The sequence below is a fragment of the Nicotiana tabacum genome, chromosome 9 (assembly GCF_000715075.1).
Source record: "Nicotiana tabacum cultivar K326 chromosome 9, ASM71507v2, whole genome shotgun sequence".
Classification (NCBI taxonomy): Eukaryota; Viridiplantae; Streptophyta; class Magnoliopsida; order Solanales; family Solanaceae; genus Nicotiana; species Nicotiana tabacum.
Window position 1 is genome coordinate 71,581,243 of NC_134088.1, and position 72,089 is coordinate 71,653,331.

General features: G+C 39.1%; 2 protein-coding genes across 2 annotated transcripts; one reads left to right on the top strand and one right to left on the bottom strand.

The window, feature by feature from the left end:
* The first annotated feature begins 6,120 nt into the window (after positions 1 to 6,120).
* Positions 6,121 to 7,233, top strand: LOC142163952 (uncharacterized). The gene is made up of 2 exons (XM_075221106.1): positions 6,121 to 6,445; positions 7,151 to 7,233. Exons 1-2 carry the CDS (start codon positions 6,121 to 6,123, stop codon positions 7,231 to 7,233), a joined length of 408 nt encoding a protein of 135 aa, XP_075077207.1.
* Positions 7,234 to 9,477: 2,244 nt separating this feature from the next.
* Positions 9,478 to 42,428, bottom strand: LOC107789330 (uncharacterized). Its single transcript, XM_016611116.2, has 3 exons — positions 41,852 to 42,428; positions 41,674 to 41,753; positions 9,478 to 9,609 (listed from the first exon to the last, which is right to left on the bottom strand). Exons 1-3 carry the CDS (start codon positions 42,426 to 42,428, stop codon positions 9,478 to 9,480), a joined length of 789 nt encoding a protein of 262 aa, XP_016466602.2.
* Positions 42,429 to 72,089: the final 29,661 nt, after the last annotated feature.

Below are 72,089 nucleotides of genomic sequence, written 5' to 3' on the forward strand. Positions count from 1 at the left end.
TACCGGTCACATTTTCTTTCTCGACCTCACTAGCTCGGGCCAAATCGGTGTCGACCCTCTCAGAGACTTCAACCACTATTTCTTCTACGGCCTCCACGGCTCGAGACATTTTGGAGCCGCTTCTCACGCGGGCCACTATCTTAGAATCCTCTTCTTCTTCGGACTCATCCCTCAAACGATTGAGTGAGTCTGATGAAAGTTCTCGAGCACTGGTTTTCTTAGGTTTGGGCAAAGATCGCTTCCTCTGCCTTTTCCTTTCAAGGTCCGGGGGGCTAGGAACTTTTCCTTTTTTCTTCTCTTTACCCTGTTTCAAAGCAGGGGGATCAGTATGTACATCGTCATCAGATGATGGAGGCCTCATCTCGACGTCCTTTGATAAACTTGCAAAATGAAAATATAATGGATCAGAGACCGATGATGAAAAAATGAGATTAGATATATTATTATGGAAGAACCCTTACCATGATTACGGGCCTCCGATCGGCCCTTCAAAAGCTCACACCATAAGTGCTCGGAGTAAGGTCTTTGTGTCGCGATGCCTTCGACCCACTCTTTCAGTTCAGGAATGGGGTTCGGCATTTGGCCAACAACTGCATCACATAACATCAAATGAGAAATCAACTGAATGAAAAGCAATAAAAGAAATACCGAAGGAAAAGCTAAACTTACGTTTCATGTTCCATTTCTTGGGAAATGGCATGTACGCAACCGGGATTAAGTTCGAGGTCCTCACACGAACAAATCGACCGAACCAGCCCCAGTCTCGAGACTCGAGAACAAGGTCTTGGTGGCTCGGCGTGCAAGCTTAATTAACCCTCCTTGGTAAAGTCGAGGGTTGTACATGCGCATGAGATGGTCGATGGTGAATGGACATTCCTCGACCTTGCTCACGAAAAATCGAAGCAAAATAATGATTCTCCAAAATGAAGGATGTATCTGCCGAAGCGTCACATCATACCTTTTGCAAAAAGCTATGATAACCGGGTCTAGAGAACCCAATGTGAAAGTGTAAGTGTAAACACTTAAGAAACCCTCCACGTAGGCGGTGATTGATTCTTCGGGTGTAGAAACACTACGAGTTTGCCTCCCTAGTTGCAGTCCTCTTTAACTTTAACGAGGATGCTATCCGAAATCGTACACATGTACCTCGAGACCGGTTCACATTGACCCGAAACCATGGGCGTATTCTCAACCTTGAAGTCACCCATAGTAGGGCACCTAGTAGGAATATATTATATCAGAGAAGGTTCCCGAGTAGCAACGTTAGAAGTGTTTTCAGAAGGTTTTGAAGAAGAATGTGTTTCTTTTTTGGGAACAGACTTTGAAGTTTTTGCCATTTTTATAAAAAATGAAGGAAAAAGATTGTTAATAAGGGGAAGCTTTGAGGTTGGCAATGAGAAAACCAGAAGATGAAGAAGATGAAGTTCTTAGAACGTAAGAAGGATTTAAGCATAAAAGTTATAACAAACGGATTTAAGGGTATTTATAGGTTCCTCAAGTGGTGGTTCATCTCCCGAGCTAGCCGACCATCAACTGACATACATTTAATGCCTCGAAGACCGGTCTGACGAGATGTTTTCACTATTCTTATCACCTAAGTCATGTACTCGTCGTCATGATTTATCGAAGTAAGGACCGAGGGTTCATATCATTTTTATTCGCTTACTCTCCAAAAAAGAAGGGGACTATCTGTATACGGGTAGAACCGAGATCTATGCTTGATCAAGGCATCTGGAACAATAGGTCAAGGCTCGTCACCTACATAATAGATCGAAATTACAGATGTAACTGATCTCGATATCGAGAGTCGATGATCGAACAAGACCATCAGATTTCCTTCGAGCTTATCAGGGGCACGACCGACCCTGCTTCTAATGGCCTCGAAGAAAAGATTTTCCCACTCACACGACAAGTATCCGTGATTCTCGCCATTAACCAGTCATTATGGCGAAAATTATAGGATTAAGTCAAAAAGGGAGCTAACAGTTTACATAATTTCTTATAAAATAATGTCTTAAAGGTTTCATCTCCCCGTATATATAAAGGGAATGGAGTAATTCATTGAACACATTGTAACATACTTAAAAGAACAACATACTATCTTTTTGGCTTTGTTCATATTATTTTGGCTTCAATAATATTCCGGCAATATCTCTTCTAAATTCGAAGGAAGTTAATCCTACGAGGCATAAGTTATACAATTTGCATGGTTTGTATTTATTTTTTCTATTTATTATTCCATATTAAACCTGATTTTCCGCTTTATATCAAATTGGATCACGTATCTTTAAAACCGCATATAAATTCAATTGTTATCCGAACTTTTTGGTAAACACTTTTACTTGCAGCAGCTCTAATTGAGAAAGGTGAATTAAAAAGGAAAAGTTAGCCAATAAGTAAAAGGTCTTCTACTCTTTTCTTCCCTTTTCTTTGGTCGTACAGAGAATTGTTAAGCTAATAATTGTAAAGTTACAAAGCAGAATAATTATTAAAGGACACTATTTTCCTTTCTCCGGGGGCGAGGGGGTTGGAGAGGCTCACTCATTGCTTATGATTTTAGAAATTCCCCAGAATTTTGTTAATCGTACATGAAATGTTCGATTTGAGGAAGATATTCCTTTTCCCTTATTTTTTGTTTTGTTTTTGTCTATTTAATTTGTGAACACAGCGTATAAATTATTTTTTACTTTTAGTTAAATACAACATCAGATAGTGGGAGGTTTTGGCAAGCTTTTGACTATCCAGTAAACGAGATAGCAAGGGGAAATGAACGTACAATATGTAAGCTAATTATAATTAACTTAAGCCAGTCAATACACAGTATAAAGATTTATATCTACTTTAACCTATCCTTGTTACATGACACCCTTGTAGAAAAATAGGCTCATATAAAGGACCGCGCGATTGTACATGTTGGTAAAAATCACAACTTTATAAATCCTTATCAGTGTTCTCCTTTGCCCCTGATTTGATGTAATATTTGATATACACGAGCAGACTTTTCGTTACTTTATACTTTGTGGGAACTGGATTCGATATAGCAAAATAAACAAAAAAATACTCACAAAATTAACTCAAGCACTAGTCTCCACTTTACCCGTTAAGATTTTAAAGGTCACAATAAAGAGAACATAAAAACTAAGACAAAATAGCGCCTACGTGATATACCATTGTTCACCTTCAATGGTTGCTACTTCATTTGCTCTTCACTTTAACTGATTCATTCTCTGCACAATTACATCTCGTAGTGTTGGTCCAAAGATAGTTTAATTTGAATAACTAATTCATTATATTTGTTATTCTTCATTCCAAGAACCAATCATGTTGAATGAATTCATGGTCATGAGATTCTTCATTTGAATTCAAAGCCTCCAGAAGAATGTTGAAGAGAATCAGTCAATGGGAATCCCTAGCAACCATTCATCCTAACGAAATGAATTTATAATTTTATATAGCTTGCCTTTTATTGGTAACTGAAGTTCCTCGGCACAGTAATTACCTTTACTAGTATTATTGTGATTACTGTAGTTCAAAAACATAAAAATGCCTCTGTCAAGTTGGTTCGCTAAGATTGAAAATTTAAATTTGTTGAGTTCAAACTTTTACCTTCTTCTTGCTATTGAATTCAATTAAACTTTTAATATTATGATTTATATTTAATATTTGTTAAAATTTAAGTGTATATAAAAACACATTATATATATATATATATATATATATATATATATATATATATTAATGTCTGTTGAAATTATCGGCTTCAGTTGATGAACTCATTGGACGAGACTCTATCCTCCATCCACCTCTAATAGGAGACTAAATTTAAGAAATAAGACCACAATTATACGTTGTATTTCATTTGGACGTTCAAAAGAATAAGTAATATTTTAAATTCAAAATATATCACTCGATTGTTTCTTTCCTACACTTTTGAAGTAAAGAACGATTGTTTAGTTTGTGGGTGGCAGACTGGCCGGATGAGATTGAGGAATGTGTTGGAGTGGGATTGATGATATATATAGAGTCCGGAACTAAAGTGTTGCAAAAATAGACTCAAAACACCAAATTAGGTGAAAAAAAGACGTGAGAACATTTTTATATATAGCGGCATGAAACGTTAACGACAAGTTTCTCCGTTAATATATAGAGCATGTAATTCATGCGATATGCCTTTTATTTATCTGGCCCACAATAATTGGTGGGTATAACACATGTAATACATGCGCTGTATGTACAACGCATATAAGACATTCGCTATACCCAACAATTATAACCCCCGCACTGAATATTTGCTTACTTAAGGACCAATATTCTTTCTTCAAAAATTCATTCTTCAACATCCTTTGTATTTTGCTTACTCATTCCGAAAATATTTTCTTACTCAATTTTTTTTTTGCATTTTGCGAGAACGTCTGAAGAGCGAAAAATTAGGGTTGCATTCTATTGGGGGGAGGGGTGAGATTGTCGTGGAGAATAACTTAGTACACTATAGTTGTTCTTCACAGAGTATTATTAAATTGCCACTCACATTGGAGTACGATAGATTAGTATCTTTGATTTGTAAAGAATGAGTGTGAGTAAATGTTCGGTTAATATTAAGGTAACCGCAAGATATCCTTATTCGCTTACTCCGCAAGGAGTTGCTTGTTATGCTGAGTTTAACATCGAAGACGATGAAACTCTGCAAGATTTTTTGAGGACTCTAGATAAATATCGGGATCTTCTTGTGATAAAAATGCTGGAAATATACGTTAGGTTTGAAGACGTCAACACTATTGTGGTTCCGCAAAATATGGATAACCCTTAATCATTTGGTGGTATTTTTGGAGCGGTTTTATCCGAACAGGTTCCGTATGAAAGAGTCTGGCCAGACCTAAACTTATCTCCACGGGCGAATGAGCAGCAAGGACATAATTTCTTCCCAAGTTTACATAATTATATTCACACGCCGAGTGATAAATTTTAATTTTTCTTGTTGTAGTATGATTATTTTTTTTATGTATCATATTCATACTGACACTTATATCTTCCAAAGGGGTACCATCCAGATATGAATTTTACAAGTTATGAACCAACCAACAGTTGGAATATACCTAATTTTGAAGGTTTGGATCATGATGGTCCATCCACGAGTCATCAATAACTCGATAATGTGCATCATGGGCTATCTACAGATTATGAATTTTAAATTAACAGATAAAGTTAATATATTATGTTGGGATGACTTTGAGAAACTCATTATTTTATTAGTTGTGCAGAAGAAATGAGCAACATGATGGTCTTGTCCTTACTCAGTTACCCGAAGACGATATATTTAATCAGGATCTGGCAGATGACAGTGATTATGACAACAATGATGGTGCGCCTGGAGATGATGCACCCTTCCCTGATGAGAACGACGATGATGAGGAACCATACTTTGCTGATGAGAATGAGAATGAGAAACCCGATTTGACGAGGGAGCATGATGCCACAAATGAGCATGCTCCATATATGCAGACTCTACCTACCATTAGACCCATAATGTACAGAGTGCCATATGCCCTTTCATTCAAGGGAGATTTCCTACCTTGATCAGTTGCCCAATATGATAGATGTGGATGCCCTCACAAGGGATCTTGATGACATTTGTATAGAAATGTAGGATGAATATAGACCAACGAAGCTCTCTAAGAATATGCTTTTTGCTAATAAAACGCGACTTAGCAGGGCAGTGCGAATTTACAACATAAAATATTATCGTGAGATCGAGGTTAATAAGTCATCTAAGCAAATATACAAGTTTATTTGTTGTAGATGGGATCAAGGTTGTAAGTGAATGCAGCGTGCGAGAAAGTTGAAAACTAATATGTGGATGATGGGGAAATATATTGGCAAGCACACTTGTGATATGGACACATTAAATAGGAATCATTTGAACTTGAATGTTGACTTGATTTCCCTTGTCTTGATTCCACACATTGAATCGTCCATAAGGGTTAAGGTGAAAGAGTGTATAACATCAGTTGCACAGGTATATGGGTGTATCATTACCAAAGAAAGGCATTTTTCTGGCTTAAATGTGCATTTGATATTGTTTATGGTAATTGGGATAAGTCATTTACCGCTTTACCGAGGTACATGGCTGCTTTGCAACACTTTAACCCCGGAACTGTTGTTGAATGGAAGCTTGACCGGAGTCCGGATATACCAGAAAATATATTCAGATATATGTTCTGGGCATTTAAACCAACCATTATTGATTTTGTGCATTGTCGACTGGTAATCTCCATAGACGGCACCCATGTATATGGAAAGTATGATATAAAGATGTTGATTATCGTTGCAATAGATGCTAATGGAAGCATATTTCCCCTCGCATTTTCTATTTGTGCCAATGAAAGTCAAGAGACTTGGACATGGTTTTTAAACCACTTGAAGGATCATGTTGTGAGACAACGTTCAGGTATTTGTCTAATAGTTGATCGACGTGGTGGGATTTTAAGTTTTGTGCAGACTTAGGATGCATGGAAGGATCCATATCCCTACCACCGTTACTGTGTTATGCACTTGAAGGCCAACTTCCAGCGGGCTCATCCGACCAAGAACTTATATGATTTAATATGGATTGCTGCAATAGGCCATAAAGAGTGTAAATTCAGGATGCGAATAGAATTGATTAGGTAGGAAGACGAAGGAGCTTAGCGTTGGTTGATGCAACATGAGCTTGATAAGTGGACTTTGCATAAGGATGGTGATAGAAGATGGAGAATTTTGACTACAAATATGTCAGAGTCTTTCAATAGGTTATTGAAGTCTACTTGTGGATTGCCTGCCACTGCCATGGTGCGGATGTCAATCAAGTATATGGTGGAGAGGTTTGTTGAAAGATCCCGAAGTGCACCGTCCTTGTTGGAAATGGGTGTTCAATTTATGCCACAACCGATGAAACGATATGAGAAATATAGGAAGCGGGGACAATGTCATTCATATTTGCAATATTGTAACGATCGAAATATTTTTGATGTTCGCACCGGTTTGCATCAAAACGGCAGTAATAATACCCACACCATCAATGAATCTAGGCGATTATGTTTATGTGGGAAATGATCGATTTATCACTTGCCATGCTCCCCTGCCATGAAGTGCTTTCAATATGTTGGGTTTGCAGCGACGATGTACGTTGATAAAGAATATAGTGTGGCTTCATATGTAAACACTTATAGCGGCTACTTCCAACCAGTGGGTTTTTAGCATTATTGGACGCTGAAACCATTTAAAATGGTGTGTAATAAGAATTTTGTGCATCGATGGCAAGTGCAAAAAAGAACACAGATACGGAACCAAATGGATGTTAGTAATACCGTTTATGTAGGTAAATGTGGTATATATATTCCCAAACAGGAAACGATCGCCGTAAATGTCCTTTAGTCAGTTTGGGAAGCGGTGGCAATTCCGCTCCTGGTTGCTATTCATCCAATGTTGGCAATTTTCAAGCATAAAATTAATTATTTTTAGCAGTATATTTTGTTGTACTAAGTGTCTGTAATGGTGCGTGCTTGCAATATTTATGAAATAAAATTATGTTTCCAATAGTATTAAATCTAATTGATATTTAGCATTAAAGATTCAATACAATACTTAAATATAACTTGAAGAAATAAATAAAGATTTTTATTCGCCATTATCGTCACTGTATGGCACTATTTCATTGTCATTGTCTTCACTTTCTTCGTCAACATCTTGTTCACGTCCGTCCAGATCGAGGGCATCATAATATAGGCCCCAGTTGACACATATTTCTCGTACTTCATTGCTATAATCAATGACACCACTTACTTGATTTTTACAACAATATGGGACTCCTACGTCCAACGTCTGCGGTAGAAATTTTGATAGTCCACTCCACTCGACAACTATTGGGAATACAGGATAATCAAGGTCCCTATGAAATTTTTCATTCCCTAATAAAGCCCATTGCTGATCCTCCATTCCTTGCAGGTAGTTTAGATCATCCAGTGCTTGAAGAACGGCTAGTGCATTTGCCATCTCTAAAATCTCCATCATCAAATGCCGAATAACTTCTGGTTCATCTTTGTGTGTGTTTCTTTGGAACGTTGCAGACAATGTTTGTGGTACAACTAGCCCATACCAATGGCATAGTACTTCATAATTGGAGCAACAGAAAGAGGCAGTAAAAAAAAATAATCCGTTGCAAGAAATGTTTCAGTGGTTGAAGTAGAGAATAATGGGCGATAGTGACTAAACAAACACATGGCTATTTTAAGTGTAGTTTTTATTTTTATGTTGTAGGTTTTATGTATTATGTGTATTTTTTAACGTATTTTAATTTATGTTAATCTGCCATATTTTTTGTGTTCTAGTTTTAAACTAATCAATAAGACTAAAACAAAAAACACATGTGCTTGTAATGTAAAACATCAATAATATTAACAAAAATATTTAATGTCATATATAAAAATCAAAATACATATCAATATGTCCCACAACCTGTATGCTTTAGTGCATTGGCTGGCCTGAGGCGCATACCATCCTGACCGACTACATTATCGGGATCATCCTCATCCCATCGCCTCTTTATCTGAGGATGCACTGCAATATGATTGTCTGGAAGGCTAGCAGGATCAGTAGAGGCGTCCATTGGGCCATCAGTAACCTACAAAATATTAACATATTTTAGTATATGAATATAGAATAGTAACATAATAGTTAAAAAAAATATTTAATAGTCAAACCAGTGTCCCAGGTGGCTCCTCAATAAGATCATGCGTCTTCGACAATCGAGTATCACATACTGTGGCCTTCGTGATAGGTGATGGAGAAATCTTTAAAACAATATAAACAATTTAGATATTACTGACTAAATAATTAAGGTAAAAAAATTAAAGTAATAGTAATACAAACAAACCTGCGTCTGAGTAGGCATACAATTCTCTGGGGGAACTCCGAGGTGCACTGGACTAAATGAATGTTGTGATGTCTCCACCGAATGTGATGTCTCCCTCTCTATTCCTAGAGTATCCTCAGCATCCCTCGATGTAGAGCCATAACTCAGTCATCTACCACTATGCGCATCTCGCACTGGACGATCCTCGGAAACCCTCGATGAATGTGGAATACTAGGAAAATACTGATCCCAATCATACGCCGTAATGGTGCTGCCCGCGATCAACGCTGGAGTTGTCAGGGTCAATTGTGAAGTCCCCGGTGACAGATGAAGGCTGAATGGCGATATATCATAACGAGCATCGCGTGGCTCAGCATAGTCACCCGGCTGATCATTGCCAATGTCCTCCACGGGATGCCTCACTGGCCCCATACTAGGGACCCTATCCTTGTCGATAACCACAACCACGTGGGCCACCCCTTCCTCTATCTACATGCCTGTTATGTCTACCACGTGTTGGGGCATCCTGGCCTATGATGGTAATCCTCAGGTGGCACATACGCAGCCTCGAAACCTAATCGCGCATCTTCTTAGGCAACTCTCATTGTGTAAGCAGCAAGATCAGCAACCTGACGACCAAACTCGTGCACAACTGACGCTCCGTCGCCTGCATGCCGTAGCATCTTCAATCCCATCTGGTAGAAACGGTGTAAGCCAATAGCCTGAATAGCATATAACATATTAATTAAGGAAGGATGTTAAGGTAATCTAACATGAAAAGTAAGTATATCAAATAACATACTAGTGTATCCTGCATCCCGGCATATGGAACGTACCGATCACCGTCCCGATGAATGGGATTACCGATCAGAAGGCGAGTAACACGGCGATACCAAACCATGTACTCATTCTCCCCATCAACACAGTCATGTGGAGGGTATGGTGAGATCAGGACCAGTCTCTGATCCCAGTCCTCTATCTGGGCCTCTAGCCAGGCTAAGTATGCCTGGTCAACGATGTTGCGATCATCGCGCTCGTAATGTGTGGAATGACAACAAGGAGGAATAGGTATAAGATGGTGGCAACCAAACTGTCACAGGACTCATCCGGTAGCATGATGCTCGACTATATTGAGACATATAAGTAGGACTGAAGACATCTACACAGCTCGACCGCATGAGCAATAACCTGGAAAACCGGCGATGAGCTCGTCCCTGTATGGCCTCCATGTGAACTATTTATTAAAAGCAAGAATCGTGAGTAAACGCAAGACAGATCAAGCATTTTCAAACAAACTTAGTCAAATATTTACCTGAGCATCTTCAAGTAGATATAACAGATCCCTGTAATAAAGGAGCTGATGTCGAGCCTCGACCTCGCGGTCGCGACCTCGCCTATCTCCCCACCTCCTAGCACGTGGTAGAAACGATGGAGGTGGTGCATCTGGAGCTATCTATCTGAGAGGGGGATTGATCTGCAAGAACCGCTCCCAAACCTAAACCTAATATTAAACTTGGACGTAAATGTGAGTAATTTTGTAGTATCTCTGTGATAATCATAAAAAGAATTGATAATGTTATCACCTACAGTAGTGGAATAAAACCGGCGACGTCTCTCACGGTGCCCATGGACGCCCTGCACAGCCGCCTATAAAGGTAGGCTAGAACAACTCCACCTCAGTTGTACGTATGTAACTCATCTCGCCGCTCCAGATGATGCAAAAATCATAGGCTAACAAGGTTTCCCGAAGTGTTCGGAAGAGAATACCACCAAACATGATCAATATCAATAGCCTCGACTGCTGCTCAATAGCCTCAAATGGTGAGTGTGATCTTTACATGCAACCCCTCTAGATGCTGCATAACAGGCGATAGCTACAACCGACTAGCGCCACTCATAGCGGTTGGCTCTACCGGCTGGAATTCGGTGAGCCTCTGCAACATCTGTAGATAGTCGACTCTCCTATAATCCCCAAGAGCGTGCGGGTAGTGGACATCCAAACCATCAATAGGCAACCCGAATTAAACCTCCACGTCCTGTAGCATGATAGTAGCCTCGCCGATAGGTAGATGAAATGTGTGACTCTCAGGTCTCCACTGCTCGATCGTAGCCGTGATCAGGGGCCAGTCGAAAAGCACCCATCCGACCTCTACAATCGGTAAAAACTAGTCCGCTGAAGGCATGCAACTGTACGGGGATGAAGTGGGTGGTCCCTAATGAACTCCCAAAAATCGTCAATACGTCTGGGGTGGAAGGTCTGGGACAACAACTGTCCATCCCAGATGTATGAAGACCTATGGCCACCCTGGAGCAACAGTAGTTCTCGAACAACAGTTCCAGGATGCACAGACGGAGGATCCATGATGATGTCTGTAAATTAAATAATATTAATTAAAGTATTTTTCTTTTTAATCGTTTAACATCTTTAATTATATGGCGGTATTTTTATATTAATATTTAATTGATAAATGTTTATATTATTACTTAGTTTGATATAAAATATTTATTTATATGTTATGTTTTGAATTTTACGACTAAAATTCGGCAGGGTTATGTTTGTACTGTCAACTCTTTTTTTATTCGTCGTTATAAAAAAATAAGTATTTAATTCGTTTAACATATCAAGATATTTTTAATAATTTTTTTTATAAAATTACTATTAAATATATATTGCGTTCATAACGATTTATGTCTTAGTTTAGTACTTTTAACCAAACAAAGACGGCACGGTCTCTTTTACCTACTGTCAATTTTCTAACAATCATATTCCTCATTATGATAATACTAAATACTAAATTTGTTTAACTATTTGATATTATTTTTAAAAAATTACAATTAACTGTTTATTTCATTCATAACGATTTGTACGTTAATTGTTTATATTTTACACAAATATCCGGTAGCATCTCTTGTATACTGACAACTAATTATTTTATGATTCATATCTAATTTATGATTCATATCTAATAACACATTTATTATACACTTAATATTTGATTAATATTTGATTCGTAATTGATCGCTCTAACCGGGTCTGTTAATAAGGACACGTAGTTATTATTCAACACTAAAGAAAACAAAAGAACACTGAAGGTACACTACTCTAAATGGCCATAAATAATATCAATTAATATAAATTAAAATTTATTATCAGTTCTACTATACTAAATGGCATTACATAACACTAAAGGGCACTAAATAACATTAAAGTCATATATTATTGTTGTACAACTATAAAAATAGTAAACATACAACATAAATTATTTAACAAAGGTATAATATATATTTTTCATACATATTTGCTAAACAATAAACTAATCCGGATAAAAAAATAAAAAATTCAAAAAATTTCATAAAACAATCACAAAATCATACAATACAGTAATAACAACTAATTACTCAATTATATATATCACATATACTAAAAGAGTAATTCGAAATACCTCTTTTTGGATTTGTTTTGAATAGAGAAATAATGAAGTTTTGACCACCAGATCGGGCAATAAACGAGTTCCACTCCACGAGAAGGCCTTCGATCGGATGTTAGATCGATAAAATAATAGCTGGACAAGATTTCGGGGAAGGTGTGGGCTCAACGGAGTTTTGCCGCTTTTAAAAGGGGGGGGGGGGGGGCGCTTTTTTTTAACTTTTGTCGGGAAGAAGACGATAGGAATATTTAACTGGGTATAACGCATGAATTATATGCGCTATACCTGACTTTCTTTTTACATTCAGGTATAGCGCATGTATTTAATGCGCTATACTAAGACTTTGACCGTCTTTTCAAACTTAGGTATAGCGCATGCATTACATATGCTATACCTTAATGGACAAACTTATTGTTAAGGCATAGCACATGAAATTCATGCGCTATATATAAAAATGTTTTCAGTTTATTTTTTCACCTATTTTGGTATTTTGAGTCCGATTTTGCAACACTTTGGTTCCGAGATTATTTAACGATATCATTTGTTGGATTAACTAAAATATTTGTGCGACTTTGATCGTTGGCCTTTTGCAATATATAGTTCCAATAACTATAGTCTCACATATACACACACATAACTGACTGTTTATTGATTCCTCGTGCAAATTATGGAAACATGATCTATTAGGACCTCCTATATACAAAGAGAAAATGAAACAAAATGTTGTTCTTCATGTCTGAAATGACTCTGTGCCTTTAGGATTTCGTAGTGAAACTGCCTGTTTAAAAAAGATAAATGCTACTATTACAGATCAACGAAACATTATGCGAGACTAATAGGCGTAATATTAACTTATTAACATGTGATTAGTATATTATCATTTTCATATAACTCTCAGTAATAAAATTATGAATAGAGTGAATTTTTGAAGTAAAGGAATCGTTCTGAAGCAACAAAAGAAGGTATGTAAAAAATCAAGAAGTCAATTTTCTACTGGCATTTCTATTGGTTTTATTACCATGAATTACTAGGTATTTTTTTTCTTCTTTTCCTTTGTTTATAAGCAAAGGAAATGCTACACATATATAACAAATCTTATTCCATTCTGCTCTCTTCTTAATCTTTGTAACTTTTTGTTTTTAAAGCAGAACAATGGAGAACTTGTTTAGCCGCCCTTGAGAGAGAGAGAGCTTCAGGTTGTTTCGGATCAAATCTTTTAGTTTCTCCTAAAATTAGGTTACGCTAATGCTATTGTTAGGTGTACTCTTTCTTGGTAAAATACTTTTGTTTACCCTTAAGAATAGATAACAATTAAATTTATACGCGGTTTTAAGCATACGTGGATTAATTCAATACAATTGATCAATGACATTAGATAAGCAAATTAACGATAAAATAAATAACCAAACCAGTTGTGATGTTAAGTCCGTACTCGGATTTGAGCTTAGGGATTGTTCTGCCCTCGATTCGGAGCCAAATATATATGAAGAACTATGAGCAACAACAAAAACTTTGAATAACTATGAGCTCATTGATCTGCTGTCGATACGGGCCGAAATTCACGACATGATATCCGATTGGGTACGGATATCACGGCCCTTTGTTAGTCGTGTGCAACCATTTGGTAACGCTTTCCGAGGTCTTGGAGCTCGTACCGGATCGGGGAGCGGAGTCTCGATGGCTCCGGCGGTAAGCGCTTTGTTCGGGCCTTAGTACGAGAGATTCCTAGCTTTGATTCCGATTTCAGGTAGTTATGTCCATATTTCGTTTGCTTCACCGGGAAATCGGGTTGCCCATTAGCCACAGTTTGACCCGTATATAGATAGTCCCCTCGTTTCTCGAAGAGTAAGTTTGCCGAAATGATGAGAAACGATAGATGTTCCCCGGTTCCTTCCTTCATATGTTACAACCGAGATGACGAAGAAGTCGAAACATCCCAGCAGTCGTATTGTTCTGACTTTGGACACATGTCAACCATCGGCTGGTTGCCTTAGAATGTAAAGCGTCGCGTACTTCCCCTATAAAAACTCCTACCCTTCACTCTTTTCCCCCTTTCCGATCAAGCTTCCACCTTCGAATTTTCTAGCTATTACCAACTTCTTTCATACCTTCATATCTTCATCTTTGGTCTTCAAATTTTAATAATTGTTCTTAGGTTCTTATCCAGATTTTCTTCAAATCTTCATACTCTGCTCTTTAGCCTTCAAACTTGCTCCTTCAAACCATCATATTTTTTCTTTAAATTTTCATACTTTATCAGATAGCAATGGCTAAAACTTTTATTCAGTTCCTCAACAGGCAGCCTCTTCATCTTCCCACCCGGCCACAAATGCCGAGGTAGCTACTTTCGAGGCGGCTGCTCCCGAGGTGGCCGCGCCAGAGGGATGTACCCCCGAGGCTGCCCCCGAGCCTCCCATGAGAAGCTTTATATCTGGGGGTTTCTCAATCGGAGACGACTTCGAAGTCGAGAAGCCCTCATCCAAACAGGCCCGGGGTGAAGGAGCATCGAGGTATATATGCTCCGTCACCGAAGATACCCTCCCCATTGTCCGAGAGGACTATAAATGGGGAGGTAAGGACGTGGTGGTACCCAGTCCTGAGGATGATATCACCACTCACATGGAGAGGTACTTAAGTGTTTACACTTATCCCTTCACATTGGTCCCGGTAGACCAGGATGTTCTGAACTTTTGCAAGAGATACGATGTGTGCCTTGGGAAAATCCACCCGTCTCTTTGGAGGATCGTGATCCTACTCCATTATTTTGTGAATAACACCGAATCTCGTCGGTTCACCCTCGATCACCTGCTCCGTTTATACAGTCCCCAAATTTTCCGAGGGGGATTTATCAAGCTCACTCGCCGGGCCAGCAAGGCCCCATTTTCGAGTATTGACGAAGATCGAGACCGGGGCTGGCAGGGGAGCTTCGTTCGGGTGAAGACTAAAGACTTGATCCCTCCCGAGTTCATGCCATTCCCCGAGTAGTGGAATGCATCTCGTAAGTGCAGCCTTTCCTTAAGTGTTAATTTTTCTTTATTTCCTTTCCTATCATTCATATTTGTGGTTGTGCAGCTGTTGCACAGGTTCTAAATGCCATTCCCCGAGAATGGATTGAAGGCATCTACAAGCATATTTCATACTTTGAGCACTCGTGGTGCAAGCTTTCGAAGGACCAATGGGAGGCCAGCTCTCACGGTAAGATTCTCATTTGAATAGCTATTACCGTGCTCTTAACTTACATAATACTGACCTTTCTTCCTTCTTTTATAGGTTTGCCTAAGACCACCGGATTTTGATTCGCTTCTCTGGCTCAGGGATGAGTCTGAAGAAGATGACATTTTTTTTGCCCACGGATCGACTCCTCCCGGGGAGCAGGCAACAACCGAGGAGAAGAGCCCAAAATTGGTTAATCAGTTTCCCGCTCTGAGTGTTGACCCCAGCCGCAAGAGATCCATTATTCTTACTATCCCGGAGGATGCTCGGGGTTCTATACACTTCCGTGGGCGTAGCCAGCTACCTCAGATGCCATGTGACCGAGGATGACCATGAAAAAATAAACGAGGTGGGCGTGCCGTGTCTTTTCAATGAGGTGAAGCATGTGCTGAACCGGGTAAGGCATCATTATGTCCTCTTGAATTTTACTTAGGTTCTGATATCTCTCACGACTTTTGTTGTATTGCATGCCTCGGCACATTACCATGAGAGCTTCCTCCAGTACCATTCCGAGGTCAATCAGCTCGAGTTCGACCTCAAGGAGAAGGCTTGAAAGAAGGATATGTACAAGCTCCTCAACGAGCAACAAGATAGGGCCGTCAACGACCTTCAGGATGAGATGGATAGGGCTCATAAGGAAGCTTCGAACATGAGGTGGGAGCTTTCCGACCTGGTCTAAAGGGTAAAGGTCTTTGAAGTTAGAAATAAGGAACGGGTCGTGGTAGTTAACGACAAAACCTCGCAGCTCCAACAGAAGATCGACCAACTCCGAATCGAGATGAACGAGATCCAATCCATGACCGATGGGTGGAAGAGCAAAATGGACCTGCTGTCTTCGGAGAAGGAAACTGCCAAGGCAAAGATGGCATCGGTAGAGGTTCAATTTCGGGCGGGGAATGAGAAAGCTGACAATCGGTCCTAACTGAATGATGATCTCCGAGCACAACTGAACTCGGGTGTCGCAGAGCGGGATGACCTCGGTAGAGAGTACGAGGTAATGAAGTTCAAGTTGGAGACAACCTCTGCCGATGCCGAAAAGATGGTGGCCCAATACAAGGCCGATATCAAAGCAGCCGAGACTAGCCTGAAGACCAATGCTGAATATATGAGATGGCTATCTTGAAGGAAGACCTTCAAAGAGATTTACGCCCGAGGTTTCGATCTGTCGGCCGAGATCAAGGAAGCAATAAAGCTTGCGGCCGAGGTGATGAAATGTCACGAGCCTGAAGGTGCCGACGAATCCGAGGGTTTTGAGGAATCCGAAGGCTTCGAATGTTCTGGCGACGAGTTGGGCCCCGGTAAAGACCATACATCAATGTCTTAGCACTTTTTATTTTTTGTCTTATGTATAGTTTTTGTTTATTCTGAGGACGTTTTTGTTGCACCTTTGTAAATACATTCCAGAATATATATAAAATTTACCTTTCTGGCAATTTCGAGTCTCTACTTTTTTAGCATCCCTTTATAATTTGTATTCTTGCAATGTTTCTAATGCCTTAGCATATAATCAAATGTAGTTATAGGGCGTCCGATATTTAGAGGTTCAAACATAGCCTGACTTCGATACAATTTTGTTTACTCGAAGCTTTGAGAACTCGGTTTGACCAAAAAAATTTTCGAGATGCTTAAGTGTTTTTAGACGATGCTTTTCCCGAGGCTAACCTTTTAGCAGGTTTTAAATTTTATAAAGGCCGTATGTTCTGATCACGAGCTTCAGATTTCTCCGAGCCATTTTTTAGGAGGGTCGTAGCCTTTTGTATTTAGGCACCACCTAATAGGTTTTGTGCCTCCAGGCTTTGGTAGCCCGGTTGCCTGAACGTTTTTCAGATGACAGTCTCCGAGTAGGAGTAACCCTTGGGCTCGATAGTCTTGGAATAAGGCTAGCCCTTGGGCTCAATGTCTCCGAATAGGAGAAGCCCATGATCGCTTAGGATCCATAATTTAAAAGGCAAAAATGCGTAACAGCAAGGTGGAAACTTGTTTTCATTTTTGTATGTAACGTACATGATCGGAAGCGTGTAAAAACTTGTATCATGGCTAAGGTGGATTATGCAGGCACGGTTCATTAGACCGTTTGGCCCTTACAATAAATCCTAACCATCGAGGCTTAGCTATTCAAGTAGAAAGTATCCTTCTTTTGTCACGACCCGAAATTTCCACCTTCGGACCGTGATGGCGCCTAACATTTCACTTGCTAGGCAAGCTAACGTTAGAATAATATTAGCCATTTTAAAAAAAAATTTTAAACTTATTAACAATAAAAAAATAATTGCGGAAGTAAGGTCTGAAATGTAGTGAATACTCCATAAAAAAAATAATGGTGTCTAAATACCATTCCAGAATTTGTATCACAAGTGCACGAGCTTCTAGAATAATACAAATAAAGGTCTGAATAAAGTAAAGCTGTCTGAAAGAAATTACACAGCTAAAATAAGATAGACGGGGACTTCAGAACTGCGGACGCTGTGCAGTTATACCTCAAGTCTCCTCTGAGTAGCTAAAATCCGAGCAAATCTATGGTACGCTGCTGGGACCAACTCCAAAATCTGCACAAGAAGTGCAGAATATAGTATCAGTACAACCGATCCCATGTACTGGTAAATGCTGAGCCTAACCTCGATGAAGTAGTGACGAGACTAAGGCGGGTCACTTACATCAACCTGTACTCATTTTTAATAGTTGAAGCCAACTCAGCAGTCATAATCAATTATTATTTTAATCAATTTCCGTTGCAGCGTGCAACCCGTTTCCACAATATATTCATTTTCAACTCTCCAATATATTTATTTAATCAAGTATACATATAAACTTTTTAATAAGTCTGTTGCGGCGTGTAACCCAATCCTCCAATATGGACTTTTTAATAAGTCTGTTGCGGCGTGCAACCCGATCCTCCAATATATTCATTTCAATCAATTCTGTTGCGGCGTGCAACCTGATCCTCCAATATATTCATTTCAATCAATTCTGTTACGGCGTGCAACCTGATCCTCCAATATATTCATTTACCAATTCTCATAGAAGAAATTGCCCCAATAAATGCAATAATTAATATAAAAATTTAAGACAACAAGCATAGAATAATTCTGATTTAATTATGAAACAAACAATGACAAATAGTAATTTATTATGGAATTCAGGGAGAAAATAGGCAGTTTAGTATTTAATATGTTGAATGTCAAGTAGCAATTAATGCACAAAATTCAAATAAGCATGTACCAATTATTACAGGAATTCATGAATTAATATTTAACAAAGAATAGGAGAAAAATAATTATTATAATAATTAATTAGTGTATTAAAACAAATTTAGTATTTTCAAATAATTATGCAAACAATTAATTTGACGACGTATAGACACTCATCACCTCGTTTATACGTCGTTCACATGCATTTCACATTACAAATAATTTAAGGGTTCTATTCCCTCAAGTCAAGGTTAACCACGACACTTACCTCGCTTTGCAAATTTCAATAATTTATTCGACCACAGCTTTTCCTTTTGAATTTGTCTCCAAAAGCGTCAAATCTATTCACAAACAATTCGATATACTCAATACGAATCATATGAATTAATTCAATATGAATTTACTAATTTTTCGGATAAAAATCCGAAATTTATTTAAATATTCGACACTGGGACCCACGTCTCAAATCTCGAAAAAACTTACGAAATCCGAACACCCGTTCAGATACGAGTTCAACCATACAAAAATTATCCGATTCCGATATCAAATGGACCTTCAAATCTTAAATTTTTGTTTTTGAAAGATTTTATAAAAATCTGATTTTTCTTTCATAAATTCATGGATTCATGATGTAAATGTGTATGGAATCATGAAATATAATCAATATAGGATAAGTAATACTTACCCCAATATTTTTCCGTGAAAATCGCCCAAGAATCGCCTTTACCCGAGATCAAAAATTAGAAATGGTTGAAAATGGGTCGAAACCCTATTTCCAGAACTTAAGTTATGTTTTTCAGTTTTTACTCATCACAATCGCGGAAATTCGTTCGCGATCGCGATCGCGTAGAACAAAATTTGCCCAGGTTTGTTTAACACTACGCGATCGCATATAAGGCTATACGATCGCAAAGAATAATTTATCAGCCTTACTTGATCGCGTACAGGTTTATGCGATCGCAGAGAACAATTTCTCAACCTTACGCGATCGCGTACAGGTTTATGCGATCGCGTAGCACACTTTCGGTGCTTCAGCTTCTGCCTCATTCCTTCTTCGCGATTGTAGCTTTTTGCTCGTGTTCGCAGTGCACTGGGAGCTAGCCTTTCGCGTTCGCGTGCCTATCTTCGCAAACATGAAGAGTAAAACTCACGGCTTAAAATTTTCTCTTCGCGATCGCGAAGTACAATGCACCAGATGACATCAAAAGCTCAAAAACCAAATTTTTTAAAGTTCAAAATCATCCCGCAGCCTATCCAAAATTTACCCGATCCCTCGGGGCTCCAAACCAAACATGCACACAAGTCCTAAAACAACATACGAACTTGCCCGCATGATCAAAATGCCAAAATAACACCTATAACTATGAATCGGATACCAAATCAAAGAAAATTTTCAAGAAAACTTTAAAACTTATATTTTCACAACCGGACGTCCAAATCACGTCAAATCAACTATGATTATCACCAAATTTGGCAGACAAGTCATAAATATGATATAGACCTATACCGGGCTCCGAAACTAAAATACGGACCCAGTGTCAATAAATCCAACATCAGTGAATTCTTAAAACTCGTTAAGCTTTCAAACTTTTAATTTTTCATCAAAATTCCATATCTCGGGCTAGAGACCTCAAAATTCAATTCCGGGCATACGCCCAAGTCCCAAATCACAATATGGACCTACCGTAATTGTCAAAACACCGATCCAAGTCTGTTTGCTCAAAATGTTGACCAAAGTCAACTTAAGTCGAGAAATAATAAATAGTGCTTTTCGAGGTTTTAAAACAAAGAATTACTTATGAAATCTAAAGATGACATTTTGGGTCATCACATCTTTCCTTACAAAGAACCTTAACCCGAGGGTAATGGCCAGTATTCGAGGTTGATCTTGAGAGGGCTCGGATACTGTTGATACAAAATAAATGCCCATTGACTCCGGTTGAGACCGACCTTCAATTCTAAGTTAGCACGATTTACTGTTGCCTCGTTAAAAACCATGCTGAAAAATCCATTTTGGGACAAAACTGGTTCAAGGGAAAAAGAGTGCAACGCGTGCTTTCAGACGTAATAGTCACTTTCCCCTTTGGCCATTGCCTCCAAGTGTTAGTCTGATTCATAATATTATTAAAAAGTAAATGAGGTTGTACCTTAGCAGTAGTACCGCTTTAAGTGCATCACTTTTCGATTGTTCGGTAGGGGTACACCGTTTCCTGCTTCGAGTTTGTACGAGTCTTTGTCGGCAATTCCGACGACTCGATATGGTCCTTCCCAATTTGGTCCCAGTTTCCCCTCGTTCAGGTTCCAGGTGGGCAGTGTTACTTTCTTTAACACCAAGTCCCTGATCTTGAAGTGTTGGAGGTTGGATCTTTGGTTGTAATACTTTCTATCTGCTGTTTCTGAGTAGCCAACCGGACTAGGGCAGCCTCACGCCTTTCATCCAATAGTTCCAGGCTCGTGCTCATGGCCTCACCGTTCAATTATTCGGTCGCATATTGGAATATGAAGCTCTGTTCTCCCACTTCGACTTGTATTAAAGCTTCGGCACCGTAAACCAATAAAAATAGGGTGGCCCTGGTACTAGACTTCGAGGTCGTGCGATACGCCCATAAGACTTCTGGCAGGATTTCTTTCCATTTCCCTATGGCATCGGTCAACCTCATTTTTAGGTTTTGAAGTATGGTCTTGTTTGTTGATTTCACTTGTTTGTTCCCACTAGGGTGATAGGGCGTTGATAGGATCTTTTTAATTTTGTGATCTTTGAAATATTTGTTTACTTTGCTGCCAATGAATGGCTTCCCATTATCACACACGATCTCGGCCAGTATCCTGAATCGGCATATTATGTGATCCCAAATGAAGTCAATGACTTTCTTTTCCTGGACGTTCTCGAATGCTTGAGCTTCTACCCATTTAAAAAATTAATCGATCATAAATAGTATGAATTGAGCCTTACCCAGTGCCCACTGCAGGGGACTGACGATGTCCATTCCCCACTTCATGAACGACCATGGGGACAAGACGAAATGTAGTAGCTCTCTGGGTAGATGGATCGTTGGTACGTGTCTCTGACAGCCGCCTCACCTTCGTACGAAATCCTTCGCATCTTTCTCCATGTCGATCCAGTAATAGTCAACCTTGATTAATTTCTGAACCAAAGATTCCGCCACCGATTGGTTTTCGCAAGTGCCTTCGTCAACTTCTCTCAAGACATATACGGTATCTCTCGGCCCCAAGCATATGGCGAGCGGGCCGTCGAATGTTCTTATGAACATAGTCCCTTCTAAACCGGGCCGCCTTCGTGCGCAGAGCTCTCGATTCTTTACGATCCGAGGGCAACTTCCCAGTCTTAAAATAATATATGTATTTGTTCCTCCAATCCCAAGTTAAACTTGTCAAGTTTACTTTGGCGTGGCCTTCTTCTACCACCGACTTCATGAGCTGTATGACTGTTAACGAACCAAATTCACCGTCGTCAACTAAGAACCCCAAGTTAGCGAGAGCATCGGCATCGCTATTTTGAACTCGGGGCACGTGTTGTAGGTTTTAGTCCTTGAATTGATAATTACCTACAACTTATCTAAATACCATTGCATTCGTTCCTATTTTACTTAAAATGTCAGGTTGACTTGATTTACCACAAGGAGGGAATCGTATTTAGCTTCAACCAGCTCGGCCCAAGGCTTTTAGCCAATTCGATACCAGCATTCAAAGCGGAGTACTCTCCTTCATTGTTAGTCAATTTCACAGTTCTACTAGACTGCCTAACTATGTTGCCCGTAGGTGGCTTCAGCACGATGCTGAGCTCAAACCCTTTGCATTCAAAGCACCATCCGTAAAGAGCGTCCAAACTTCCGAGATAGTCCCCGAGGTTAATAGTAATTCCCTTTCGACTTCGGGTATTAAGGTCGGCGTAAAGTCGGACATGAAGTTTGCCAAAATATGTGATTTGATGGAAGTTCGTGGTCGATACTTAATATCATACCCACTAATTTCGACTACCCATTTGGCCAACTGGCCCGATAGCTTGGGTTTGTGCATGATGTTCCTCAGTGGGTAAGAGGTTACAACACATATGGGGTGGCATTAAAAGTATGGTTTTAACTTTTTGGAGGCGCTTAGCAAAGCGAGCGCCAATTTTTCTAGGTGAGGATACATTGTTTTGGCCTCTCCTAGAATTATACTAACATAGTAAATAGGAAATTGCGTACCTTTCTCTTCTTGGACTAAGACTCCACTTATCGCCACCTCAAATACCGCCAAGAAAAGGTAAATCTGCTCATCTGCCTTCAGAGTATGGAGCAGGGGTGGACTCGAAAGGTACCGTTTGAGTTCTTCAAAATCTTGTTGGCACTCCGAGGTCTAAAAAAAGTTATTCTTCTTCTTCAATAGTGAGAAGAACTGATGGCTTTTATCAAAGGACCTCTATATGAACCGGCCCAGGGCGGCTATACGCCCAGTTAGCCTCTGAACAACCTTGACACTGTCCACCACGGTGATGTCTTCTGTGGCTTTGATTTTATCAAGATTGTTCTCGATCCCTCGATTGGACACCATGAACCCGAGGAATTTTTAGGATCCGACCCCGAATGCACATTTTTCCTGGTTCAGCTTCATATTATATCTCTTTAATATATCAAAGGTTTCCTGCAAATGTTTCAAATACTCCTCTGCTCGGAGGGATTTGACTAACATGTTGTAAATTTAAACCTCCACTGATTTTTCTATTTGTTCTTCGCACATCCGGCTTACTAGGCGTTGATAAGTAGCTCCGGTGTTTTTTAACCCGAATTGCATTACATTATAACAATAGGTGCCGAATTTAGTGATAAAAAAGTCTTTTCTTGATCACCCGGGTCCATCCATATTGTACACAGACTAGGTTTCGAGAAAGCTGAGTATCTCGTGCCCGGCCGTCGCATCGATTATGCGAACGATGATAGGCAAAGGAAAAGAGTCCTTAAGGCATGTCTTGTTCAAGTCTTTGTAATCTATGCACATTCTTGATTTATTTCCTTTTTTAGGCACTACCACTGCGTTAGCTGTCCGGGTATATAACTTCCCGAATATAACCTATTTTAAGGAGTTTAGATACCTCATCTTTGATGAATGCATGATTGACATCAGACTGACTTCTCATCTTCTGTTTGACTGGGTGTACCTTTCGATTCGGTAGCTGTTCGATTAATTTGACTAGCTCCAGCTCCTCGACCGTCGATTTGGTGGAGTTAGTATTATCAGGAGCTATGAATGATCTCAGAATTCCTTAATCATCTTCCTCATCGACTCCTCGTCCCTCCGGTCCGACTGGGACGTGCATCGGTGATTGCTATTTAACTTCAACCTTTCTGGTCAGCTCTGTGCTTTTCAATGTCAAAACGGCAGGTACCAGGAGTACTTCATTGACTTCGAACATCTCCTTTGCAGCCGGATGCTCTCCGTACATTGTCTTGCTCCCTCATGGTGTAGGGAACTTCAATGCTTGGTGCAAGGTTGAAGGTACCGCCCTCAAGTTGTTAACCCATGGTCTTCCGAATACTGTGTTATATCTCATATCCCCTTCAATCACATAGAACATTGTTTCCTGGATAGTCCTGACTTCGTTTACCGGTAGGTTTATCTCCCATTTAGTGGTTTCGCATGCAATGTTAAATCCATTCTATACTTGGACTGCCGACACTATTTGGTTGGTCTTGTAAACCCAACTGCTCCACGACCCTCGATCTAATGATATTGGCTAAGCTACTTGGATTAATCAACAGACACTTAACTCGCGATTTATTTATAAGTAGAGATATTACCAGTGCGTCATTATATGGTTGAACGATGCCTTTGGCGTCCTCATCATTGAACAAAATGGTTCCCTTTGGGATATAATCTCGGGTTCTTTTTTCCCTTTTGATGGACACTTTAGTGCGCTTGATCATCGGTCCCTATGGGACATAGACCCCTATAATGATCATGTTGATGACGTGCCAAGGTTCTTTTTGTTTGGTCTATTTGTTAGAGCCCTTGTTCCTGAATTGATTTTTGGCTCGATCGCTCAGAATTTCCCCGAGATGTCCATTATTGAATAATCGGGCCACTTTTTCTCTTAACTGTCGGCAGTCCTCGATCCTGTGGCCATGAGTGCCATGATACTTACACATCAAGTTAGGGTCTTTCTGGGTAGGATCAGACTACAGTGATCGAGGCCAGTTGGTCTCTTTGATGCACCCGATGGCTTATACGATGTTGGCAACATTGACGTTGAAATTATATTCTGATAATTTTTGTGCCTCCCTGGCCCCGAGTGATTTATCGAAACCGCTTTTGCTCATTAGACCCCAAATACTTTGACATCGATCGCTCCTCCTTTCGTTACTCGTAGGGTGATGCCTAGATCTGTTAACTCTTTGATCTCCGCTATACGGTTGATACTGTTCCCGAATCAGCCTCGGTTCATTATCGATGACTCTCTTAGATTTGTCTTCGGCCCTGATGGGATAAATAGACCCAGAAGGGGCCCCGAACTGATCGTCCTCGACTATGATCTTTGGCTGGCACCTGTTGTGGATGTCGGCTGAAGTTACCGCCAAGTACTCTATCAAAGTTTGTTTTAGCTATTGCGAAGCCAAGTATCTTCGGGGATTAAGTCCTTGGGTGAATGCTGGAATGGACAAATCATCTGGAACCGGTGGCAAATCGATCCGCTCCATTTGAAACTTTGATACGAACTCCCTGAGCATTTCGTTGTCACTTTGCTTTACCTTAAAAAGGTCTGATTTTCTGGTCTCGACCTTAATGGCCCCGACATGTGCTTTCACAGAGGCATCTGCAAGCATATCAAATGAATCAATAGAATTTGGGGGTAAGTTATAATACCATATCATCGCCCCTTTAGATAGAGTTTCTTCGAACTTCTTTAGCAAAACTGACTCAATCTCGTCATCTTCCAAGTTGTTCCATTTGATGGAGCACGTGTAGGAGGTCACATGCTCATTTGGGTCCGTGGTTCTATTATATTTTGGAATATCGGGCATGCGAAACCTCTTCGGGATTGGCTTCGCCGCCACTCTCGGAGAGAAAGGCTTTTGGACAAATTTCTTGGAGCCCGAGCCTTTTAGTATTATACGTGCTCCTGGGATTTGATCGACCTGGGAGTTAAATGTCTCTACCTTTTTTGTCGTTTTCCTCAATTTTCTTTTCACCCGATTCCAGCCGTTATGTTAATGCTTCAAGCATCTTCATAACTTCGGGGCCGACACCGATCTTAGTTCCAGCCGGCCTTTTCTCGGGATGGTTCGGGCTCAACCCTGATGGGGGCACGACTTTGATTTTGTAGTTGCGCTATCACCGCCTATTGGGCATGTAGCATTTCGAAGATCACTCGTAGGCTGACCCCGTTGCTTTCAGCTTCGGGCGCTCCTTGAGCCATTGGTCGGGCTCCTCCGTGAACGCTGTTCTCGGGGTCGGTAGGCAGGTTGGCATTGATGGCCACATGCGAGTTAGCATCGACTGGATCTTCAACTAGAACTCCGTTGGGATTAGCAGGGGGTACCTCATTGCTAGGCACCACATTTCTGTTTTCGCCGTGATGGCCAGACTCAACATTAACGTTTTAGTTTGCAGACTAAAAATCTGACATTCTTAAGCTGTTCTGAAATTGAAACCTTAAAAAACAAGCGTAAAATAAAGTGTATTATGGAAATTCGTATCAAACCACCACTATTATCCTTAGCCCCACGGTGGGCTCCAAACTGTTTACCTTAAAAATGGATAATAATTAAATTTATACGCGATTTTAAGGATATGTAGATTAATTCAATACAAGTGATCAATGACGTTAGATAAGAGAATTAACGATAAAATAAATAAACAAACCAATTGTGATTTAAGTCCAGGCTTGGATGTGAGCATAGTGATTATTCTGCCCTCAATTCACAGCCAAATATATAAATGAAGAACTATGAGAAACAATAAGAACTTTTCATAACTTAGAAGCAGAGAAAACAAGTCTATATTGCCATGATATACGTGTTACAGTGTTGTTCTTGAATAAAAATCACCCCTTTATATAGTAGGAGAGTTTCATCCCTAGTACATATCTAACAAAGGTAAAAATCGTCTTTTTCTTTAATCGCTGAACTGTTGCCGATACAGGCCGAGATCCACGTCGTGAAATCCGGTTGGGAACAAATATCACATCCCTTTGTTAGTCATGTGCAACCATTTAGTAACGCTTTTCAAGGTCTTAGAGCTCGTACCGGATTCGGGGGCAGAGTCTCGATGGCTCCGATGGTAAGCGCTCTGTTCGGGTCTCAGTACGATAGGTTCCTAGCTTTGATACCGATTTCATGTAGTAATGTCCTTACTTCATTTTTCTCACTGGGAAATCGGGATGCGCATTTGTCCCGGTTTGACCCGTATAAAACTTTAATTTTCTTTGTAGGTGTTTGGAAAGCCAATATTATGGATTAATATTAATTGTAAAACATACTTTTAACTAAATTTATAAGTCTTATTTGAGTTTTGAGCATGTTTATATCATGTTAATATGGTTTTTTGTGACTTTTCTGAATAGTTTGAGTTGAGTCTCAAGGGGTTTGGGTGTGTTTTGTGCAATTTAGAAGATCAGAAACTAGTGCAAAGTTATTTTATGCAATCTGGTGCACTTTTGCGATCATGGAATATAGATCACGATCACGGAACGAATTGACCAGGTAAAAGGGGTTGGTTAGGTCGCAATCACAAATGTTTGGTTGCTATAGCGAGACCTGGAGGGCTACGACTTTTTCATGATTGCGGTTAAGTTCTCGTAATAGTGGAGTTCTAGACTAGGCACAACTACGCGATAATTAAAGGGGTTTCGGGATCGCCAAGAAACCCAGAACATAAAAAGACAAGTGTTTGCAAGTTTTAGACTTTTCAACTCCATTTATGAGAGAATAGGCTAAGGGTTTGGGGTCCTTTAAGCAAATAATCAGCACTTTGGACTGATTGGTAAGGATAGACTATGATATTTGTTGTAGTCATGGTAGAACTCGAAAGGTTGGTCTAGGTTGTGTCTTCAAGCAAACGAGGTCGGTTCGGTGATCAAGGGCTTGTATGGAGGTGGCATTGTGACCACGAGCTTGGACATCATTTGTTGCTTGTTCTATATTGCGTACTAGGACCGCTTGCTAGCTAGGTCTGGAGCAAGATTTTATGAGAACATATTCTTTATATTTGGGGATACGAGCCGGAACGGTCTTTAAGCAAGAATTCAACGCTTTGGACTGATCGATAAGGATTCTAATCACCTGTTTGAGTTAAACACATGAATATGTATTGGGTTTTACATACAAATTATGAGAAGCTGCGTGGAAATCTATAGAACTGAGTCTAACTTCCAAATTAACCCATATATCCAAATTTATGTCGCTCACTTTCATTTTTACTATATCCCAAAACAAATAATTAACACCTTCTATATGTAAAAATAAGTTAACTTTAAAAGAATAACCTCTTAGCTTGTTTTAGATTACAAGTCTCAAAAGATCTTTTTTTTCTTTCTTAAACTTTTTACCCAGCCAAACAGACCGCATAAAATGGGACAGAGGGAGTAGTAAATTGAGGAATTAAATTTGATTTAGGTCTCAGACATGAAAACTAATCATATAATTAGACGTATTGGATTGTGGATAATTGACTTTGAATGATACATGAGTTTAGAAAATGAGTCATATGGGTGTACATTTGATCTCGGTAATTCATATTTTGCATAGACTAGATGTGTTCTATTGAGACTGGTTGTAGTAAAGAAATTCTGCAATAGTAATCTTAGCTTAGATAAGATGTAAGTGGAGACGTAAGTTGTGTTAGTCATTGAAAAACATATTATTTTTCCTATGTTTAGTTGGTCAAAATATTATGAAAAATATTTGTTCTTTGGAAAAAAGTTTTCTAAACATTAAGAAAATGACTTGCCTGGCGAGAGTAGGAAAACCACGTTCTGTAAATGACATTTCACGTTGATTGTCCTCTACTCACCCCAACACCCCACACCACCCTTGCCCCCGCCCCTATCACCCCTCACCTGCCTCCTCCACCCACCCTGACCCTTACCTCTCCTGTACCAAACTTCCCTTATAATGTTTGGCTATATTATATATAAATGACCTTCGGATAATATTTTCTATTTATTTGCCAATTACCAGAAAATAAGAAAATATTTTCCTTCCAAAACACACACTTGACCTCTAAATATGTTTTTCCAAAGTTTAAGTGTGATACTTACCTAATAAGCTATATGCTATAAATAATTGTGTGACTATTTATATGAGGAGACGAACGTGTATATATATATATATATAAAACGGCCCACCCGGTTGTTTTACGTAATTGCGCCCCGTTTCCCCTTTTGATGCTTCACACATGTGTGTTTATGGTTTTATGACTTGTGGGGTTGGTTAGTTTCGTTCCGGGATGGATTTTGGTTGATTTGGACCCTTTGATTCTTGGCTTAGAAGCTTAAATTAGAAATGCTCACCAAACATTGACTTTTGTGAAAACGATCCCAAAATAGTATTTTGATGGCTCCGATAGCTTTGTATCGTGATTTCGAATTTGAGCGTATGCCCGGAATTAATTTCGAAAGTCCGTAGGTTTATTTGTGTTTTTTTGCCGAAATTGGGTAATTTGAAGTTCAAATGTTTGACCGTAGGTTAACTTTTAGCTATCATGTTCGAAATTTGATTTTGCGACTTGGAATAGGTGCGCTATGCTATTTAGAACTTGTCTGCAAATTTTGGTATCATTTGGAGTTGATTTGTTAGTATTCAAACGTTTAGTTGTAATTCTAGAGATTCTTGAACTTTACTTTGAAATTCATGCGTTGTAGTGTTCGATTTATAGTTTTACATATTATTTTTGAGTGTTTATCGCGTGAGCAAGTTTGTATGATATTTTTAGACTTGTGTGGATGTTTGGTTTGGAGTCCAAAGGGCTCAGATGAGTTTCAGACATGTTTCAGAAGGTTTTGAACTGAAAATGAGTTGCTAATGTTGCTAGTGCTGAGTTATCACAATTGGGGGATCAGATGTCGCAATTGCAAAGCTGACAATGGAGGATCAGATGTCGCAATTGCGACTTCCTCTTCGCATTTACGAAGTCAGCAGGATTTTGTCTTGGTTAGCATTTGCGAACGATTGTTCACTTTTGCGATATGTCCAGCTTCGCAATTGTGATAAACATTGAGGTTGTCAGGGTTCGCAAATGCGATCCCTGGTCCGCAGTTGCGAGAGTTCGCAAATACGAAACCTGCATCACTGATGCGACAACTGCAGTTAATACAAAGGCATGAGAGGCAGTATTTTTCAACATATTCTGTCATTTTAGAACCCTAGACTCGGTAGGAGGCGATTTGGAGAAGGAATTTTCATCTATAAACTTTGGGTAGGTGATTTTTCAAAGTTATATAAGTTTTTTTTTTAGATCTCACAATTTTTATTTTTATTTGAATTTGATTTTAATTCTTTTCTTTTTTATCCATCTAATTTATTTCCTTCCATGATATAAAAAATGATTAAAAATTCTTAGTGTGGTTATCACCTATTTATTTATGCACCAATTATTTTGTAAATCGAACCGAATTAATTCAATGGATCAAATAGAATGAAAGTGAATTAATTCAAAATGAGTCGAGCAAATATACACCCTAATTTAATCCCCTTGATAAGTGATAAGTTTGCATTAAAATCTGGTGGCACCCGCAAACATCAAATCCTGCATCAGCCTCTATTAAAGCAAGAGCCTGTCTACTACTGAATAGTTGAAAGATAAGGAAGATAAGATACCATGATCTGAATGTGGTTGGCTCACTTCAACTGGATCTCTAAACGGCCTAGAACAATATCATGGATGACCAACAGTTTTACTAGTGGTAGGATCTACCCAAGGCAGAAACAATAAGAGTGAGCATAGGCCTAACAAGATCATCGACCCGCCCCCTATCATATCTCGTGGAGCAAGTCTCTGGAAAATATATGCATGCTATGATAAAGTATAGCACGCGTAAGTAACTATTATGCATGTTTAAGTGAAATAGGGACAGATATACATGTAACATCCACAAGTTGTATCTTATGGTGTCAACTATTATAATGACCCAATCGGTCGTTTTGATTTTTAGCATCAAGTTCCTATTTGAAAATTTTTATAGGTTTATTTGATGATTTGGGACATGTAGGTATGGATGGTTCTGGTTTCCAAGGGTTCGGGAGCATTTTGGTAAACACCCACTTTCATATTCCTCTACTGATATGATTCTATAAAGTCGGGATACATCTTGGTAGAATCAGGATACAACATCCACTTTCAAAAAACTTTGAATCTCTGTATCATTGGTAGGTCTAGGCTAATTCTGAACTGCATTAATCTCTTAGGATCACGTTGATACCTTTACCATAGATGATATGACCAAAGAAAGCAATTCAATACAACCAAAACTTACCCTTGATGAACTTTACATAAAGTTTAAGTTCACTCAAAATCTGAAGCACAATCCTCAAATGTTGCTTATGCTCCTCTCTACTACGTGAGTAGACCAAAATATCATCTATCAACAAAATAATGAACAAATCTAAATATGGGTTGAACACTCAGTTCATCAATTCTATGGATTTTGCTGGAGCATTAGTTAATCTAAAGAACATCACCAAGAACTCATAATGATCATAACAAATCCTAAAAGTTTTCTTAGGGATGTCAGAAGCCCTAATTCGTTCCTGATGGTAGCTAGACCTCAAGTGAATCTTACAAAACACCTTAGCACCATGAAGCTTATCAAACAAATCATCAACATGAGGAAAATGATACTTATTCCTGATGGTAACATTATTCAACTACCTATAGAACTTTATTCAGCTACCTATATTCAATGCACATAATCACAGTACCATCCTTTTTCACAAACAATACAGGTGCATCCATAGAGGGCACACTCGATCTAATGAACCACTTACTAAGTAAATCATGCAATTTCTCCTTCAACTACTTTAGCTCGACTGGAGCTATACGGTATAGTGGGATAGATATAAGCTACATGCCCGACACCAAGGTAATACCAAAATCAATGTACATATCATATGGCATACTTGATAAAGCTGCTGGAAATATATCAGAAAACTCTCTCACAATTAGAATTAAGTCAACAGTAGGAGTCTCTGCACTAGTATCACGAATAAAAGCTAGATAGGACAGACACCCCTTCTCAATCATGCTTTGTGCATTCAAGACTGAAACCACCTTGCTCGCGTAGTGACTTAGGGTCCCCCTCTATTCCAATAAATGCAAATATATAATTGCTAATGTAAATGTCTTAGCATGACAATCCAGAATAGCATGATACATGGACCTAATCCATGCAAGAGTCACCTCAAAGTCAATCATATCCAATAATAGAAGATCAACCAATCGTGTCGTACCTATTAATAGTGACTATGTAGTAATGATAAACCCAATCAACAACAAGAAAATCCCCAACAGGTGTAGACAAATAAATATGAGTATGAAGAGAATCACAAGACATCCACAAATGTGATGCAAGATAAGATGATACACATGAATAAGTAAAACTAGGATCAAGTAATAGTAAAGCTTCCCTATGACAAACTGAGACAAGATAAATGTATTAGATGCAAACCACCTCATGCCTCCAGAAAAACTATAACAGCGAGCCTATACATTACTTGTCTTACCTTCACCTCTAGGACGACCTCTACATAGTTGAGCATCACCCCTAGTTGGCTGGATTGGTGGTGTAGCAACTAGGGTTGGGATCATAACTTGAGTACCTGCTGAGGTGTACCACTCTACAACCTAGGGTATGATGAGGTTATTGAACTTAGTCTGCCTCTGATAACCAGAATGTCAATTGAAAGAACCATGTATTAGAGATGCTTTATATGATGACTCTCCCGGGGTAGTAGCATAAGAACCAGGAATGACTTGAATACTACGAGAAGTCTGGAGTGCTCTCCTATAAAAATTCTTGCCTCTAGACGAGGCACAACTAAAACTACATGGGACACGAGGCCTCTTGGTCTCCTGCGCTTATATATCATGCCTTCGAATACACTCAATCTTCTATGGTATCTCCACACCCTGACAAAAAAGTCTAGGTCTCAGCCTTTCGTACCATACTAGGCTTAATGTCAATATTAAGCCCCTCAATGAACCTTTTCACCTTCTTAGTCTTACTGGAGATAAAGAAAGTAGCATGACGTGATAACTTGGTAAACTTTATCTCATATTGTGATAGTCATATCAGTACGGTGCAGGTTCTCAAAATGACCACGCAACGCATCCGTCTTGGTGAGTGTATTAAACCTCTAGGAAGAGATGCGTATACTAAGTCCAAGTGAGAGGACGTGTCCCAAATGGTATGCCTTTGTCACAAGTCTATCACCACCTCTTGGCTAGTCCCCTTAACTGAAAAGTAGTAAAATCAACTCCTTTAGACTCCAATTTTCCAAATTATGGAAAAACTTATTCATATTTCTGATAAAATAATGAGTATCACTGTTGCATCACCATCAAAATGGGGAGGAGGCAACTTTTGGAACATGTCTATCATCTTTATTGTATCCTCATCAAACGTATGGGCTCTCACTAATGGCCGCACTACACTAGTTAGTGGTGGAGTTACAAGACGTTGTGGTCCCCCAATAGGTTGGATCCTTTGGAGTGTGAGTAGTTAGTGTCTGGACTCCCCCTCCTACCTAAGAAGTAGCTGGAGCTATGAGAACTACTCTTTCCTGAGCCACGCTCTCAAAAAACCCCATAATACAAACCAAGTTCTCTTGAATCATAGAGGTAGCAACGAAACCCTGAGGAACCTATGTAGGATCTAGATGTTGATCTTGAACTGGTGCTTGATCTACCTTTGGAGCTGTATGTAGGTCAACTGTAGCAGCTCTAGCACGACCTCGAGCAACTACGTGTGCTGTATCTCTAGTGGGTACAAATGTGCAAGCCTTGGCCTGAGATTCAGCCCGTCCTATTCTCCTCTTCCTACATCGGGTAGCAAGTGCAACCTTTGGCACTAGCTCTTGCTCACTAGTCGTTGATGCATGTCTCCTCACTATTTGGGAGATAATACTAGAGTGAAGATTCAACCATTAGGATGAAACAAAGTCGCACGATCAGGAAAGAAAGATGGGACAGTCCTAAATGCTATATAGCCTCTCGAAGATAAGTATAGATATCTCTATATCGATCCATTAGACTCTATTAGACATTACTAATCACTTGTAGAACTTGTAAACCTAGAACTCTAATACCACTTTATCATAATCCAAAATTTCACTAAAATTGTGATGGAGCCTAACCCTAAACACCTAGGTGAACCAATCAACATAAAAATCAAAGCAAGACAATATACATGATAAAGTCTAATGGAATGATAACTCAATTTATGTGCGAAAAATATAAATTAAATCACAGAAAGTTGTAGTACAATGTAATGAAGTACTAGGGAAAATGATACGATACTATCTCATAATACATTACTATTTCAATAGTAATAATGAGTAATAGAAAATGATTGAAGGTGATTTGAAGGAATTAAGGACCAAGTAAGAAGCTAACCCTCAAGTCTCAAATGAAAGCTCCTACGCCCCCTCCTAAGTCCTGTTGGTACCTGGATCAGTATCTGCAAAGAAAATATGCAAAAGTATAGTATGATTATAATAAACAGCATGCACTCAATAAATATCAAGTGTAATATCAATGAAGTGGTGCGAGGTTTTGACAAAAGATAGTTATTCCTTATAACCTGTGCAGTTCATAAGAATACACAATAACATAGTAAACATAAAAAATAACATATATAATATGCACAATTAAGAATGGATGTAATGCATGGTTCCTTAGATATCATGATCAATGAATATTATGCTAATGCCCAAACAACATATAAAAGGAATATGCATCAAGTAGCATTCTAAAGAAATGCCTCAACAAGATTCTATAATGACTATGCATGATGATGACTCAAACTCTATAATAAATCGACACTCTCCATGTATCAAACAAATTCGTGTACATACTATTAGCGGGATTTTGGCCTTCAGTAACTCTAGAGGAATGGATACATATCTATACGCAATTGCACATCAAGTTTAACATGCCATAATCATAACAAACTATAAGGACCAATCTCAACATGCCATAATCAAAAGAAGTCGAATGGACCAATGTCAATATTTCATAATCACAACAAGACATGTGAATCTCATATGCAGATAAAGGTGCATAAGTACAAAGCATGACTATCATCTAGTATGTAATCTGACAAACATAGAATCTCTCATGTTAAATTAGCAGGTGAATAAATGCCTATAACATGATACTTGCATTGAAAAGATGCCAGAGGAGTCATGCAACAAGAAAAGGTCACATAAAACATATAGGCATAAAGCACCTATACTACCCCGATGAGAGAAGCACATGATATCCATATATACGCTTGTCACTTCAAATACACGTTACCCTAAGCATGTAGCAAACAAATTTATTTTAGGAAACTATTTCTTCAAGTCAAGGATAATCAAGATACTTACCTCTAACTGGTTAAGCTTCAACCTTATAACATCGCTTTACCTCACTTCAAAGCCTCATAACGTCCACAATCTAGCAAAACATGAAACAAAAACAACTTTTCACCTTAACCTCTCCATTACAAATATGTAATTAATTCTCAATTCGAGTCCAAATCGATGATCAAATCCTCAAAATTATTATTTATCTTTCAAGTTAAATCGCACTTTTCATCTTTACCTACTTAGATTTTTTTATTAAAAACCACATATATTCATAATATATAATCAAAATCGAGTACAAATTACTTATGCTCTAGATTTAGGTGAAAACCTTTTCCAGAATCACCTTAGTCCAAGCTACTAAAATCGAAAAATGGTAAAATGAGCTTAAATTCCTAAAATTAGACATTTAATACTCCTGAACCGAATTGTTTCTTCATGACGACGACTAGAGGCATTGCGATCATGATGAGTAACCATATAATGCCTCTTCGTAAACATGAAACTCCTCCCAAGAAACCGTGATGGTCAATCCCCTAGCTCCCCTTCACAACCATGGCACAGTGCCCGCGATCGCGATGCATTGTGTTTCACCAAACAATGTGCAACTACAAACGAGTTATAGTTGTCCTAAAATGTATCTGAGCCCATCAGGTCCAAATTCAAATACACATTCAAGTCTAAAATTATCATATGAACCTATTAGAAGCTTCAAACCATAAATCTAAGAATATTAATGCAAATTGTTGTCCTTAGTCAAACTTATGAACTTCCAAAACACAAATATAGGAAATTTCTAAACCTTTAAATTACCAACTTTCAGAAAAGCAAGTCAAATCAACCTAGAAATGTCTGAATCCAATTCTGAGCATACGCGTAAGTCCAAAATAACTATACGAACCTACCGGAACCATGAAACCACCGTTCCGGGGTCAAATACACAAAAGTCAAACTTGGTCGACTCTTCCAACTTAAAGCTTCCTAGTTGAGAATCATTCTTCCAAAATAATCCCGAACCATACATTTTTTCACCTTTTTAACTGCTAGTAGGTCAAGTACTAGCATCAAGGACTCGATGATTTAGCTTAGAGCATGATTATTCTCTCATAAAAGTGGAAGCTGATCAATATGGACATTGTGATAATCTTATCATGTACTATGAGGAAGTTGACTAAATCTAGTGGTTACAGATAGGATGACGAAGTTTACTCACTTTCAGCTATTCTGGACCGCTTATATAGCTGAGCAACTTGAACAAATGTACCTTCACAAAATAGTACAGTTTCATGAGGTGCCTAGTTCTATCATTTTTAACAAAGGATGACAGTTCAATCTTACTATACATATACTCAAGGAGATTTTGAGAACTTCCTCATTGATCTTGGTAGATGTTTAGATGGTCAATTTCCTTTATCTAATTTTTCTATAATAACACGTGCTAGTCCGCCATATGAATGATGCTATTTGAGTGTAATGATCCAGGCTGGTTGTATTGTGTATTTCAGCCTCATTCCCCTATTTTATGTTTTCCAAACGTGTATTTGCTGTATGTAACTTCCAGGTGTAATTGGTTTAGTTTTGGGATGGTTTTGGAGCGACTTGGAACACTTAGTGTCATTTTCGAAGCTTAAGTTGTAAGAGTAGACCAATGATTTACTTTTGTGTAAATGACCTCAGAATAGTGTTTTGATAGTTCTAATAGGTTTGTATGATGATTTTGGACTAAGCGCATGTCCGGTTTTGGATTTGGCAATTCCTAGGTTGATTTGGCTTTATTTGGCAAAAGTTGGAAATTTGAAGGTTTGGAAGGTTTATACATTTGACCGGGAGTTGGATTTTGTATTGTCGGTTTTAGTTTATTGTTTTGAGAGTTGAAATAGGTTTTTTATGTCGTTTGTAACTTTTGTGCAATGTTTTGGGTTTAATCTGTATTGGTTAGGCTTGAATCAGAAGTTTGGTTTGAAATTTGGAATATGATGAACTTAAGAGAAGCTTAACGTGTGTTTTGGCTGTTAATTCTTTTTTTGATGTTAGTCGTGGTGTTTGTAGCATGAGGACAAGTTTGGATAAGGTATTGGAACTTATTGGTGTGATTGGATATGCTTACAGGGGTCTCAGTTGTGTTTCGTAGTGGTTTCACTTTATTTCTTCTTGGTTTTGGATTACTGGTTTTCTGATGTGTTGCAACGATTCGTGATCACGATGCTAGTCTTGTGATCGCAGAGAAAAGAGAGCATGTAGAAGAATTTTCCACTTCACATTCCCGAATGAAGTTACGCGTTCACGGAGCGTAGGGAGCTGAAGCAGCATGATCGCGTGCGGAGGACGCATTCACGAAAGAGTGATACTAGGGGGAAGGAATGCCTTCACGTTCGTGGAGATAGGCTCGCGTTCGCGTAGTCTCAATAGGTGGTCAGGCATTACGTTTGCATAAGGGCTTTGCATTTTCGAAGAAGGGGAAACTTGTGCAAGGATGTGGTCTTCGCGATCGCGATGTTGGTCCCCTGATCGCAAAGTGTATAACTGGACAGAAATATTATTTGTTCATGTTGCTTCACTTAGAATAATTAGTAACCTATTTAACCGCTTGCCCACTTGTCTTAATAATCAATTTGTATGTTCACTCAGGATAATTTAGTTATTTTGTTTTTACAAATATACCACTAGGCAGGTTGCCTAGTGGCTAATATATATATAAAATAAAATAAAATAGGACCCAAAGTTTACAATATGTCCAAAACCAAAGCTTAAATAGGAAGAAATACAACTAACTACAATGCGCATTCTAGCTATTACATCAGGCAAATCTTCAAGCTTTCAAAGAACTGTGGTGTGTGTATCCACAATCCAGTAATTGAATCCAATAGCCAAGTGCAAATACCAAGTAACACCTCTAAAGCTCTCACCAGGCGCAAGGGTATGCGTATTGAACAAACGTCCAATGAACAAGGGTAATGTGGATTCCAAACTCTCACACCACTGATTTGAAGCTTTCCAGAACTGATACTCATATGTGTTGCTACAGCTTGATCTCAAAACTTGTGATCTTCAGCCGCATTAGATAGTAGATTAACTGGACATTGCCAAAGATGTTCCTGTATAGTTTTGGACCATAACTGATTGCTTAGCATGAAGCAGCAGCTGGTCATGGAAATTATCTAGGCAGTAGACTATGTCCAGTTCAAGAGCACACTGCCTAATTACTTGTGCATCATAAATCCATTATGAACAATACACACCATGACAATATGTATCACCTTGCAAGCTTGTTGTGTATCCTGTATAACTACTTGTCTTATAGAATCTGTATATTGCCAAACAATCCCCAGGCTGAGCATGATGACATGCTAATACCACTAGAAAATCATCTACCGACACACAAAGAAGAAAACCAATGAAGAGTGAGGCAAGAACACGCATAACATCCATATATATGATCATCAATCTGGTGCTTTTCATTTTGCTGCCCTAACCCTAAGATTAGAGATTTGAGCTTTATCTACATTTATTAATCTCCACCCTGCACTTGGTAGTTCAGAGAATGAGTTAAATTATATTGTACCTCACTTTGGAAATCTTCAAACTGGTCTTGAGAAATTGAAACTCCAGGAGATGGTCAACAAGCTGCCCATAGTCCATAATCTAGTACAAGCGTAACAGTTCTTTCCCATATAATGCTATACCATTCCCAGAATAAGAATTATAAAATGCTAATACGACTGGGAAGATACAACACTAAACGGTAATTAAACTGTCCATAGTTGTGCAGTGCAGTCAATGGACATTCCCAGGATTAGTAACCTGTGATATCCTCTGTTATTTCCCTCTTGAGGACTCACCTCGTTATGGCCAGAACAAGAGAATCCTTGGGCATATAAAGAAAATCATCTGTGGATAATGGGTTGTGCTGGAAACTTCCATGTCCAGTTAGTCGAACCAGCTGTAGTAGTAATTTCAATGAGCCACACAACTGCAGAAATCAAAACCGTGAGGGCCATCTCTATTACACCTGTGCTGCCTGCTAGTTGCAACATTGAGAATTTCAACTCCAGCGTACCCATCATTGTGAAATATATCAGCATTCCATACGAGTTGTGTGCCTAAACATTGTCTCATACAGCACCTGGCCATAGGTAATCAATAGCAGCACCAACCAGTGTATTACTAGTTGAGTAATCATGTGTAGATTGTTTGGATCAGTCAAAATCTGGTTTTGGAAGTCCAGAAAACTGGTGCTTTTTCAACAGAATGTGCATATCATATTGATACCACACATTGCAATAGTATCAATTGTTTGAACTTGTCCATGGTTCCTGCAAAATTGAATAAACAGGTTAGTGTAAAAGTGTTTCTAGTTGCAGTAGTGGCATAGGTGGCCAGTTTCTTCATGGCCACTTGAGCTAGGATTTCCAGTTAGTGAAGGTGGCTGCTCTAGACAGATTAAAAATATATGATCCATTTGAAGTTTCTTTGGAGAATCTGTGTTGGTAGGTGTTGCATTTGTTGTTTGACGACCTCTAGAATTAACAACAGTTGTGCAGCTAAGACTACCTCGTCCTGATTTGTTGTACCAGTATTGTTGCTTGTCATTTGTTTGATATTGGGGTTGACAATGAGTTATGGAGCACTTGAGATTGGTGATTTCTTCTTGGAACCTGATTGCTATTTGAGGACCTCTATACATAACAATATATGTGGGGTAATGTATCAACATTCAAGCATTGTTAGGAGATGAAGGTTATCAATCACAATCATTTTTTACAACTTAATAAAATCAGTATGGTGCCTTCTTCTTTTCTACCCTTATCCTAAGGTTAAGGATATGGGCCTTTTCTAGGTTGATTAACCTTCTACCTGCACTTAACAACTCATTGAATAGGTTAAAAGTTATTGTTCCTGTGATAGAAAAAGCCATGTTAGTTAAGTAGTCTGCAAGTGTTGCCCTCCCTTAGAACATGTTGGAAAATCATATTGAAATTGTCCTTCATCCCCCCGATTCTCTTCACTTCCTTCATTATGCACCAAGGTATTTCCCATTCACCTTCTATTATCCTTTTTATTACCCGGGAATCAATCTCAATTATTAGTGGATGAATTTGTTGAGTTACACAATATGCCAGCACTTGTGTAATTGCTTTTGCTTCTGCAACAATATTAGTTGTATTTTCTATCTTTTCTGCCCTAGAAAAAACCAAATCACCTCTCCAATTTCTCACACAAAAACCATAGAACCTTTGTCTAGGATTCCCTCTTGAGGGTTTGTCGGTGTTGCATTTGAACTATACTTTATAGGGTGAATGCCATGAAACTCTCTTGGTCACCACATATGGTTTATACCCTTAAAAGTAAGTAATCATGTCTGTGTATAGCAAGGGTATGCTTGTCAACCATGGATATCTGATCTTTGCTAAATTATGCAACGTCTTGTTCACCTCATGAATTACCTGCTACAAGAGACTATTCCTCCCTGTTTCATGGTGTTTTTCCTCTTCCAAAGTTCCTAAGTTATCACTATCGGGGCTGCCTGGAACAGTTTGTTTCAGTTTTGGACAGCAGTCAATATTCCACCACATTTTTATCGCTTGATGAACCTGCACTAAGTTTTCTATAATTTATGCTGCCTGCCCAAATGATCTCCACACTTTATTTGTTGTTGCGCTTGTTAGGAAAATGTGTTGAAAGGTGTCCTTCTGCGGTTGAGAACAACACCAATATTTTGATACTATCATGTATACAGTCCTTCTCCACATATCATTTGTTGGTATTTTACCTTTCCATAATCGCCACATAAAGAAAGATATTTTAAAAGGCAATCCTCTAGTCTATAGTTGCTTATATTCAGTCATTGTGGGTGCTCTTATATTCAGTCATTGTGGGTGCTATGTGCCACATTAATTGCCATGCAGTAGTTACTGACAATCTCCCTGATGCATTAGGCATCCATTTAGGTGTGTCCCAATATTCACCATTATTTTCAAAATGTATTTCCTATTTAATATGATCTGCAATCTCTGTTGGAAATGTTTGTTCCAATAGATGATGATTCCAACCATTTCCTTCTCTCAACTCTGCTACCTCTTTAATGTTTTCATTGATGTTCAAGTCTGGTTCAACAACATGATATAATGCGCATAGACTCGTCCAATTTTCATGCCATATGTTGGTAGTGCCTCTGTTTATCTCCCATAGGATTTCATGTTCCACTTCTTCCCTTGCCTCCAACATTTTCTTTCAAACATGTGAGCCTTTCCTGAAGTGAACAGTAGTTGGAGGTTCCTTTTTGCAGAATTTATTCCACATGAAATTAGCCCATAGTGATTTTGTGGTCCTGAATTTTTACCATAGTTTAGAAAATAGTGCTTATGAAACATCAAATAGGGATATGAACCCCAATCCACCTTCCTCCTTTGGCATGCAGATATTCTGCCATTTACTCCAATGCCTGCTTCTCCCTTCATCTTTGTTACTCTAGAAGAATCTAGCAAATATTTTATGCAAATGTTCTAGTACATTTTTGGGTGGATCCAGGACTGAGAATATGCGTTTATAGAACACTTGAGATCAAAGTAGATTTGCCTCTATACGACAATAGTTTGCCCTTCCATGAATGCAGTTGATTCTTGACCTTTTTAATAAGATCATTGTAGTATATCTTTCTTCTTCTTTTGTAGAAGATAGGGCATCCAAGATAGGTGAATGGAAAATTTTCTTTTGAAAAGCCAGTGATGGTTCCTACTGTGTTAACCAAAGCTCCATAAGTATTTTCGTGCATGTAGTATGATTTTTTTGCCTTGTTAATCAATTGTCCATAGGTGTGCTCATACATAGCCAGGAGCTCCACTATCTTTTGCAAAGAGTAAGGGTCAGCAGAAGCAAAAATGATAGTGTTTTCAGCATACGCCAAATGATTCAATGGGTCAGTCCACTTAGGCATTCCATATCCTTTGAAACTCTTATCTTCAAATAGTTTATTCAAAGATCTAGATAGTACCTCTGCTGAGAGTATAAACAAGGCTGGAGATAGAGAATCGCCTCGTTTAAACCTTCTTATTGAGTGAAAGTAATTTGAAGCTTGACCATTGATCAGACTGGAGTACCAATTATTGGATAGCAAGTTCCGCACCATGTTGATGAGGTATTCTGCAAATCCCATTTTCCTCAGATACCCTATCATATGCCTTCGCCATGTCAAGTTTGATCACTACATTGGCAGGTTTTTCCGGTAGTCTTATGTCGGTAACAATTTCCTGAGTTAACAAGATATTTTTAAATATACTTCTCCCCTTGATAAAGCCTTACTGATTGGAAGATATTAGGACTGGCAATATCTTTTCCAGTCTATCATGAACCACTCTAGAGATTACCTTGTTTATAAAGTTACTCAAACTTATGGGTCTGAGATCTGAGAAAGTTTGGACCATTGGTATCTTGAGCAGTAGAACAAGATTTGTATGAGTTATTTATTTAGGCAAAGACCTTTCTCCATAAAACATTTTCAGCATGTTGTGTATGTCTTCACCTATAATATCCCAGTATACTTGAAAGAAACTGCCAGTAAATCCATTTGGGCCACCTGCACTTTCACCACTTAACGCAAAAGTTACTCCCCTGTCCTCCTCTATTTAGGAATTCTACAGAGCTCTAAGGTCTACTCAGCAGATACCATGTTAGGCACATTGTCAAGTAGTTCAAAGTTTGTAGGCTCATCTTTTTGTGTGAACTGTTTCTGGAAGAATTCAATTGCCACAACAACAATATTTTCCTGTGTATCAATCCATGCTCCATCATTACTTTGTATTCTTTTTAACTGGATCTTCCGCCTTTTACCATTGACATGGTTATGGAAAAATCTAGTATTTCTGTCCCCTTCTGCAAGTCATTCCTGCTTTGTCTTTCCAATATTGTTCCTCAATGCTCAGTTATCTCTTCAACTCAGTTTGCTACTTCTGTAGGACTATTCTATTCTTGACTGTTGGCATTTCTTCAAATAGAATTTCCTTCACTCTGACCACATATTCTCTTAACATCAGTTATTTGAAGATATCTCCATAAGTGAGCTTGCTCCATTTAGAAAGAGCATTCTTAACTCTCTTTAGTTTCTACTTGAATATCAAGAAAGGATCTCCTGTGAATTTTGCTCTCCAATTTTGTCTAACCACTTCCATAAAAGATTCGTGTTTGGTCCGTAAATTTAGAAACTTGAATGGTTTGACAAACTGTATATTCTGATCACTACGACTCATCAATAGTGGAGCATGATCTGAGCCCGTTCTAATGAGATATTCCACTACTGTATTAGAAAATAATTTCTGGAATGAAAAATTGACAAAAATTCTATCCAATCTTTTGAATATGCAGTCTTCAGCTGATCTCCCATTCCACCAATTGAATGGGCTTCCTTTATAACCATTGTCAAACAACCCACATGAGTTTACACAAAATGCAAAAACTTCGTATTCTGGAGGGTACACTAGCTGTCCTCCAATTTTATTCTCTTCACTCAGAATTACATTAAAGTCTCCTCCAACTACCCAAGGTAGTTCCATATCACTAGTAAGGTAGTATAGATTATCCCACAATTCTAATCTTTCCAGCGATGAGCATTTTGCATAAATAAAAGTCATCATGATGTACTTTCCAATATCTCGATGATACACCCTGATAGTTAGTTGTTGTTCAGTGTCAATCACCAAATCCCATTGTACCACATCATCTACAAAAAGCCATATCTTGACAATAATATTTGATATTGCGTTTTCCATGCCTAATCTCCTCCTGTAGTTATGAATAAACCTCTGCTTTTGAAAATGTTCCATAAGTGCTATAATGAAAAAACCATGTTCTTTTTGCATGTTAATAACTCTCTAAAAGGCCTGTTGAGTCTTAACAGACCTTATGTTCCATATGAGTATTTTAATCATTATCTAGTCGTGGAGGTTGCCCGCTTGGGCAGTATTCTTGTCGGTGGATGCTGTTCTTTACTTGAGATTGCTTCTTCCCCTTTTTTCTCTTTCTGGCTGAGATCCTAGGTGATACATCACCATCGCATGTGAGAACTTTGAAGTTCCCATCAGTAGATTCATCATCAGTTTCATCTGCTTATTGTTCTTTAAACTCCAAAGCATAATGATTTTCCATTGACAGGTCGCTGTGGGTAATAATCTCGTGCATTACATGATTAGGAGATTTCAATGGCGCATTGATTTGAATCCGCATAGGATAACCCATACCTGATGTACATGCCAAAGGTACTGTCTCAATTGCACTTGACTCCCTAGGAACTAGAGTTGTCCCCATCTGATCATACACCATGTTTGGTACTGAATGCACTATATCTTGTGAAGTCTCTGATTCAACATGGCTAGCCTGCCCCTTAGCTAAAGGTTTTACCCCATCACCTTCGACATTTGATAATATCTCCACCATTGAACTGCTGTTCAAATCAGGGCTGGATACTACCTTTTGTACATGTTTTGTCATTGAGTTATCCTTTCGCACTTCAAGTCTTATATTTGTATTTGCCTCTGGAGTGTACCCATACTATTGTGCTTCATTATTCCCTAGTTTTCTAGCTCTTTTATTGGTTCCAATGGACTTAGGTGAGTCTAGAGATGTACGCGATTGTATTTCCTAGCATGTGTGGTTGAGGGTGACATTAAGAGTTTCCTTGGGCTTTCCAAATATCCTTTGAACCCAATAAGATATATTTTCCTTTGTAACAACACCATTAACCCCAATATCGGTAGGAGTAAGTCTTCTAGCAATCCCATATTTGTCTTTGTTCTTTCTATCAGATTCATTAATCACCTCTGTTTTAGTTTCAAATGCTTGCTTTTTCTGAAGGCATTGTTGAGTGGCAGCATCATTCATTACTTTATCCATCCTCATGTTATCATGTGCATCAGAACTTTTTTGCGAAATATGAGGTAATATAGGTATCTCCTGGTCATTCACCTTTCCTCTAGTAACTTCAGCCTTAGGATTAACAGGATCAGAACTGGGAGCTGACTCTCTCTCCACAAAAGATGGTAGAGGGGTGTGTGGTTTGGAAGGTGGATCTGTATTATGTGCTGGCCTGGTCACTTGTGCCTCGACTCTTTGTTCAGTAGGCTGTTTAGATTTCTGTGGCTTGTTTATTTGGTTGATACCCCTGGAATTTTTCTTCTTTTGAGATTTTCATTGATCCTTGGAATGGTTTTCCTTTATTGATTGTTGTGCTGTTGCCTTTTGACCAATTTTTGCTTGTTGTTCTTCCCGTTTGTTTTGCTCCACCATTTTTTTGCTTGGGATTCTAGTCTTTGTTCTGCCCCTGTATTATCTGCTCTTGTTGATGTTGTGTTCCATTTGCTCTTTTTGTCTTGTTTGCAGTGTGGTTCTCAATATTGTGTGTTGTTTATGGTACAACTTTCCTCTTTTCTTGTTCTTCCCTTCTCCTAATAGAGCAGTAGTATTATTTATGTCCGAGGTGTCTACAATGTGTGCAGTATGTTGGTGGATCTTCATACACAACTTTCAGCTACTGGCCATCCCTATTAACATCCTGATTATCATCAAAGCCAAGCCAAACATGATGTGGTATGTCTTGAGTTAAATCAACCCGCATGTTTACTTTTGCTACACATCCCCTTCTTTTTTGCATGATGCAAGATCTAGATGCAGAACCTTACCAACATGTGATAGTAATACTGATAATATTTCCCTGTAGTAAAAATGCCATGGCAGTTCAAGAATAATTATCCAAACAGGGACAATAGGTGTATCCTCATTTGAATTGAAGGTAGGCGTCCAAGCTTGTAATTCCATTCTTTGATCCTGGATGTACATGAAATATTTTGTCCATATAGTGGTGTGGCCAACAATTTGTCTAGATCAATGTACACTATTCTAGCATTGAAATGGGCTATTTTAACACCTCCTCTGAGTTCAGTTTGTGCTACGAAGCTTCTTGTTATCTGCTCCATTCTTGGCATTGTGTTAATGAATTTGCCAACAATTATATATTGGCCAACAATTTGTCTAGATCAATGTACACTATTCTAGCATTGAAATGGGCTATTTTAACACCTCCTCTGAGTTCAGTTTGTGCTACGAAGCTTCTTGTTATCTGCTCCATTCTTGGCATTGTGTTAATGAATTTGCCAACAATTATATATTGGCATTTGTTGTCCAGTGTGACCATGTAATCCTTCATGGTGAATATAACAGCTGGTTGGCCCTATTTGGTTGTTATTTTTGGAGGTGTGAATTCTATTGGGGTTATCTCTGCATCCTACCTTGCTCTTAACTTTGTAGCTAGGGATTGTGTGATAGTAGGAGATGGTGGAGCAGGGTAGTTAGAAGGTTTATTCGATTGGGCATTGGTGTCTGTTGGATTGATTGGAGTAGCTATTTTAATATTCTGAAACTGGATATTTTGGTTAATGGTTGCAGGTGGTTTAAAGGTGTTTTGTGTATTTTGGTTTATTAAAATTATTTGAGACCTTTGGCTTTGTGAGTGAAGTTGGAGCATAGGTGGTTTTGTTGTGATCTTTGGCTTGACAGATGGTATATGTTGGTGGTAAGTTAGGCTTTGTGGTATTTTGTTGCAGTGTTGAAGCATATTTTTGTTGCTCACTAGCATGCATTTTATCAAAGTTAGTGGATATTTTAGGAAAGGTTGAAGGTTTTGGTATTTGAGTGGTTTAGGGTTGTGTTTGAACATTGGTTCCCTTAGTTAACGTATTAGTAGCTTGAATATCTATTCCTGAGGGAGCCAAATTTGACACTGAGGGGAGTGGTTGAAGTTGATCAGTAAGAGTTGGTTCTGTATCTTTCTTGTTATCGATAGGAAGCTGTTCGATTGATATTTGGTCAGTTGCACTATTAGGAACAACTTGATCTTTCATCGATACAGCTGAAGGGTCAGCATCTGGTCAATCTCTATTGTTCTGATCTTGCGATAGAGATTGTACTAGCTGTCGACATGCATCAACTTGCGGAGGATCATTTCTATCCAATTGGCTCAAGATTGGATTAGTAACACTGGTTGAGTCATTTTTTCGAACAACTGTGGTGGAAGTATTTGCAGAGATCGTTGTCTTGGTTGTTGTGGAAATTGGCTCAATAAAGTGTTGTTTTGGTAGCTCAGAGATGTTCTCCAAATCTACATAATATATTTTGCATTGGATATCCATCTGTAAGACTTAGTTGGGAATTAATGTTTGAGTTGGAGAGGAAACTCCAGTGCTTTGAATTTGACGAGCTGGCTCAGAATTAATCTTAGTATTTTTTGAAGATTCCAAATGTTCCGACGCTACAGTAAACCCGTCACCTTTATGAAAATCTGCAGCAGATCGTTTGGAATTGTGAGATGAAACCAACTGGTGTTTATGTGTAGTGTTAGTGGGTCTCTTTTGAGCCAAGTCTGGAGGAATTCCACCGCCTAATGGCGGATTTGTACCCATTCCGATGGGAGTATGTTTGTTGCATCAGAAATCGTCACTGTCGAGAGTATCGGCTAGGGTTTTACACATTACTTGATTACAAATTACTCAAATTTGATTATTATTAATGATTCTACCTTTAATTTTAGCATTTGATTGTTGAATGTAAGAGAAACAAATTGGGGTTTTGGCAAAACTTTTCTAAAGTGAAAATATAGATTTGAACCCCAATTTTGAGTCGGTTTTGGATCAAACTCATGTATTTGAATTTGTGACTTTTGTCACGTTCCGAGCGACATGCCCTAGTTGACTTTGTTTTTGACTAAATATTTCACCTTTATCGTTTGGGTTCAATTTTTATATCTCTGTTTGATGTTATTTGGTTTTGTATAACTTGATTCAAGCCGTTTGGAGTTGGATTCTTTAGGATTTCACAAATTTGGTGATTTTAAGGCTATAGGGTGGAGGTAAGTCTCTTGGCTAACATTGTTAAGAGGGAAACCCCTAGGATTTGGCTTGTTAGGTATATACAAGGTGACGAGCGTATATGCATTTACGAAGTTTATATTATTACCAGGGTAATTGAATTATTGTATGCCTTGTTTTGTCTACATGCTCAAGTAATTCATGGTTTATTTGACTAATGTGACTATGTTGCTCACTTATTCATGTTAGAAAGCATGCTTAGGTTTATGATTAACTATGAAAGCATGGGAACTTATTCTTAATATGTGAAAATTGCATAATTATCTGTAGTCACATAGAGATTTCGTTAGCACTTATCCATATGATATTTATTTTGTCTTTGAGTACCTCTTATCTATAATTCTGATGACATACATATATTTTGAATATGGATTAGTGATTTTTACTGAGGATTTTGGCACAAAAGGTAAGCGTGTGGGTGAGATACAATTATCCCTCATTCGACATGATGATCAGATATTGGTTTATAAGGGATGCTATTATACCCCTCTTGCGCTTGGATTTGGATCCGTCCCTCCAGAGTCAAGTGATAACCCATGTTACCTTAGAACCTGTGAGCATGGTCGCTACATGGATTTTGTACCAGTTCAATATATCAATTTTGTGTCGGGTTATGCGATACATGGATTATGTATCGGGGTACATGGACTTTTTTCTAGTCAACCATGCATTCTTATTATTGACTCATTTTGGAGTATTTATTTCACTGTAAATTGTTACTTGACATTCTTATATGCTAGTTTGGACTCACGGCTTTGTTATTTGAGCATGTTATCTTTTATTATATTTGAACAGTGATAAGGTTATTTATGTGTTATAAAAGCATGCTTATCCGTTGATATCTATGAATCTTGTTATTCATGATAGTGTTTATTATTTTAGTTCTAAATTCCATTGTTATACTTTTGTGGTAATTTTTCGAAAGCATTTGGCCTCACTACTACTTCTTTGTGATTAGACTTGATACCTACTGGGTACTAACTGTGGTGTACTCATACTACGGTTCTACCACATATTTTTGTGCAGAACATTTGGTGGGTCCCAAAATAGCTTCTTGATCGAGCTAGGGGGTTTCACAGAGGGTTAGGATGAACTTCATTTCGTGGATCTACCTCGCAGTTCCTAAGTCCCTATTTTTATTTATTCCTTCCTATCTATTTATATTTCAGACAACTTTACATGTATACAGACTTGATCTCATTCCTGTAGTATACTTGTGTACTTGTACCACCTAGTCTTGGAGGCGTATTGTATTTGTCGTATTTAGGCCGAACTTAGTTTTTATCAGATACTAATGCCATTTTGAGACTATTTCCATCTTTTATTGTTATATCTCTCTATTAAATAAGGAAAAATGGGCTATATTTGTTGTTGTGAGTTGGCTTGCTTAGCAAGTTTGCCTAGGCGCCATCACAACCTTAAGGTGGGATTTTGGGTCTTGATAAATTTGTATCAGAGCTCCAGGTTATGCAGGTCTCACGTGTCCCAAGCAAGTCTAGTAGAGTCTTGCGAATTGGTATGAAAACATCTGTATTTATCTCTGAGAGGCTATATGATGTTAGGAAACTACCCTTCTTTTATTCTTTATCATGCAACTTTTTTGATCCGAAGTTTGAATCCTTATCTTTCCATTCTCTTGTCGATGGTGAGGACAAATTCATGGGGAGCAATTGGGCATGAACCAGCCTCTCAGGCTAGGGTTGTGAGAGGTTGTGGTCGAGCCAGAGGCAGGTCCCACACTGCAGTTAGAGCCCCTGCTAGGGTAGCCACTATGGAGCTACTAGTAGCTCCGGTGGAGTAGCACGCCTTCGATTAGGGTGAGCCAGTTGGACCAGCTCAAGTCCCGGAGGCTTTTATTGCTACCATATTACTTCACAATGCCCTTGTCTATTTGGTTGGCTTGGTGAGGGACTAGAACCGACCAGAGTACTTCCAATAGCACCAACTAATGACACTCTTGAGCAGGTAGCGATTGGTTATCAGACGCCAGGGGTGATACAGGTTGAGGGACATCCTCCCGCAGCTGCTGTTAGGCTGGTAGTGGAGGCCGCTATGCCTGAAGAGGAGAAGAAGAGGTATGATCGATTCAGGAAGATGGTCCTCCACGTTAAGATGGTGATCCTTTGGCAGATGCACATGGTTTCTTATATGGTTTTCAAGAGATTCTGTGGAATCGTGGTTTGGTGGAGTCCAGTGGGGTTGCATTCACTACCTTTCAGCGTCAGGGGTCAACTATGAGGTAGTCGCAGACATATGAGCATCGCGAGCCAATAGGGCCACTTCCAATCTCCTGGAGTCAGTTCTCACATCTATTATTAGAGAAGTTCAAACCCCTCACGCAGAGGGAGGAGATGTGGGGTCAGTTCGAGCACCTACTGTAGGGTCATATGTTTATGATCGAGTATAAGATGAAATCCACTAAGCTATCCCGCCATGCAGATTTTCTAATCCCCACCGAGGTTGAGAAGGTGAGGGGGTTCATTGAGAGGTTGAATTTTGGTATCAAGATTGGTATGGCTAGGGAGGCAGAGTCTACTACTACATTTCTTCAGGCCGTGGAGATAACGTGTAGAATTATGCGCATTCAGAGTCAGAGTAGGGAAACCATGGTGGTGAGGGGCAAGAAGCCCTGATATTTTAGCAATTTTACTACTACCTCGTCTGGAGGTAGGGATCATTCTGATAGAGGCCATCTAGTAGGACACCTCCTTCATCTTATTAGCCCATTTGTGGTGCTCCAGTTCGTCCTTCATCCAGTGCAATACTCGCACCAAGCTCCTACCATGCTCCTTCAGCCCAGGGGTCTTCCAGTGGGAACTTGAGGTATGAGAGGCAGCCTCAGATTCGGCAGCCATTCTCAGCTCGAGGTTGTATTGAGTGTAGAGAAATAGGGCATATTAAGAGGGGCTTCCAATTGTAGTAGAAGCACAAAGCAACAGGGTTCTCAAGTAGTGTCTCTAGTTCTAACTGTTACACCGCCAACCTCACTAACTAGAGGGAGAGCGCAGGCAGTCAGGGGATGACCCAGAACCAGGGGTTAGTCAGACATAGGTCAGGCCCGCTATGATGCATTTCCTAGTAGCCCCTAGGCGCATGCCTCAGATGAGGTTATCACATGTTTTATTTTGGTCTGTTGTAAAGATGCATCAGTTCTATTTGATCATGGTTCTACACACTCTTATGTGTCATCGTACTTGCATCATATTTTGATTTACCTTGTAATTCTCTTGATATTACTGTTCATGTAACTACACCCATTGATGACTCTATTTTGGTAGATCGTATATATCGGTCTTGTTTGGTTACTATTTGGGCTAAGGACCAATGTTGATCTCTTGTTGCTTAGTATGGTGGATTTTTATGTGATCCTATGTATGGATTGGTGTAAGGCCCCGTAAACGTTCGCCAAGGATTTATGTTTTTATGGTATAAGGTATGTTAATGATGTGCCACAGTACGATGTTTTGGATTGTGCAATGCATCGTGGAGTTGGTAGAAGAATTTTTAACAAATGGTGATTCTGTGGTCCATTATGCTATCACGGATATGTTCCGCTGACCATGGAATGAATCAGAAGCAACTCAAATTGGAAGACCATTTTGTGGCCATTCTGCTAGCCACAGATCCATTCTGCTACCGCAAATTTGCATCGCGGATCTGACCGGACCTAACCCATAATTTGAAGACCATTTTGTGGCCATTATGCTGGCCACAGATCCATTCTGGTACTGCGGAATTGCATCTCAGAAATGTCATACCATTTTGTGACCATTCTGCTGGCCACAGATCTATTCTGCTACCACAGAATTGCACCACATAATTGACATCAAGGGGTTGTTTCTTGAAATTTTCTAATCCGACTCTATTTTGATATAAGGCCTTAGGGGGTCAATTTATATGATATAACATGATGTTTTAGAGTGAAGATATCAATTTAGAGAGAGAGAGAGAGAGAGAGAGAGAGAGAGAGAGAGAGAGAGAGAGAGAGAGAGGGAGAAGCTCTATCAAATTATACTCCTCAATTTCTTGCTCTAATCATGTGAATTCATGAATAAAGTCTTTAAAGTGTTCTATTAAAAGAGGTAAGACCTTATTGCAGCTCACATGCAACGTATTACTATGAAATTATGAGTGAAATATTAGTATTTTAGGGTTTTATGGGATGGTGATCAAAAGCCTAGCCCTCTATTTCGAATTTGGGGTGCGTGAGGAGAATATGGGGTGTGGTTCTTGATTTTGGGGTGTGTCGTTATGTATGAATTTACGAATGAAGTTTATATGGAGGATATTGAACTATTGTGGGTAGATTGTTGATTGAAATTGATTGTGGGTGAAGGAATTCCACGATAAAAACCTTGTTGTCAAAATTTGCACACTTAATGTTTGACGAAATGCCAATAATGGCTAAACCTATGAACGCCTCCCAAATAGTTGTTCAATTAAATTGTGTTGCTATAGATTTAAGTGCTAAGAGTAGTGGATTATCGTAGTAATCCTAAGAAAAGCTCAAACGAGGTATGTTGGCTACACTCCCTTGTCTAGCATCGGAATCCATGAGTTCCTCGTAAGTTCTATACGTGATTTGTTCAAACTCCTATTCATACTGTTTCATATTGTTTCTGATGATTGATTTTCCCAAATGCTTTTGTACTCGAGTCACGTTTGAATTGACCTTATCCTATTATGCTTTCCCTTAGTGGGAAAATGTTCAAAGATGGTTGTTGTAACTAGTGCATATGATTTGAATCCATTTTTCAATTGCAAATCACTATGCTCCCCATTGCAAGTATTTCCAATGTGTTTTGAGTTCTTAAATGCTCATGAGTTGAAACTATAGATATTAGGATCCCCTTTTACCGGGAAAGGTATTCCAAGAATAAATGGTGTATTAATCGCTTATGATCTTAACTTGGGCTTCAATTGCCAAATATTATGCTTAACTCTTTGAAAGAAATCCTTTGTGTTTAGAGAAGTCATTACTAGTGAACCTAAAGTCATGATTTCCAGAATATTCTATATGTTGATGTTTATGATAATGATCCTTGTAAATAAAGAAATGAAGGTGTGAAATATAAAATATAGCCATCATGCCATGAACGAAGAACTCTAGGTATGGCCAAAAGAGCCAATGCAATAAAGATGTTGTGACTGGTTATAAGTGCTAATGAAGCTACATTTGGTATGAAATGCGATGAAATGAATACATTTATATTTCTATTCCCTTTGTATACAAAATTGCTTTTGGGAGTATCATTAGCGAGTCGAGGAATGGTGGGTTGTAAAGGCCTATACCCAACATTACACGTGCCTCTGTAGGAGTTGATTGGGGGATTAATTCTTGTGGTATATTGTATTGAGATTATTACCCTTAATTTGGATGAGGTGATTTCTAGCAAAAGTTGATGTTGACTCACACAACACATGTGGGGAGACGACCTAGCCAATCCGGTGGCGATCGGACGCCACGTCACGCCCATGGTGGTTCCTCCTTCTTATTATTGTATTTGATTTGTATCACATATCGATCCATATTCTTGTTTGGAGAGATGGCTTAGCCGATCGAGCTTTGATTGAACTCCATGCCTCGTGCATGGTGAGTTGATCGGTGGCTAATGATCTCCCAACCAAAATTATTAATACTTAATTGGAATTGATTATGTTTTAAATTGGAATTTAGTATTACTTGAGTTACTTATTGATTCCATTTTTACCTCCTTTTATGTTGATACTCTACTCCATAAGAGGGTATTTAGATTTACATACTAGTACTATTCCATATGTACTAACGTCCCTGTTTGCCGGAGGCACTACATCTTTAATGGATGCAGGGGATTCGTCAGCAAACAACTTTGATCCTCGTTAGCAGTTACCCTCTACTCAGAAGATTTTTGTGAGCCCTACTCTATTGTGGGGGCCTTATGTCACTTGATATTGTACATTGTGTTTTGAGGTTCAGCGTCACTTTTATACTCCACTACTGTTACACTTAGTTGCTCCACAGATAAGCTGTGGGTGGTGTTCGATTTGGGGTAAAGAACTAGAAATATTGTAGTTGTGAAACATGTTTTCCCCTCATAACTATGAACTTGTAATATTTTAGAAATTGTAAATGAAGCTCCTATAAGTAATGGAGAAAGGATATGGTACACTTTACTCTTTTCATGTCTATTTCTTGTTACTATTTCTTAAATTGTTCATAGGTAAGGTCGGGTAGAAGCAGCAAGTAGGCTTGCTTTACTGGGATGTCTTAGTCGAGTGCCAATCACGCTCCGCAATGTCGGGGCATGAGAAGCTTTGTATCAAAGCCTAAGAATTTCAAGTTTCCTAGGATGTCTCGGAGTCGTGTCTAGTAGAGTCCTTATTATCGGTGTGTTGTCGGCCACATCTATAATTAGGATGCTACATTGGGTATTTAGGAATGTCACCCTTCTATGAAATCTTATATGGTTCTATATAGTTCAAGGTAGGAAGCTAATATCCACATTGTACCTCATTTTTCCCATGAGTAGCCCACCAGTTCGAGGGGGTGAAGAGGGAGTGACCCCGCCATTGAATCTAGGGGAGATTGCACAAGACTTCGTTGGGAGAATGGGTCGATCTATGGAGGGATTGGAAGTACTAGTTTCTAGGGAAATTCCCTTGTTCCCTTTAATGCCACCACGCCACCGAATCATGTGGCGCGGGCGCCTAGGAAACGGAAGAGGGTTGTTTGTACCAACAATCCAGGATGTTTGATATGTATGAAGCGCCACTTGGGGGTATGTTGGATGACTCTTGAAATATGTTATAGTTGTGGAGTGAGGGGGCACAAGAAGAACAAACGCCCTGGCTGGGTACACACAACCTAGTCTTCCCGACATGCTGGAGGAAACATTTGGCGTCGTGTCGCAAGTATGCTTAAGAGCATTTTAGGGGCGGCAGGCTTGGGCAATTCCAAGGGCCCACACAACAAGCCCGTACAGAGATTGTTACTCCCGCCATGTGGACTTTGAGGAAGGATAGAGGGATGCTTATGATGTATGCAAAAAGGGTCAATATCATGTTAGTGGGGCAAGCTAGGTTAGTGGACCTCATCCTCATTGCCAGAAGTGTAGGAGGTGTCATTTCGGTGTATGCCGCTATAGTACCAATGCATGTTATAGGTGTGGAGTTGAGGGGCATCAGTTAAGGCACTGCCCCATCAACCTAAGGTCCCCAAGTAAGTCACTCATTAGTACATCATTATGAGCACCACATAATTTTCCTTTTCTTATATGCGCATATATATTGAAGAGCCAACATAAACATGATCTTGACTTGACATTGACTCACCAAACGTTGCATGTACCTACTATTTGAAAGAGACACATTATTCGAGGAGCCTCTTTACCACAATTATCGTACACAAAACCTCTTAAGGAATTTATTTCTATAATGATTTCCTTGAATCAAGTTATAGCCCTCGGATAGTACTTTTGACTTGGTTCTCCCAATTCTCACCAAAGGACATTACTTGACAAGTTTCTTATGAGATTCTCTATTTCAAATGATTAACATCTTTTGTCTTGTACACGTACCGTTCCAACATTAACCTACATGATATCAAGTCAAATGTAAAGCAACCTTATGTTGAGACCTTTCTTAACCATCTCTCTCTCTCTCTCTCTCTCTCTCTCTCTCTCTCTCTCTCTCTCTCTCTCTCTCTATCTTGTGTATGTGGCTAGAGGATTTAAGGAATCAATTTACTCCTTCTATGAACATTATCATGAACCCTTTTCACTACCTAGCGACATAAAAGCACATCTCAACACCCTTCATATATATATATATATATATGGTCACTTGTCAGTATAAGGCTTCCTATAAAATTTGAGATGCTCACAAATTCGTCATAGAATGACCTCTTGTTTACCTTCTAAGCGTACACTTAGTCCACCTGATTCCATCCTCAATAAGTAACTCACCTTGTTCCTAGTATTGTAGCTACCAATGATGTAGACCGTTATTGCAGTTTTGGAGTAAATATGGAAAAGTAAATGTCTAGCTCACACCAAAAATGTTCATTCTCTGTTTTCACCTCTGCAACATGTTCTGACTGTGTTCCTTAGTTAGTAAATTCATTGCGCTAGTCTCCTGACACTAGTTGGGATAACCATTAGAGAGTTCATCCTTCCATGTATCGCATTAGCATTCCTCTTCTCGTAGGATTCTTAAGGGGCTCTTCATCAAGTACAAATGAACTTTCGGGGTTATCGTAGCATCATGTATGTTTCTCATATTTGTCCCATCCTTTATTAGCATATGGGTACATTCCAAGTAATAAACCCGTGGCGAACTCACTATGACCATTCGCAAACCTCCCACTCCGTGTAATTTGTTTTTTGTAACCTTCATCACATTATTGGTGCAAGGATCTTTTCATTTCGAGTTAAATTGATTTTCCCTACACTCAAGGCATCCTTAGACTTTTCATTTACAAACTGGGCACATATGGCATGAAGAACAAATCACTATCTCTTTCATGACTCGTCATCCCGGAGAGTAACCTATGCCATTGTCTTTATCCTCCCGGTCATGCCTCCCATATATCACATGTCTAAAACGACTCACTTCTTTTACATCTTGGAATCACATACACTGTTCTCACATTATCCATATGTACTAGTTGACTCTAGGTCTCTTTTAGTTGAATCAATGATTTTATCTCCATGGTTAACTAAGCCAACACTACCTTGTTACTTATTAGGATATATGTAAGTCCCCGTAAAATTTTGCAAAACGAAAATAATGTTTCATTGTGCCGAATTGGTTTTACGTGTTGAGCTTGGACATTTTGGGTTGAACAATGCACCAGAAAGTAAAGGAAAAGTTTTGGCTGAAAAGTGCATTTCTGCGGTCCATTATGCGACTGCAGAATCACTCTGTGGATCGCATAATGGCCGCAGAGTGAGGTAGTTAATTGGGTCAGTTGGAAGAAATTATATGGCCGACTATGCCACCGCATAACTGTTATGCGCTGCACTATGTGACCGCAGAACAGTTATGTGGACCGCAGACTCAGGCAGAGTTTTTGTCATTTTGGACACCAATTAAGCGACCGATATGCGGTCCGCATAACCATTATGCAGTCGCATATGCGACCCTAGAACCTGTTCTGGAGCTTCATTTTTGGGTTTTTAAAACCCGACCCTACTTCGTTAAATACACGTTTTGGGCCAATTTTGAGATATAATCTAACATTTTAGAGTGAGAGAGAGCGACCTAGAGTGAGAAGGTGTTCTTCAATAATTGTTCTTCAATTCTTGCTCAAGTTTTGGAAGATTAAGAAGGCAAGCTTACTAGGTCTTCATCCTAAAGGTAAGATTCTCCACCCTAAACCCTAATTTCGAAATCATCTTAAAATGGGTAATTAGCAAGATAAGTTTTGGGCATGAGAGTTGATTATTTTACATGCATGTGATATCAAGGGGTGTAGGAAGATTGTTGAAATAAGAATGGTAAAGATTGGGTTGTGGGATGATGGAATCCTCCATAAAACGACCTTGAAATCTTGTGCACACCTACTGTTTGATAAAATGCTCAAATGAGGTAGAACCATGATCATCTTCCTAATTTTGATTCAATTTGTTATATTTCTAAAATAGATTGAAGTTGCTAAGAATTCTGGAACGTTTTAGAGTTTAAGGAAGCTCAATTGAGGTATGTCGGCTAAACTCTTCTCTTAGAATTGAATCCCACGATATTCATGTAAATTATGTAAGTCCCGAGTGATTCATTATAAAATTGGCTATTTCGAGTAAGATTGGGTTGAAAGATATATGTTCAACAAGCATCGCAAATGCTTTATTCATGTTATGTTACCAATTGAGGATATGTTAAAATATGGGCTGTGCATTAATAATGTTTCGACTTTAAGTCAAGTTCGAATGAAGGCTGTTATGCCAAATTTTGCGAAATATCTCTATGTGCATTAGACTCTAAATTGCTCACATGTGTACTACACACTTTGATTTGAATTGTGTTTGTTGATGATGATCATGAAGATATTTGAAATTGATAAGGTGAGCATGAAATACCGAATATGGCCAACGTGCCAGAATGATCTTATAATTATGGCCACTAGTGCCAATGAAATAAAAATATGTGAAAGTATTATAAAATGCTCTGATTGATATAAAAAGGGTGATGTCTCAAATAAGACAACCTAGCCGATCGGGTCGTGATCGGACACCATGCCGCACATATGGTGGTGATTGTGCTGGAAATTGTAATTGAAATTGTGATTGTGGTCGATGTACCTAATGGATAGCCTAGCCGATCGGGTCGTGATCGGACTCCATACTGAGAATATGGTGTTACTGTTATTGTGGACAATGGTATATCGATACTAAAAATCTCCCAATGTGAGATATGGAAATTAATTTGAATACTGTCTTGATCCTAAATTGAGGTTTGATGTTAATTAAGGCCTTTATTGATATTATGATAATCTTGTTTGTATTATTTGTCATTCTATTGAGAGGGTGTTTAGTTATACATACTAGTGCTATTCGACAGTACTAACGTCCTTTTTGCCGGGGGCGCTGCATCTTTCAATGGATGCAGGTGGTTCCACAACAGGAGATATTGGTCAGTGATAGCAGTGCACCTTCTTTCCAGCTGACTTGGTGAGCCCCACTTCATTCTGGGGTCATGAATCTTTTGTACTTTGTGTATTTTGTTTGAGGTATAGCATTATCATTGTACTCTTCTTTATCTATAGAGGCTCCGTAGATATAGTGTGGGCTGTGTATTGGTGCTGGGAAGGACAAACTATGCTATGTTGTAGTTGTATTACATGTCCATTTAAGACTTTAAAAATGGTTAAACTTATGGTAAGAAATTGGTAATTGCAGACATGATCACTTTATTGTTTAATTAAGGAAAACATATATTATCTTTATTCATGAATGCGTTTGGGTAGAAGGAATCTAACAGGCTTGCTCGGTCGGGTTCACTCGGTTGAGCGCCGGTTGCGCTCCTCGGTTTTGGGGCATGACAATATAACCCCTAGAAATGCTACTACTCAACACATTGAGCGTGTCTTCAACAATTACAGCTCAATCCCGAACCTCGCTAGTCCTATTTGTATTAAACCTATTGAGGTTGAAGGTTTATACATGTAAAAGGTATCACTCCATTTTTAAACGTATTGTGAAGGAAACTCTATGGTCATATTTATTCAAACACATCATAGAATAAGGAGAAGGAGGAGGTTGAAGGACGCCAAAAGTCGGATGTTCATCCTAGAGATCTGAAGTGGGAGGAAGTGAATGGGTGTTTCTTAGGATTTTCTCCATGAAGGCATTATGTGATTTTTTTTTATAAAGGTAAATTAAGTGTAGTGCACATTGGGCCTTATATAATCTTGAAGAAAATAGGCCAAGTAGCCTATGAGCTTTATTTCCATTATCGTTGTCCTCCATACATCCCGTGTTTCATGTGTCCCAGCTGAAGCAAGTGATTGGGGATTTATCACCCATTGCCCCTATGGAGAATATTGGAATTTGTGAGGTTTTGACCTATGAAGAGGTTTCTATTTCCATCCTTGTTAGGCAAGTTCGTAAGTTGAGAAAATAAAGAGATTACCTCTGTCAAAGTGCTATGGCGGAATCAACAATGTCGAAGAGGCTACCTAGGAGGCCGAGGAAGATAGAAATGGAAAGTGTCCCTACTTTTTGTAAAACCCAATAGTTGTGTATAAAAGAATGTCAGAGGCGTACTATCTATGATTAATGTTTTAAACTCGAACAATTTATGTTAGAATACCTTTTTGGTTATGTAATGCTTGTAATATTGAGATTGGTGATATTTTATGTTCTGATGCTTTGTTGAGTTGTGGGTGTATTGTTAGTATCGGTTTATGTGGCACTATGACAAGTGGATAAGCCATAATACAAGGGAGACTCTAGCAAAATTTTTGGAAGTTTGGAGAGTTAGACAAATTTGGTACTCTTAGTATGTGAATGAAGGGCTAAGTCGTGCTGGGTGTTTATGGTAGACTCTAACCCTCATTCGAGGATGAATGATCTTATGCGGGAGAAGATGTAAGGCCCCATAAAAGTTTGCCAAGTATTTATATTTTTATGGTGCCAAGGTAATCTAATGTGCCACAATATGGATTTTTGGATTGTGCAAAGCATCGTGGAGTTGGTAGAAGAATTTGTAGAAAATGGAAATTTTGTGGTCCATTATGCTATCACAGATCTGTTCCGTTGACCACAAAATCACTACGGCATGAATCAAAAGCAAATCAAATTTGAAGACCATTTTGTGGCCATTTTGCTGGCCGTAGATTCATTATGATACCGTGAAATTGCATCGCGGATCTGACCTGACCCAACTCAGAATTTGAAGACCATTTTGTGGCCATACTATTGGCCGCAGATCCATTATGCAACTGCGGAATTACATCGCAGAATTAACATACCATTTTGTGGCAATTCTGCTTGCCATATATCTATTCTGCTACCACAGAATTGCACCACATAATTGACATCGAAGGGTTATTTTTAGAAATTTTGTAATCCGACTCTATATTGATATAAGGTCTTAAGGGGTCATTTTATAAGATATAACTTGATGTTTTAGAGTGAGGATATCTATTCAGAGAGAGAGAGAGAGAGAGAGAGAGAGAGAGAGAGAGAGAGAGAGAGAGAGAGAGAGAATCTCTATCAAATTATACTCCTCAATTTCTTGCTTTAATCTTGAGAATTCATAAAGGAAAGCTCTAGAGTCTTCTATTAAAAAGGTAAGACCTTTAAGTCCTTCCTTTGATTTCCAATGTTGTATATCAGTCATATAACTCTCAAGGCTTCTTGGCTCTTCTTATCACTGTTTTCTTCCATAATGGATCATATCTCCTTTAGTCTCAATTCGTAATGCCGCTTTTCCTTGTCTTTCTACCCGTGATCGTATTTGTGTCATTTTAACGTTGCTTATATCACTCTCAGGGTTCTATAATACAATCTTTATAAGTCATGACCCTTTTGTGGTTATTCCTCACGTCCTCACTAGGAACGCCACTTGTATTTCTCTCCATATCTCGAGTTCTACAGTCTCAGGTTAGATCTCACTTCACATCTGGTTTTGAACTTTATCTGATGAATGTACTCTATAGAGAATTGTAGGTGTGCTGTTGTGAATGAGACTTTATACGCCACTCAGTTACCTTGTCGACACTTCCATTGTTTTTGTCCTAATTGTAACTAGGTCTCTTTTTTGCTTGTTTCTTCTTTCCTTGTGCTTTCATACTTGTCCCGCAATCATAATAGTTTCCTTGGGTCCATACTCATTTATTTAAGTAAAGGATTCAGTGGTATTTCCATCACTCGATTTCCTTCTAATTAATTCATCGTCCGTATTTATGTGCTCCTCCTAGTTCATCACACAATCTTTCCTTGCTTTCTTTCTTACAGTTTTATTCCTTTTTATACTCATCAAGTGGATCAAACTTCTACATAGATGTTCTACTACATCGATCTCCCCCCCAGGGGCGTACTTTAATACAAGCATTTTAGGATTTTTCTCTTTTATAGGTCTAATTTCTACCCTCACATCCTATTATGGCACTTCTTTCTTGGCGACTTGACAAGATATACTCCTTCTGTTGAGGCAATTCTCATGTTTTCTGGATGTTTGGGATGACATATGTCTAGTTGATATGCTAGACTTATATATCTTGTAGTATGAGGCTTCCTTGTGAAAACTCAACTTTGATTAACTCATCACTGTCGCCCCCACCCAGTTGCTTGTTCTTACTATGTGTAATCGCTCACTTTTATAACTACAGCTCTACTAACTTCCGTCGAAACTCTCTAAGTCAAGAACTTGCCTTAAGGTACTTGCTAACGTTGGTCCCATTACGTATTTGAAATATCAGCCTCTGATAAGTTCTATTTAAATAGTCACTTCACTTTCTTATCAGTGATTTAAGGTGATTCCCCCATTAATTCAAGCTTGCGATAATTTGTTCTTTATGTAATTTACTAATCCAGTCTGCTAGCTAGGTAAGTTCTTTGAATTACATGATTTGTTGTCACACAATTCAAGTTTGCCTTCGAGTCTTTTCCTCACCATTCCTCTTAATAGATTTTTCGTGTTCCATTTGGCTTTTTACTAGTCTTTCATTAATATTCAACCTCATGTTTGTCCTAAAGCTTCCCATGATATTCATCCATTTCTAATTCCTCATGCCTTAGGTTATTTGTGGTTATCTCATATGTATCTGTCGCTTAACTCTCTAACTGTTTGGTTTCCTGAGATACATTCATGTCCTGCCCATATTGTTTGCCTTTACTGCTTCTATCGCGTTATAACTCATCGAGTATCATACGTTACCTTTTTTACCCTATCTATCCGTATTAATTTTCGGGCTTGATATTAATGTAATTACCTTTGTAAGAATCTCATAACTTTATATCATATCATTATACATGTTAAATACCATAATTCTTATAATCCATACTCTTTTTCTCATTCCATTACTTGTACTTTATCTGTAGCTTATAAGCCATTTGCATCTTATTGATTACTCATAATAATCGTTATTTACATTGCGTAGATGAACTTTATCTATCAATCTACCATATATTTGTATCCCTTATGTGACCCCTTTATAAGGAAAACATAACCTTTATCTAAACATACTGTTATCTTACTAGTCAAGCACTCTTACTTTACCCTTCAATCTCAATATAAGCACGGTCTTAACTATCACTCAACCGAAAATCCTATCTAAGTCTCTCCCTTTAACATTACTTTTTTCCCGATTTAGCCATACCGACAAAGCTTGATGAATTATCATCATAGTGTAGCATATAACATTTCAAGATCACACTCATGTGTATAAAGATATATTATCAAAACGGTAATTATACCCACCATCATAACTCACTCTGGTGTTGAGATCTCGATGCATGTGAACCTTGCCATGGCCCCTACCCTGGAGCCCTGATCCGGCACAATTTGTTCTAACATAAGCAAGGAAAGTCCTCCAACATGCTGCCCTTCTCCTTGTTGTTTGTCGCCGCTTGAGAATCCTATGAAAGTACCACTATTCTGACCCTCATGGTCCGACTAATACCCTCATCCACGTCTTGTTCTATAGATGCTGCCGTGTCCTGGTTAACTGACTCCCAAGACCGTGACTTCTCAAATCCTAAGAAGACCCCACATCCTCTGGTGAGCCATCATAGTACGGGGCCTGGAGATCAACTGATCTAGGCAACACTTATTGCTCTCCTTACTTTTTACTCAACTTGAGCCATAGGGAAAACTAATGATACTGGAGTTCTTCCTGACTCCTCTAATACTATCGGGGTCGAAGTCTCCCATAGTGGTGACTCATCTTGTATCTCTAACGGATCTGTCTCGACAGAGGGCATAATTTCCGATCAGTGTGTCTCAATATAGAACATAACCTCAGACGGGTCTTTCTCAATAGAGTAACTTACTCCCATCTCCATCTCCATCGCAGCCCTTGGATCACCTGTAGTCCTTCTAGTGGAAGTCATCTTTCGGCTATAAAACAAACAAGGATTAGGGTTAAAAAATTTCATTCCTTGTGACTCGATTATATCATACGATCTAAAACATGAAGGAAAAGTAACCATCCTAAATACCCTGCAACCTCCTATTTATAAGTGTGGCAAACAACAAACCCATAAACAAGACTCTACTAGACACTACTTGTAGACATTCCTATGATAAACCTGCTCTGATACCAAGTTTGTCACATCTAACCTTAGGGGGTATGGCCAGCACCCGGTGCCATAAAGTCCAAGCGTACCAATCCCGATACCTGTAATATAGTCAACCATACATGGTCTAACAAGGCCTCTGACGGGCGATTACCTAATCAAAATACACGACCACCTATACATAGAAAATCCCAAACATATGTATATATAGAACAAGGCCGACAAAGCATTATAAACACAATGGGTCTACTAAAAAGGCAGACAAAGCCACACAAGAGTACTATATAACTGACGACTATCTACAAGCCTTTAAAGAGTACTTCAACAACATTTGGTCGGGACAGTACCCTGACATACCCAACTATGTATATACATGTAACCACCATACCTATTGACTTACTAAACAACTTTAGAAGAAGGGAGCATGAAGAACTTTAGTTAATTCGGGTCACCTACTTCAGGTATAAAATACAGCACCCCCAAAAAGGAGTGGTCAGTTCAAACGATGTGCTGAATATGTAAGTGTAACAACCTAACAAGTCATTTTGAGTATCTTAGCCCCGTTTCACCTATTTGATGCTTTACATATGTGTATTTGTGATTATGGGACTTTCCAGGATAGTTGGTTTGGTTTCAATGAAGTTTTAGATGTAATTGGGACACTTAGTCATTTGGTTGAAGGCTTAAGTCGTAAGAATTGACCGGAGTTTGACTTTTGAATAGACGACACTGAAAAGGTATTTTGATGGTTTCAGTAGGTTCGTATAGTAATTTTGGACTTAGGTGGATGTACGGATTTTGATTCGGAGGTTCCTGGATTGATTAGGTTATATTTGGTGAATGTTGAAAAGTTGAAGGTTTGGAAGGTCGATAGATTTGACCGGGGTTGCCTTTGTTAATATCAGGTTCGGATAGTGGTTTTGGGAGTTTTTATAGGTCTGTTATCTCATTTGGGACTTGCACGTAAGATTTTAGGTCATTCCGAGTTGATTAATATGGTTCGACATGAGTTTTAGAAGTTAAAAGTTTATTAGTTCATTGTCTCATTAGGCTTGAATTGAGGTGCGATTCATAGTTTTGATGTTGTTTGGTGTGATTTTAGGTTCAAATATGTCCGAATTATATTTTGGGATTGGTTTATATGATTTGACGAGATTTTGAGGGCCTCAGGTGTGTTTCAGATAAGTTTCGGATCATTTTCACTCATGTTTGGATTGCAGATTTTCGGGTAATTTGGGGTTCATTGTGATCGCTGAAGAAAGGTCAGGACCGTGAAGTGTATCGGGTTGGAGAGTGATTTGCACATCGCGTTCTTGATGTCCCTGAGGCGTTCGCGGAGAATTGCTGAGTTGTGGTCATCGTGTGCGCGCCCATGAAGTCGCGTTTGCGTAGAGTAAAGACTGGAAGGAGTCACCAATTTATTAGGCTTTGCATTTGCATGTAGGCGATCGCATTTGCGTAGGCCAGTAGGGAGGGTGCATCGTGTTCGTGGGTGTCAGACCGCGTTTGCGAAAAAGGCATTTGGGTGGTGTTTGGTTTGTTCTTCATAATCGCGATGTAGGACCCACCATCGTTGTGGGAACCACTGGGCAAAATTATTAAAGTACTCTCTTTTGAGGATTTTTGTTATTTTATCATATTTTGAGTTATAAAGCTCGGATTTTGGCAATTTTGGAGTGAACTTTCACGATTGGGATAAATATTTTTGACTCGGATTTGATTATTATTCGTGATTCCATCTATGTTTTAACATTTAATTGATATATCTAAGTGAAGAAAGTTGGAAATTTTAGTAAAACAAATTCTAAATAAAATTTGATGATTTGAAGGTCGATATAAGGTTGGATGGTTGAATTCGTATTAGAATGGGTGTTCGGAATTTTTGAATTTTTTCGGGTTCCGGGGTGCGAGCCCAGAGTTGACATTTTGGGTTGACTCTAAGTAATTGAACCAAGATCATAGCTTTATCGTTTGGGCTTGTTTCTTATGGCTTTTGTTGATATTATTAAGTTGTTTTGGCTATATTCGAGCCATCCGGAGGTTGTTTCACGCGTGAAGGACATTTTAGATTATTGATTTAGCTTGTTTGGGATAAGTGTCTTGCCTAACTTTGTGTGGGGGAATTACCCCTTAGGATTTGGCTTAATTACTTATTTGTGTTATGTTTAAATGACGTGCACATAAGGTGACGAGTGTGTAGATGGATATGTGTGTGACTTAGAACCGGATTTGACCCGAGGTTGCTTCTATTGCCTTGTTGGACAAAGAGGTTTTTGTACTACGTGTTTCTCACTTTGAATGATTATTTGAATATATATTCCATGCTAGAGATCATGTTTTATGATTTAATTTTCTAAGTTGGCCAAGTTGGGAATTTGTAAGATTGTTACCTATTGAGTTATCTTTCATGCTTATATGTTCAAAACTCATTCGCATTTCCTTGTTGCATTGTCCTTATGCACTGTATTAGCAGATTATGAATTTATGTCTTGGTGTCAATTGTTGGCATGCTATGTTGTTATGATTGTGGCATATGTAAACTTATTGGGCGGATTGTTCGGGTGTTTGCACTAGGTTTCTTCCGTTCTATTATTGTATTGATATTGCACATGTGGCATCATAAGGTGGATTATATCGGGTCTGCACATGTGGCAAGACAAGGTGGGGTGATTATTAAAACGCGTGTGGTGAGACAAGGCGGGTATTTACTTTATTGGTGCGCACGCGGCGAGACAATGTGGCTATGTTAGGGATAATATGTGATGGCTTGGGGGCGCTTTATTGATGATCCTTGTGTGTTGGTGAAAACGGGATATACATGTTTGTGCTTATGACTTCTTTGTGTGTGTCATGCATTTTACGTGGTTTGCTGCGTTGTTTCCAACATGATAATATGTGTCTATGTTATTATTTTATGAGATTTACCTACGTGGGGTTGTTATATCATATTCTATTGTGTTGTTGGTAACATAACATATTGAAGTAATAGAAGAAAGTTGTTATCATGCATTACTTTATTTGATTCTTGCTAAATTCCTCTTGAATATGTTATTGGTAACTGACACGGGCACGATATTGTGGCACAAAGTTGTTGTCGTACTAGGGTGACCTATATTGTGGAACGAGGTATTTGTCGTGCGAGTGTGGTTTATATTGTGGCATGAGGTCGTTTCCGTAAGAGTGTGACTTATATTGTGGCAATAGATCTTTGCCGTGCAGATGTGATTTATATTGTGGCACAAGGTCTTTGCTCTACGAGGGTGATCGATAATGTGGGCACGAGGTTCCATATGTGTACGATTCTACTTGATGACTTGTTGTTGAATTGAGCCTTTATCCGTATTAAATTGTTTTACTTGTTGTGATGAGATTACATGTAATGACCCAATCGGTCATTTAGACTTTTAGAACCCCGATCCCCTAAATAAAACTCCATGTATGTGCTTTTATTAATTTATGACTTGCGGAGATGGTTGGTTCGGGATTTGAAAGTGTTCGGTTTGAAATGGGAACACTTGGTTCCTTCGGTTGGCCATAAAATGCTAAATTTGACTTCGGTCAACATTTTGAGAAAACGACCCCGGAATCGAGATTTGACGGTTCTAATAGCTCCGTATAGTTATTTTGGACTTAGGAGCGTGTTCGAATTTATATTTGGAAGTACAGAGTTAAATTAGACTTAAAATGGCTTAAACAAGAATTTATGTTTGGAAGTTTGACCGGGGAGTTGACCTCTTGATATCGGGGTCGCAATCCAATTCCGAAAATTTTCATACCTCTGTTATGTCATTTATGACTTGTGTGCAAAATTTGAGGTCAATCCGACTTGATTTGATAGGTTTCGGCACCGAATGCAGAAGTTGAAAATTTTAAGTTTGATTAAGCTTGAATTTGAGTATGATTCGTGGTTTTAGCGTTGTTTGATGTGATTTGAGATTTCAACTAAGTTTGTATGGTGTTTTAGAACTTGTAGGTATATTTGGTTGAGGTCCCAAGGGGCTCGGGTGAGTTTCAGACGGCTAACAGACCATTTTTGGCCCTTGGGAGATTGCTGATAGGTGATGGTATTTTTCTTCTGATTTCCTTATACGCAATCGCGTAAGTTCGTCTGCGATCGCGTAGAGTAATTTGGACAAAGATGACTTTGTTCTACGCGATCGCATGAATTGGGTTGCGATCGTGTAGGCTTAGTTGGGCAGCTGTAAATTTGTTCTATGCGATCGCGTGGGCAAGTCTGTTATCACGTAGGTTGGGTCGAGCTGTGCTATGCAAACGCATGGCTAAGGCTGCGTTCGCGAAGAGGAACAGAGGGAGGAGCTGGTCAACACGCTTAATGCTTCGTGATCACGTGAGAAGGTTCGAGATCGCGTAGGTTCGCGGAGTCAGTGCTTCGCGATCGCGTGGGACGTTCCGCGATCGCGTAGAGTTAAGTTTGGCAGTTTTAAAAATTGTACTTCGCAATCACGTGAGGAAGTCCGCGATCACGTAGAAGAAATCACTGGGCAGAGAGTTTAAGTTCTGAAAATGGGATTTTCCATTTTTACCGATTTGGAGCTCGGATTAAGGCAATTTTTGGGAGATTTTCAGAGAAAAGAACGGGGCAAGTATTCTTAACTCAATATTGGTCAAATTACCCGAATCTATCACTATTTTCATCATTTAATTGAAGAATTAAGTTGGAAAAGTTTGAAAAACTCTCTTGGATAGATTTGAGGATTTGAGGGCCGAATTGTTATCGGAATTTAGTCATTTTGGTATGGATATACTCGTGGTTGAGTGGGCGTTCATATTTCGTAACATTTGTCGGATTCCGAGACGTGGGCCCCAAGGACGATTTTTGAATTTAATTTTGGGTTTTTATTGAAAAATGTTGTATTTTCTTATGAAATTGATTCCTATAATTTTTAGTGATTGTATAGAATTATTTTGGCTAGATTCGAGCCATACAGAGTTGGATAATCGAGGAAAAAGCCTACTAGTGGATTAAATTGGAGCAAGTTTAGGTAAGTCACTTATCTAATCTTGGGAGGGAAATTACCCCATCGGTGATTACATTAACAATTGTTGCTAATTGTGGGGGCTACGCACGCACGAGGTGACGAGAGTCCGTACGTAGCTAATATCTATGCTAAAGTCCGGGTAGTTTAGGACTCAAAGCATGAATTATGTGAGTTAATTGTATCCTTCATTTAATTAAATTATTAGAAATATATTGTAAATTGTTAGGGAAAGATAGTAAAATATGGAAATCTTATATACTTAATTTTTATGCTTAAATTAATTAATTGGTAAAAGAAATTGTTCATCTTCTCGAATTAATCTTATAATAAATATACTCTCCTTTGCAGTGTACACGACACTCTGGATCGGCCCGTACGACCTCGGCAGAAATCGTGCCTAATAATAATAATTTAACGATACCTTGATATTTTAATTGCAGTTTGTGAATTTATTTAAGAGATTGAAAATTGTTGCATTTGAAGGAATTTAATTATTTTCGCTGGTTAAATAAAATTATTGTTAACTCTGTGAATCATGTTGATTTAGATATTCTAGTTTTATTTCAATTATTATTATTGACCCTTCGTGAGTGTCAAAGCCGACCATCTCGTCTCTACCTCTTCCAGATTAGGCTTGATACTTACTAGGTACACGTTGTTTACGTACTCATGCTACACTTGCTGTACTTTTTGTGCAGGACCTGAGACAGGTGTTATCGTTGGACCTATCGGTGCGCACCCGCATTATCTAGAGGCGTAGTGGTGAGCTGCTTTTTGAGCTGTTTTGTAGCAACTAGTGCCTCTTCCGGAAATTTTATTCTATCTATTTCATTTCAGACAGTATTTATAATTTTGGTATAATCTACTAGATGCTCATACACTTGTGACACCAGGTCTTGGGACACACACTAGTAGAATATTTGGATTTGAATTTTGTTCTTGGTTGTTTTAATTTACTAAATTCCTGCAATTAAGAAGAGTTTAATTAGTCGGTTAATTTTTAAAATAATTGAATATGGGTTTAAAATTACTAGTTGGCTTGCCTATCTGTAGTGTTGGGCGCCATCACGACCTATAGGTGAAATTGGGTCGTGACATTATAGCTATTGCTTCATGTTATTCTTCACACTGCCAACCTTGATATTATTGCACAGGTTATTTGACTAGTGAGTTTCTTGACTTGAACCTCGTGACTACTCCACCTAGGTTAGTCTTTATACTTACTAGGTACCGACCATGGTGTACTCATACTACACTTCTATACATTTTTGTGAATATCCAAGTGTTGGAGATAGCAGACCCAGGACTGTTCCAGTTATGCCGCCAGTGGGTCCAGCAGAGAATCCCATTATTGAGGAACAGGATGAGGTGCCTGTGGCAGAGCCAGCTCCAGTGGATTTCACATCTGCACCGGGATTCCAAGAGTTCATGGGTTGTACGCTACAGTTCATGGACACTATGACTCAGGCCGATTTATTTCCGACAGACCTAACCACATCTCAGGCGGGCGGGGGAGCACAGACCCCTACCGCACAGGCTCATGGGCAGGCAACTGCTGTATATCAGACCCAGGGTGCACTACCCGTGGGTGGAGCCCAGCCAGTGGCAGCAGCTACACCTGAGCCCAGGCCAGTTGTAGCCGCTGATCCGCAGAAACTAGTGGAGATATGGACTAGACTACATCCTCCCGTCTTTGTGGGTGAGCGACACGAGGATCCCCGAGATTTCGTTGATCGGTGCAGGGATAGACTGTACAACGTGAGGATATTGGAGTCCCATGGGGTTGACTTTGCTACTTTTCAACTAGAGGGCAGAGCCCGTAGATGGTGGAAGTCTTATCTTCTTGGCAGACAAGCAGATTCTCCTCTCATAACTTGGGACAGGTTCACACGTATCTTCCTGGACAGGTATATTCCACCCTCCCAGAGGGAAGAGTTATGGTTTCAGTTTGAGCAGCTCCAGCAGGGTCAGATGTCTGTGACCGATTATGGGCGAGGTTCTCCGAGTTATCTCACCATGCATTTATGATACTCCCTACTGAGGGGGAGAGAGTGCAGAGGTTTGTTGCGGGTTTACATACTAGCATTCATGCCACTATGGCTCGAAAGGTTGAGATGGGTACTTCTTATGAGCTAGTCGTGGAGATAGCCAGGAGGATTGAGGGTGTGCGTCAGCGGAGCCGAGAGCAGGTTATGAGAGATAAGCGGTTTAGATATTCTGGAGAGTTCAGAGGTGCTCCGTCTGGGGTAGAGGTCAGTTCGGGAGAGGGCAGTCTAGCAGGCCCACATATCCATCACCATTGCCTCCTCGGGATGCTCCAGTGCGACCTTATTTCAGTGCTATACCAGAGAGTTCTTATCGCCCACCAACTATTCAGGGCTCTTCCAGTGGGTATTCAGGTCACCGGGGCCCGATTCTTAGTCAGTAGCCCATTGTACCTAAGAGTTATTACGAGTGTGGGGATCCCAGTCACATACGAAGATTATATCCTAAGCTTTGAGGTAGGCCAGTACAGCAGGGCCAGCAGCCTATGATTACCGTGCCAGTTGCTCCACCAGTAGTCCGACCACCAAGAGGTGGAGGACAGGTGGGTAGGAGTCGTCCTAGAGATAGAGGTCAGCCAGGCGGAGGCCAGCCAATTGGCGCTCTAGATGTAGAGGCCTCAGATGCCATGCTTAAAGGTATTATTTCTATTTGCGGCAAAGATGCCTCGGTATTATTTGATCCAGGATCTACATATTCCTATGTGTCATCTCTATTTGCTCAATATCTGGGTGTTTCTCGTGAGTCCTTGAGTACTCCCATTTATGTGTCCACTCCTGTGGGCAATTCTGTTATGGTGAATCAGATCTACCGGTCTTGTATTATTACATTCTGTGGTTATGAAACCAGAGCAGATCCCCTATTGCTTGAGATGACCAATTTTGAAATTATCCTGGGCATGGACTGGTTATCTCCATATCAAGCTATCCTAGATTGCCATGCCAAGACTGTTACCTTGGCTATTCCAGAATTTCCTAGGTTGCAGTGGAAGGGTTCGTCTGTTAGTGCATCTAATCGGGTTATTTCTTTTTTGAAGGCTCAACACATGGTTGAGAAGGGTTGTTTAGCTTATCTAGCCTATGTTCGGGATACTACTGTAGAGACTCCGATTATTGATTCAGTGCTTGTAGTTCGAGAGTTCTCC

Bases quoted from the DNA above. Each gene is read 5' to 3' on its own strand.
- LOC107789330 (XM_016611116.2), bottom strand. From the start codon at position 42,428: ATGGGATTTGCAGAATACCTCATCAACATGGTGCGGAACTTGCTATCC. The intron at 41,754-41,851 runs GCAAATCTACTT...AATATTTGCTAG, and splicing joins CAAACTATTGTCGTATAGAG to ATTCTTCTAGAGTAACAAAG. The intron at 9,610-41,673 runs GTGGATTGGGGT...TATGCTATTCAG, and splicing joins CTGCATGCCAAAGGAGGAAG to GCTATTGGCTTACACCGTTT.
- LOC142163952 (XM_075221106.1), top strand. From the start codon at position 6,121: ATGGCTGCTTTGCAACACTTTAACCCCGGAACTGTTGTTGAATGGAAG. The intron at 6,446-7,150 runs GTATTTGTCTAA...TTGGGTTTGCAG, and splicing joins TGTTGTGAGACAACGTTCAG to CGACGATGTACGTTGATAAA.